The sequence below is a fragment of the Oncorhynchus kisutch genome, linkage group LG13 (assembly GCF_002021735.2).
Source record: "Oncorhynchus kisutch isolate 150728-3 linkage group LG13, Okis_V2, whole genome shotgun sequence".
NCBI lineage: Eukaryota > Metazoa > Chordata > Actinopteri > Salmoniformes > Salmonidae > Oncorhynchus > Oncorhynchus kisutch.
In genome coordinates, this window is record NC_034186.2 from 73542210 (window position 1) to 73614298 (window position 72089).

Consider the following 72089-nt stretch of genomic DNA (forward strand, 5'->3'; position numbering starts at 1 on the left):
AGACTGGAGAGAGGGACTGGGGAGAGACACTGGGGTGAGAGACTGGGGAGAGACACTGGGGAGAGACTGGAGAGACACTGGGGAGAGACTGGAGAGAGGGACTGGGGAAAGACTGGGGAGAGACACTGGGGAGAGACTGGGGAGAGGGACTGGGGAGAGAGACTGGGGAGAGAGACTGGGGAGAGATACTGGGGAGAGATACTGGGGAGAGACTGGAGAGTGGAACTGGGGAGAGAGGGACTGGGGAGAGAAACTGGGGAGAGGGACTGGGGAGAGAGACTGGGGAGAGACTGGAGAGATGGACTGGGGAGAGAGACTGGGGAGAGGGACTGGGGAGAGAGACTGGGGAGAGGGACTGGGGAGAGAGACTGGAGAGAGGTACTGGGGAGAGACTGGGGAGAGACTGGGGAGAGGGACTGAGGAGAGAGACTGGGGAGAGACACTGGGGAGAGAGACTGGGGAGAGGGACTGGGGAGAGAGACTGGGGAGAGACTGGAGAGAGGGACTGGGGAGAGAGAGACCGGGGAGAGAGACTGGGGAGAGAGACTGGGGAGAGGGACTGGGGAGAGAGAGACCGGGGAGAGAGACTGGGGAGAGAGACTGGGGAGAGGGACTGGGGAGAGAGACTGGAGAGAGGTACTGGGGAGAGACCGGGGAGAGACTGGGGAGAGGGACTGGGGAGAGAGACTGGGGAGAGGGACTGGGGAGAGAGACTGGGGAGAGACTGGAGAGAGGGACTGGGGAGAGAGAGACCGGGGAGAGAGACTGGGGAGAGAGACTGGGGAGAGGGACTGGGGAGAGAGACTGGGGAGAGGGACTGGGGAGAGAGACTGGGGAGAGGGACTGGGGAGAGAGACTGGGGAGAGACTGGAGAGAGGGACTGGGGAGAGAGACTGGAGAGAGGTACTGGGGAGAGACTGGGGAGAGACTGGGGAGAGGGACTGAGGAGAGAGACTGGGGAGAGACACTGGGGAGAGAGACTGGGGAGAGGGACTGGGGAGAGAGACTGGGGAGAGACTGGAGAGAGGGACTGGGGAGAGAGACTGGAGAGAGGTACTGGGGAGAGACTGGGGAGAGACTGGGGAGAGGGACTGAGGAGAGAGACTGGGGAGAGACACTGGGGAGAGAGACTGGGGAGAGGGACTGGGGAGAGAGACTGGGGAGAGACTGGAGAGAGGGACCGGGGAGAGAGAGACCGGGGAGAGAGACTGGGGAGAGAGACTGGGGAGAGGGACTGGGGAGAGAGACTGGAGAGAGGTACTGGGGAGAGACCGGGGAGAGACTGGGGAGAGGGACTGGGGAGAGAGACTGGGGAGAGGGACTGGGGAGAGAGACTGGGGAGAGACTGGAGAGAGGGACTGGGGAGAGAGAGACCGGGGAGAGAGACTGGGGAGAGAGACTGGGGAGAGGGACTGGGGAGAGAGACTGGGGAGAGGGACTGGGGAGAGAGACTGGGGAGAGGGACTGGGGAGAGAGACTGGGGAGAGACTGGAGAGAGGGACTGGGGAGAGAGAGACCGGGGAGAGAGACCGGGGAGAGAGACTGGAGAGAGACTGGGGAGAGAGACTGGGAGAGGGACTGGGGAGAGAGACCGGGGAGAGAGACTGGAGAGAGACCGGGGAGAGAGAGACCGGGGAGAGAGACCGGGGAGAGAGACTGGAGAGAGACTGGGTAAGGAGAGGCTGGTTAAGGAGAGACTGGTTAGAAGAATGGGAGCCCAGAACCATAGTCATAAAAGGCAGCCCTGCTACAAAAGCATTGATCCTCTGAACAATTGCTGCATGACAGAAATGATGATCATTGCAGAACTCAACTACTGCGTTTCACTGAAGAGAGAAACAGAAGGAGTGAGAGAAAGGGAGACTGGGGAGAAGAAATCATTCCTTCCTGGGACTGGAATTACAGTATAGTGAAATGAAAAGAGATGGAAAGGGGAAAAGAAAGAGGAAATGTTCAAAACAGTTTCAGATATTCTGTCCAACTGTTCTAGGTCACCCATAAATTGGCTGATATCACTTTTACCCCTAGGCCAGTGCTCCTCATTGGGTAGTGGGTGTTCCACATTGACATTGGATGAAGTGAGTTCCCCCCCTTTCAATGTAAAGCAATTTGTAATTTTGAACAAAAACGTATATTCAAACCTGCCCAACACCAAGATTACCAACAGAAACCAATTGGAGCCACATTTCCTAGATGGAATGACCCAGCACTTCCATCAGAGCAACCTGGAAACAGTGTTCTCAAACAGAGAAGGAAAGAGGACAATAGTCAGTGGCCTATAATGATCTCCAGGCAGGCAGCAGAGCAGAGGCCTGGCCTCAGTAACACCAGAACAGTAAGAGCACAACAGATGACAGATTGAGAGTCAGATAAGTGGAGCTGATAGGGCCCTCTATAAACTTATGTCATAAAGAATTACACTTTCTATGAATCACCTAAGAAAAGTTTGATTAATTAATGCGTAACACTTATATATCATGTCGTTTAAAGACACGTGCTGGATGCATGGAGGCCTGGATGTCTCTGTCTAATTGTCAGAAGATCCCGATGGTTTGTCGTAAATTGACCATGACATTAAATCTCAAACTAATCAAACTGTACTATCTGTTCAATGTAAATGTAATATCTATGGGAGACCTGCAGATCTACAACACACCTCATTCCAGGGGCGCAACTTTGGTTTTAGAAGTGGGGGGGGGGGGGGCATCATTTTTTTTATATAACAAAAATGTATCCAGTTGGATAAACACTCCAAACAGTCTACCCAACCGCTCGGAGGCATCCACATGGTCCTAAAGCTCACCGTTGACTCATTTTCTATCACATTCCAATGATAAAACTTGGGGGGACTAAAATGCAATTTCAGAATACGGGGGGACCTCCCCAGATTCCTCCCCGGATTCAACTAGTTGATTAGTACTATACACAAACTGTAGCAGGCCCAACACTCACTGTTAAATCACAGAGTCAATGGGTTGAGTTGACATGGATCCTTATCTTACTGGGTCTCACCAATACACCAGCATAGTAGCATGGATTTGTACCTTTCTGCATAGAACAATGATCAACACACAATGGAGAAGCGGTTTGGCGAGTGACAATAAATCAAACAGCTTTCAATGTGGAGGGCTTCAACATGTGCTACAAGTCTATCCAGCTAGCTCACGGTCTACAAGTCTATCCAGCTAGGTCACGGTCTACAAGTCTATCCAGCTAGCTCACGGTCTACAAGTCTATCCAGCTAGCTCACGGTCTACAAGTCTATCCAGCTAGCTCACGGTCTACAAGTCTATCCAGCTAGCTCACGGTCTACAAGTCTATCCAGCTAGCTCAACGTCTATAAGTCTATCCAGCTAGCTCACGGTCTACAAGTCTATCCAGCTAGCTCACGGTCTACAAGTCTATCCAGCTAGCTCACGGTCTACAAGTCTATCCAGCTAGCTCACGGTCTACAAGTCTATCCAGCTAGCTCACGGTCTACAAGTCTATCCAGCTAGCTCACGGTCTACAAGTCTATCCAACTAGCTCACGGTCTACAAGTCTATCCAACTAGCTCACTGTCTACAAGTCTATCCAGCTAGCTCACGGTCTACAAGTCTATCCAGCTAGCTTACAGTCTACACCTCTATTCAGCTAGCTCAACTTCCCATAGGTGCTCTATGTAGCTCTCACAGTGGTTCCCAAACTGTGGAGCGAGGGTTCGACAGGGGTCGACGGGGGGGGGCACCCTCCCCCAAATTATTATTATTATACATTTATTTTTTAAAGGAACTCAGACCGGCTTTAAACTTACTCTTTCAAGTTGTAATAGTAGAATGCACAAGGTACAATTTCAAAATGTGGTAGTGCATCCTCAGTTCCTCTTGTCATGTCAGTCATAGCATAACTTAGCAAGCTATTTATAACGCACAATGTTCCCCAATGCTGGAAGGGGGCCCAGAGTGAAAAACGTTGGGAATCCCTGTTCTATCTTACAGGGCTGCTTTAAGCAAGGGTGTTTGGAAGAGACCGCAGTCCTAATATTCTGGGGGAAATGAATCAGGTGAAAGTAATTATGCAAAGATTTTTGACCATCATGTAAAGCTCTATATTGCAGTGGATTGTAAATGTATCATCCCAACAACTTGGACTACGTTATTACCAGGGAAGAGGTCAGACGATGCAATGGCATGGTTCCTGACAGTGCTGCAGCTGCAGTGATGGCTACATGCATGGAAGAGCCAGGGCCCTCTGGACAGTCACACACATCATCACAGAACAACAACCAATACAGAGAGCATGTCTGAGGGGGATGCTGTGGGGTCAGGAGAAAACAGAGCTGAAAGAACCATAGCAATACAATGGACAGAATGGCCTTACAGTTCAGCTCCAAAATCCCCCATGATTCTTCCACCTCTAGCCAACATAGTGGAATAACATAATTTGCCACTGTAGCAGGTGTAGAAATAGGTTACTGGGAAAGATGGTGAATTCCGAGTGATGGCGTGATATAATCGTCAAGTAATCCGACATTTCAAATGGTATAGGGTTCCCAGTCCAAATGTAGTCGAACATTGCTTGGAATTGAATGCCTGTTAATTCTAAGAATTGAACAGCTGACTAGCAGAGCTGCGAGAGAGAGAGAGAGAAAGAGGCCTATGTTGGTGACAACTGAGCAAATGGCCATTTATAGAGAGAAAAAATACAAATACTTATGAGCTACATGTCATACCAAAGATGCTGTTCTGCACTCTGGTCACTCAAACCCACTAATGTGAAATACCACTGGGGCACACCATTCCACCTCAGATTGTGTAATCCTATGGAGAATTAATGATTGAACAACCTGTGTGTGGGATTAATAGTTATGTATGGATCTAAGAGAAAAAAGGCATGTGTGGTGGTCCTCTGGGGAGAGGAGGCAGAGGCCTCAAAACAAGATGGTCACAAATGACATGCCCATAAGATCATGCGGTGCATTTAGGCTGCAGCAAGAAACGAATATAGGCTTACATAGTTATTGGCACGCTTGAGCATTCAGGCAGAGATAGACAGTGTGAAGGATGGATGATATGAAAGCAATGCCACACAGACACATGTTCGATACAGCACGACAGACAGAGCCGCGGCGGAGAGCATGGAGAGACTGAAATACAGCGATGCGGACCGCAGTGCATTCATTAATACAGTATACACATCACACTGACTGCACTGCCTCCACCGTGGAAAATGGACGCCTAGTGTTACGCGACCGACCGACCGGCATAGTGCGTGAGAACTCGTTTGACTGAGGATCAAAGACACATTCACACACTATGACCTCAAACACACTGAAAATGTGCAGGACATTCTCATACACACATATTTAACACCTGTAAAAACGGATTTATATGAATGCGCTGTCGCCCGCGCTCAAACGCGATATTGTGGAGATATGTAGTTGCATTCGAAGCATAATTTCTGCTCTTGTATTGTAATTTGCAGAACAAAGGCACATTAATTGGACGTTTAATTGCCTACATTCATGGTCTGTTACTGTTTTAGTAAGTTGTGTGCAGTGTGAAACGAATTGGCAGGAGAATGTAGCTTGCAAATAGCCATCGATTGATTGGTTTTTCGTTAAACCAAATACAAGCACTTAAACAATGACCAATAGTATAACCTATATTACAAGCCCCGAATGTAAATAATCTTATAGACAAGTCTTACCTGCCGGCTTATTATTTCAGAAGCTTATTCGAAGACCGTCGCACTCCCAAAGAGAGGAAAAGGAGATGGAGAGAAAAAGAGAGAGAGGGGGTGGACGACAAATAACGGCCTCGAAATAACAAACAGGGGGGGTAATAAGACAAAATTACGTGAAAAAAATACCGTGTAAGAAACTGTATGTCATTTCTCTACTAAACATAACTCAGCCATATGATGAAATGGTTTTAACAGATATACAGCGGATACACAGACACATCAGTGAAACACGAATTTGTCTACAGTAGATGTAGCCAATGCGTGTGTGTACTCCGTGAGAATGCGTCTCCCCCTCCCCTCCAGTTGCGCGAGTGCTAGTTCGCTCTGTCTGCCCGTCCGTTCCTCTATCTATCTCTCACACCGAGCCATCGACGTAAGCAACTTGTCGCATCCGACGGAACTCTTCAGTGATGTGAACGGATAAGATTGACTACTCGAAAATCAGAATAAACTGGCTATTCATTTGCTGCTGTGCATGTAGGCTACAACAGGGCTCTTCTGTTTGGGGCAACACAGATGCTAAAACCACCGTCTTTTGGCAATCATAATTTTTCTACACGTGGTTATTGGAGCGTGTGTGTATGTGCGACAGTTGCGTGCACGCCTAAATTGCATGCTAGCCATGACCAAGTTAAGAGTGTTATTGATGTCGATATTTTGATGAAGGTCGGCAGGCTGGAGATTCATCGGGATTTTTTTTTTTTTTCATACAACAGAATATGATGGCCATTTTCACCGCTGTCTAAAGAAATGCAGGGTTATGAGCATTGCGGTAGCACAGTTCCGCAGAGAGAGAGAGAGAGATGCCACGCATAATTGTATAGAGGGGAGGGGATAAAAACGTTAACGGTAGGCTATTTTTGGTAAGATGGTGATTCGAGACCACAGAAGGTAAAATGCCCTGTTTTCCACGCCTGATAAGAATTGTGTCATCATCTCCTTGACTCAAATACACACTGCTGCTGGAAATACTGTCATCTTCTGAGGCATGATTCAACAACGGCTTGTTTGTAGGTTGACATATAGCCAGTGGTTCCGGTACACCGCCACTATTCTATTTCAGTGTGTTTGTATTTGTGTGTGAACCAGGCTACCAGAGGACTGACTGAATGATGACCTTCAATGTCTTTAAAATGGCTTTACCCATTCCCTTCCTCCTTCCTCTCTCTTCATCACCCTCTCTATCTTACACACACACATACACACACGCACGGAAAAAGAGGAGCTGAAGAGAGCTAATGCAGAGTGACAGGTCTTTCATGCAGTAATGGTGATGGTGAAAAGAGAGATTCACTCAACCCCATACTGCTACACACACACCCACACACACACACAGAGAGCTGACGTCACAGAACCACATGTTTATAAATATGTGCTCACAAAGGCTATAATAGCACACGTTCACATCACACCAATATTCACACACTATAAATCCTAGCACTTACTGCTGTGTGATAGAACATCCTTGAAGTTAGACAGCACAGACATTTTATATTTATATATGTATATTGATTGTTGGCCATTTGGCCTGCATCATTTCCTTCACACACACACACACACACACACACACACACACACACACACACACACACACACACACTCACACACACACACACACACACACACACACACACACACACACACACACACACACACACACACACACACACACACACACACACACACACACACACACACACACACACACACACACGGTATCAATGCATGCCAATGTGAGTGAAATCCAACCAAGAGACTTGTATTGTTACACCTCCAATAACACTGACGTCACCACAATCACAATCAGTATGGGATCAGTTTAATCAAGATTCTACAGTATTATTTCCATGGATTTAGTTGAAGCTATTGACAAACTATTTTCTTTGACGGTGCATCAAGAAGCAAAAAGGTGCTGTCTTGACAAAGATCATTATGTGCTAGAAGAGTACAGGCACACCTAAGGTTGCAACATTCCAGGAACTTTCAATAAATTCCCTGGTTTTTCAGAAAATATTTGTGAAGGATTTCCTGCTTATTCCATGAATCGTCCAACCAGGATTTCAGGAAAACCAGGGAATTTATTGAAAGTTCTTGAAATTAGGCCCACCTACACCCTCTGATGAAACAGCAGAGAGAAATAGACTTGGGGATGAGGGAACAGGGGAGAAGAATTCGGCGAGAGAAGAATGGGACGAGGGAAAAGATAAACAAAATTGGCTCTACAAATTCTCTATTAAAATGTAATGATCATAATGGAGTGAATGATTGTAAAAGAAGACTGAACGGCAGGAGGAAAGAACAGTCACAGAAGCCCCATTTATACCTGGTTCTAAAATGCATCCTTTGTCCTAGGGCAGCACACAATTGGCCCAGCGTCGTTCGGGTTTGGCCGGGGTCTTACAATAAATAAATAAATGTCATTTTGAAAGAATAGCTGTGTAATAATTTGCATAAAGGAAGGGACCAGGTAATCTGGTCACAATGCATACACAGTGGGCGGATAACAGACACATTTTAATACCATGTACAGACACATTTCTGGAAATATGGGCACAATCAGAATGTAGAAAGGATCAGGACAAAGGACCCATGTTAGCAACAGGTATAAACAGGGATAGAGAGAAAGACAGAAAGTGTGAGGGCAGAGGGTTGAATCGTAAGAGATAATTACTACTGTCATCAATCAATATTTAATCAATTTAATATTTGTAACTGTTTTTAGCTAGTGTTTTGAGCAAAAGGTATGAAAAGTGATTCATATAAAAAGTTATTATTAGGTCTACTATTTAATACATAAAGATAGGCTTATGAAAACAAGCAAATATGGAAAAGGTTGATGGACAATGTTGTCATCAATATTGGGCATCTCTACTGACCATCATCCAAGCCATAGAAAAGGAAAGCATTAACAGAGTTTGACCTCAACCAAACCTTGACCAAAGTTACAGTGAAGGGGGTCAAAATGGTCACTCCTTTCTCTCCATCTCTCAGCCGTATACTCACTCCTTTCTCTCCCTCTCTCAGCCTTATACTCACTCCTTTCTCTCCCTCTCTCAGCTGTATACTCACTTCTTTCTCTCCTTCTCTCAGCCTTATACTCACTCCTTTCTCTCCATCTCTCAGCCGTATACTCACTTCTTTCTCTCCCTCTCTCAGCCTTATACTCACTCCTTTCTCCCCCTCTCTCAGCTGTATACTCACTCCTTTCTCTCCCTCTCTCAGCCTTATACTCACTCCTTTCTCTCCATCTCTCAGCTGTATACTCACTCCTTTCTCTCCCTCTCTCAGCCTTATACTCACTCCTTTCTCTCCCTCTCTCAGCTGTATACTCCTTTCTCTCCCTCTCTCAGCCTTACATTCACTATTTTCTCTCACTCTCTCAGCATTATATTCACTCCTTTCTCTCCCTCTCTCAGCCTTATATCCACTCCTTTCTCTCCCTCTCAGCCATATACTCACTCCTTTCTCTCCCTCTCTCAGCCTTATATTCACTGATTTCTCTCCCTCTCTCAGCCGTATATTGACTCCCTTCTCTCCCTCTCTCAGCCATATACTCACTCCTTTCTCTCCCTCTCTCAGCTGTATACTCACTCCTTTCTCTCCCTCTCAGCCATATACTCACTCCTTTCTCTCTCCCTCTCAGCCATATAATCAGTCCTTTCTCTCCCTCTCTCAGCCTTATACTCACTCCTTTCTCTCCCTCTCTCAGCTGCATACTCACTCCTTTCTCTCCCTCTCTCAGCCTTATATCCACTCCTTTCTCTCCCTCTCAGCCATATACTCACTCCTTTCTCTCCCTCTCTCAGCCTTATATTCACTGATTTCTCTCCCTCTCTCAGCCGTATATTGACTCCCTTCTCTCCCTCTCTCAGCCTTATACTCACTCCTTTCTCCCCCTCTCTCAGCTGTATACTCACTCCTTTCTCTCCCTCTCTCAGCCTTATACTCACTCCTTTCTCTCCATCTCTCAGCTGTATACTCACTCCTTTCTCTCCCTCTCTCAGCCTTATACTCACTCCTTTCTCTCCCTCTCTCAGCTGTATACTCCTTTCTCTCCCTCTCTCAGCCTTACATTCACTATTTTCTCTCACTCGCTCAGCATTATATTCACTCCTTTCTCTCCCTCTCTCAGCCTTATATCCACTCCTTTCTCTCCCTCTCAGCCATATACTCACTCCTTTCTCTCCCTCTCTCAGCCTTATATTCACTGATTTCTCTCCCTCTCTCAGCCGTATATTGACTCCCTTCTCTCCCTCTCTCAGCCATATACTCACTCCTTTCTCTCCCTCTCTCAGCTGTATACTCACTCCTTTCTCTCCCTCTCAGCCATATACTCACTCCTTTCTCTCTCCCTCTCAGCCATATAATCAGTCCTTTCTCTCCCTCTCTCAGCCTTATACTCACTCCTTTCTCTCCCTCTCTCAGCTGCATACTCACTCCTTTCTCTCCCTCTCTCAGCCTTATATCCACTCCTTTCTCTCCCTCTCAGCCATATACTCACTCCTTTCTCTCCCTCTCTCAGCCTTATATTCACTGATTTCTCTCCCTCTCTCAGCCGTATATTGACTCCCTTCTCTCCCTCTCTCAGCCTTATACTCACTCCTTTCTCCCCCTCTCTCAGCTGTATACTCACTCCTTTCTCTCCCTCTCTCAGCCTTATACTCACTCCTTTCTCTCCATCTCTCAGCTGTATACTCACTCCTTTCTCTCCCTCTCTCAGCCTTATACTCACTCCTTTCTCTCCCTCTCTCAGCTGTATACTCCTTTCTCTCCCTCTCTCAGCCTTACATTCACTATTTTCTCTCACTCTCTCAGCATTATATTCACTCCTTTCTCTCCCTCTCTCAGCCTTATATCCACTCCTTTCTCTCCCTCTCAGCCATATACTCACTCCTTTCTCTCCCTCTCTCAGCCTTATATTCACTGATTTCTCTCCCTCTCTCAGCCGTATATTGACTCCCTTCTCTCCCTCTCTCAGCCATATACTCACTCCTTTCTCTCCCTCTCTCAGCTGCATACTCACTCCTTTCTCTCCCTCTCTCAGCCTTATATCCACTCCTTTCTCTCCCTCTCAGCCTTATACTCACTCCTTTCTCTCTCCCTCAGTCTTAAACTCACTCCTTTCTCTCTCCCTCGCAGCCTTATACTCATTCCTTTCTCTCCCTCTCTCAGCCTTATACTCACTCCTTTCTCTCCCTCTCTCGGCTGTTTACTCACTCCTTTTTCTCCCTCTCTTAGCTGTATACTCACTCCTTTCTCTCCCTCTCTCAGCCTTATACTCACTCCTTTCTCTCCCTCTCTCAGCTGTATACTCACTCCTTTCTCCCCCTCTCTCAGCTATATACTCAGTCCTTTCTCTCCCTCTCTCAGCTGTATACTCACTCCTTTCCCTCCCTCTCTCAGCCATATAATCACTCCTTTCTCTCCCTCTCTCAGCTGTATACTCACTACTTTCTCTCGCTCTCTCAGCCATATACTCACTCCTTTCTCTCCCTCTCTCAGCTGTATATTCACTCCTTTCTCTCCCTCTCTCAGCTATATACTCACTCCTTTCTCTCCCTCTCTCAGCCGTATACTCACTCCTTTCTCTCTCCCTCAGTCTTAAACTCACTCCTTTCTCTCTCCCTTGCAGCCTTATACTCACTCCTTTCTCTCCCTCTCTCAGCTGTATACTCACTCTTTTCTCTCCCTCACTCAATCATTCCTTCTTTCCTTCCTTGGAGCAATCCCTGATATGACATGACTGTGCCTGACTTGTGCTAGATTGGTGTCTTCATAAAGGGAAGAAGGCAGGAGCTTTGTAAAAGTATTGAATCAGACCCTCCTTCCATGGTAGTGTCAGAGCAGGACAATGACCAGCAGAGGACAGTAGTTACACATCGCCAGTCAGTGGGAGCATTGTAATAGTCTATAGTACCCTCCTCTCCTCTCCTCTCCTCTCCTCTCCTCTCCTCTCCTCTCCTCTCCTCTCCTCTCCTCTCCTCTCCTCTCCTCTCCTCTCCTCTCCTCTCCTCTCCTCTCCTCTCCTCTCCTCTCCTCTCCTCTCCTCTCCTCTCCTCTCCTCTCCTCTCCTCTCCTCTCCTCTCCTCTCCTCTCCTCTCCTCTCCTCTATCTGTTCTTAGAGATATAGAACAGGAAAAAACAATACGACGGACGTATACCATGCTATTGATTTCTCCTGTTCAGTTCTTTCACATCGTACCAAACTGTTGAAACAACCCACTGGGCAAAAAATGGTTGAATCAACGTTGTTCCCACGTCATTTCAACCACACAATTTAATGTAATTATGTTGACTCAACATGGAAAACTGACTGGATTTGAGAAAAGTCATTAACATAAGGGAATTATGTATTTTCTTCACCCACCTAAATCCAATGTCAGGGTAACATTTTTGGTTGATTTCAGTTCTGACTCTGTCACACTGTGTCAATTCACAGCAATTCAACAATATACAATAATTGTATAAATTTGCAATAATATGTACATCGTCAAGATCAAAATGTATTATCTTTAAAATATCATTCCACTCACTCCCCAGGTCGCATATTCAGACTTCAGCTAGATATATAATATTATATCTACATATACAGTAGAATTCTCCCCGGTAGATTTCAGAACATCAGCACATTCATGTTAATGTGTATTCAAACATTTTAACAGACATTCATATATTCTTACAGATATTCTAATATTGTTTTATTATTTTAACTCAAGTTATTATTATTATCATTAGCATGGATAAGTATATGTATAAACCTATGCACATATAAGTGTGTAGGAGTGGAAGACAGTGCTTAGCGTTGTACATCTCATTTCCGCAGAACTGCGGTATGTTCAGGTTTAGCTGCAGCCTCTCATTCTCCCTCTCTCTCCCTCTCTCCCTGTCTCTCCCTCTCTCCCTGTCTCTCTCATTCTCCCTGTCTCTCCCTCTCTCCCTGTCTCTCCCTCCCTCTCTCTCTCCCTCTCCCTCTCTCCCTCTCTCTCCCTCTCTCCCTCTCTCTCCCTCTCTCCCTGTCTCTCCCTTTCTCCCTGTCTCTCACATTCTCCCTGTCTCTCCCTTTATCCCTGCCTCTCTCATTCTCCCTGTCTCTCCCTTTCTCCCTCTCTCTCCCTCTCCCAGTCTCTCATTCTCCCTGTCTCTCCCTTTCTCCCTCTCTCTTCCACTCTCTCCCTCTCTCTCCCTTTCTCCCTCTCTCCCTCTCTCCCTGTCTCTCTCATTCTCCCTGTCTCTCCCTTTCTCCCTGTCTCTCCCTTTCTCCCTGTCTCTCCCTTTCTCCCTCTCTCTCCCTCTCTCCCTGTCTCTCTCATTCTCCCTCTCTCTCCCTCTCTCCCTCTCTCCCTGTCTCTCCCTTTCTCCCTCTCTCTCCCTCTCTACCTGTCTCTCCCTTTCTCCCTCTCTACCTGTCTCTCCCTTTCTCCCTCTCTCCCTGTCTCTCCCTTTCTCCCTCTCTCTCCCTCTCTCCCCGTCTCTCTCATTCTCAATGTATCTTCCTTTCTCCCTCTCAGCCCCTTTTGTCACAGATGCTAACCTCTAAAGTCTTTCAAGAAATCACATACTTTTTTCTCTGTCACTTTCTCTCCACCCCCCTCATCTCTCTATCCTTGACAACTCCACCTCTCCTGAACCCTCTTTCTCTCTCTCTGCCCATCTCTCAGCTTTTAATACCAAATGTATGTGAACTCTAATCCCTGAATCCTTCTCCCTTTTCACACTTACTCCATCTTTCTTGCTCTTCACACTTACTTTCTCCCTCCCTCTTTTCTGTCCATCTCCATCTCCAGCTGCCTGCATCTCCCACCCTCCATCTCCACCTCCCTCCATCTCTCTCCATCTCCCCCTGTAGCATTACTCTCTCTATATATATACTGTATATTGTTTTTCATCATAAATGTGTGTGTGTCTATGGGAGTGATAGGCCACCATCAGCGCACCCCTGTCCCTTGCTCCCTCTCTCTAACAGGGGGAGGCGTCCATGTGCATGTGTGTGTGGTAATGAGGGGGGCCGGTGGAAGGGGGCATGGCCATGGCCTGGGAGTTACCGTGTGAGTGTTGGTGTTGAAGTGTGTGGGTGTTGTAGGCCCCAGACGGTGGGGGCAGCTGGTAGCTAGCTCCAGAGGAGGACCCAGACCCAGGGCCCATGTTGGACCCCATGCCCCCACCTTGGTTGCCCTGCAGGGGGTTTTTGGTGGGCTGCGGGGGGGTCTGGTTGATCTGGATGGAGATGTCGCTGGAGGCCCGGGAGTCACTGCGGCCCCTCTTAGGAGGAGGCCAGGTCTCAGGGTGGAGGAACTGGCCGCTGTAGTCGCTACACTCAGACAGACGGGGGCGGTAGAGGGCTGGGTGGGGGCGGTACATCTCCTCCTCAGCATAACGCTTCATAAACAGATAGACTGACATCACCCCAGCCCCCTGACAGGAGAGAGAGAGGGAGAGTTATGCAGGGATCAAAAGGTTTGAAAGAAAAGGGAACAAGTAGAGGGGATTCATCTAGTGGGGAGGAGGTGGAAAAGAAAGTGAGTCGAGGGGATTAGTGAGCAATGGAGTAAGAGGAAGAGAGAGAGAGAGAGAGAGAGAGAGAGAGAGAGAGCGAGAGAGAGAGAGAGAGAGAGAGAGAGCAATGTGAGGACAAGAGGCAAGATGAGGAAAGAGGAGGAGTAGCAGGAGCAGAAGGATTGGAGCACACTGAGCTGTCCATTGCACCGCTTTAGTGCAGTAATGCTGACGATGTGAGAGAGGCAGGGTGGGGGATGGAGGGAGAGATGGGTGAAACGAGCAGAGAACATCACACAACACTGCACCGCTAACACACACACACACACACACACACACACACACACACACACACACACACACACACACACCACACACACACACACACCCACACACACACACACACACACACACACACACACACACACACACACACACACACACACACACACACACACACACACACACCACACACACACACACACACACACACACACACACACACACACACACACAGAGAGAGAGAGAGAGAGAGAGAGAGAGAGGGAGAGAGGGAGAGAGGGAGAGAGGGAGAGAGGGAGAGAGAGAAGACAACTGCACTGCTACAGTATGTCAACATCCCCCACTGACACCCCATTCTATCCCCAGAATACTAATCCTCACTAGCTCATTGTGTATTCAGCAGTGTTCTCCTATCTTCTCTGCAGCAAAGTACAACAACAGTCCACTCTTCATATATGCTATGTCTTAGAACTGTTATGAATGTTTGAACTAAACTAGAGTATGCAGATGTACAGAGCAAGTACTGAAACAAAGACTGTATTTGAGATAGGAGTGATGAACTATACTGTACTTAAACGAGTTTCCACTCATCTGATGGGCACATAAGGAGTTGACAGTCTGTGGAATTAAAATTCTTATCCATAATCACACACACCCACACGGACACACGGACACACACACGCACACGCAAGCACACACACACTCCTCTCCCCCTGATTGGCTATGACAACAGAGAGAGAGGCGGCGAGTAAAGAAGAGGTACTCCTCTGAACTCTCCACTCTGACAGGACGGGGGTAAAGAAGAGTCGCTCCTCTGAACTCTCCACTCTGACAGGACGGGGGTAAAGAAGAGGTGCTCCTCTGAACTCTCCACTCTGACAGGACGGGGTTAAAGAAGAGGTGCTCCTCTGAACTCTCCACTCTGACAGGACGGGGGTAAAGAAGAGATGCTCCTCTGAACTCTCCACTCTGACAGGATGGGGGTAAAGAAGAGGTGCTCCTCTGAACTCTCCACTCTGACAGGACGGGGATAAAGAAGAGTTGCTCCTCTGAACTCTCCACTCTGACAGGACGGGGATAAAGAAGAGGTGCTCCTCTGAACTGTCCACTCTGACAGGACGGGAGTAAAGAAGAGTCGCTCCTCTGAACTCTCCACTCTGACAGGACGGGGGTAAAGAAGAGGTGCTCCTCTGAACTCTCCACTCTGACAGGACGGGGGTAAAGAAGAGGTGCTCCTCTGAACTCTCCACTCTGACAGGACAGGGGGTAAAGAAGAGGTGCTCCTCTGAACTCTCCACTCTGTCCCATCAGCGCTTATCACACACAGGACAGAAGATGGCTGACAGCCACAGGAATACCCAGAGGTACAGGTTCTTCCTCAACACCTGCATACAGAACATCTCAGTACAGATAGACTGTGCAGAAGTTTACATTTAGAATGACTGATTTAGAATGTACAGAGAATAGTAGTATTTTGCAGAGGCATCATAATTTGTCCTGCCTCAAATTTTGCCTTGACTTTGCAAGTCATTAAATGTATGGCTCCCTAGGACCTAAATTATAGCTGTAGTTTCCCAGCATATTGCAGTGTAATGAGTGTCGTGATGAGTGTTGTAGGGAGGTTTGCCTCAGCCGGCACGACACTGTGGCTTTCAGATGGATATGTCAGCTGGGCACCCCAGGCAGCACAGCAGTGGCACTAATGACGTCTCCTTACACCCCCCACCACCTGCCCCCCTACCACACACACACGTACACAAGTGCATACACACACAGACAGACAGACAGACAGACAGACACACACACACACACACACACACACACACACACACACACACACACACACACACACACACACACACACACACACACACACACACACACACACACACACACACACACACACACACACACACTTATGCTGACCTCCTTGAGTAGGAAGGAGGAGGCTGCGAAGGCAAACGACCAGCCGTAGTGGTAGTTGAAGAACTGTTCAGGCTCCCTCGGTCTGTTCATCACCTCATCATTAATACTGGAGATGTAGAGCACCAGCCCCACCACCAGACTCAGGCCTGGAGAGGTAAGGAGAGAGAGGTAAGGAGAGAGGGAGGGAGGGAGGGAGGGAGGGAGGGAGGGAGGGAGGGAGGGAGGGAGGGAGGGAGGGAGGGAGGGAGGGAGGGAGGGAGGGAGGGAGGGAGGGAGGGAGGGAGGGAGGGAGGGAGGGAGGGAGGGAGAAGAGAAGGATGGAGTTGGGAGGGAGAGAAAGAGAGGAGAGAGAGAGAGGTAGGGGGAGAGAGAGAAAGAAAGAAGGGGATGGAGGGAGGGATGGCGAGAAAGAGGGAGGAAGAGAAGGAGGGAGGTGGGAGGGAGGGAGAGAAAGAGAGGAGAGAGAGAGTGATAGAGGGAGAGAGAGAAAGAAGACATTAACGCTGACACCCTGAGAGAGAGAGAGAGAGAGAGAGAGAGAGCAGGATATTACCACTGACACCCTAAGAGAGAGAGAGAGAGAGAGAGAGAGCTGCAGGACATTACCACTGACACCCTAAGAGAGAGAGAGAGCAGCAGGACATTACCACTGACACCCTAAGAGAGAGAGAGAGCGGGATAGAGAGCAGCAGGACATTACCACTGACACCAACAGCAACAAAGACAAGGAAGAGAGGGGCGAAAGTGAAAGGAATATAGCAAATAACAATGACACTAAAAGACAGAGAGAGGATTCTGAGGGTGGAAAGTGTGTGTGAGAGAGAGAGAGAGATTACTGTACGACAGACCACATATTCACCCTGCACACCCTAATTGACAAACAAACAAACAAAAACAAGGCAAAGTCTTCTCATGCTTAGTTGATTTCAAAAAAGCTTTTAACTCAATTTGGCATACAAATTGATGGGAAGTGATGTTTGCGGAAAAACGTACAACATTATAAAATCCATGTACACAAACAACAAGTGCATATTTAAAATTGGCAAAAAACACATATTTCTATCCACAGGGCTGTTGAGTGAGACAGGGATGCAGCTGAAGCCTCACCCTCTTCATCATATATATATCAACGAATTGGCGAGGACACTAGAACAGTCTGCAGCACCCGGCCTCATCATACTAGAATCTGAAGTGAAATGTCTACTGTTTGCTGATGATCTGGTGCTTCTGTCCCCAACCAAGGAGGTCCTACAGCAGCACCTAGATCTTCTGCACAGATTCTGTCAGACTTGGGCCCTGACAGTAAATCTCAGTAAATCTCAGTAAGATAAAAAATAATGGTGTTCCAAAAAAGGACCAGTTGCCAGGACCACGAATAAAAATTCCATCTAGACAGCGTTGCTCTAGAGCACACAAAAACTATACATACCTCGGCCTAAACATCAGCGCCACAGGTAACTTCCACAAAACCTTGAACGATCTGAGAGACAAAGCAAGAAGGACCTTCCATGCCATCAAAAGGAACATAAAATTCGACATACCAATTAGGATCTGGCTAAAAATACTTGAATCAGTTATAGAACCCTTTGCCTATTATGGTTGTGAGGTCTGGGGTCCGCTCACCAACCAAGAATTCACAAAATGGAACAAACAACAGATTGACACTCTGCATGCAGAATTCTGCAAAAATATCCTCTGTGTACAACGTAAACCACCAAATAATGTATGCAGAGCAGAATTAGGCCAATACCCACTAATTATCAAAATCCAGAAAAGAGCTGTTAAATTCTACAACCACCTAAAATGAAGCGATTCCCAAACCTTCCATAACAAAGCCAACACCTACAGAGAGATGAACCTGGAGAAGAGTCCCCTGAGCAAGCTGGTCCTGGGGCTCTGTTCACAAACACAAACACACCACACAGAGCCCCAGGACAGCAACACATGTCGACCCAACCAAATCATGAGAAAACAAAAATATAATTACATGACACATTGGAAAGAATTACCCCAAAAAATTTGCAAACTAGAATGCTGTTTGGCCCTAAACAGAGAGTACACAGTGGCAGAATACCTGACCACAGTGACTGACCCCAAATTAAGGAAAGGTTTTTACTATGTACAGACTCGGTGAGCATAGCCTTGCCATTTGAGAGAGGCTGCCGTAGGTAGACCTGGCTCTCAAGAGAAGACAGGCTATGTGCACACTGCCCACAAAATGATGTGGAAACTGAGCTGCACTTCCTAACCTGCTGCCAAATGTATGACCATATTAGAGACACATATTTCCCTCAGATTACACAGATCCACAAAGAATTTGAAACCAAACCCAATTTTGATAAACTCCCACAGTGTGCCATCACAGCAGCAAGATGTGTGACCTGTTGTCACAAGAAAAGGGAAGAACAAACTAATTATGTTTATTTATTTTCCATTTTGTACTTTTTTACATTTTACCCTCTAATTTCATGGTAATCAATTGCTGGTAGTCACTGTCTTGTCTCATCGCCACAACTCCCACACGGACTCAGGAGAGACGAAGGTCGAGAGCCATGCGTCCTCTGAAACACAACCCAACCAAGCTGCACTGCTTCTTAACACAGCGCACATCCAACCGGGAAGCCAGATGCACCAATGTGTCAGAGAAAACACCGTACACCTAGCGACCTGGTCAGCGTGCACTGCGCCCAGCCCACCACAGGGGTCGCTAGTGCGCAATGAGACAAGGATATCCCTGCCGGCAAAACCCTCCATAACCCGGACTACGCCAGGCCAATTGTGAGTCGCCGCATGGGTTTCCCAGTCGCGGCCGGTTGCGACAGAGCCTGGGCTCGAAACCAGAGTCTCTGGTGGCACAGCTAGCACTGCGAAGCAGTGCCTTAGACCACTGCGCCACCCGGGAGGCCCTTACGTTTTGTACTTAAACTATTTGTACATCGCTACAACACTGTATATAGACATAAGACATTTGAAATGTCTTTACTTTTTTCGATCTTGTGTGTAATGTTAACTATTAATTTTTATTGTTTATTTCACTTTTGTTTATTATCTACTTCACTTGCCTTGGCAATGTTAACAGATGCTTCCCATGTCAATAAAGCCCTTAAACTGAATTGTTTTGAGAGTGAGAGAGTGAGTGAGTGAGGACCCCCATTCAAAATGATATGACAGAGGACAGGACACTAAGCCAGTCCCCTATAGCTGTGATGCTCTGTGTATGCTGCAAGACCTTTCTGTGGGATATAGACACCGAGCAGCTTTCAGTAAAGAGCTAGAGAAGACCTTCCTCATTGGAAAAACTCCACATACAACATTAAAATACCACTCTTCTGAGCAAACCATTTATACAACATTAAAATGCATGTGATGCCACATATGTGAAAAATGTACCATTAGAACCATTAGAACGCACGTAGAGCCACAACGTAGAGCACATACGTAGAGCCACATGGTGTCTGTACAATTAAAACGCATGTCATCTGTCTGAGCATTTGTTCTGTACACCGGGAGACTGTCAGTCAGTATAGGCTGTGAATGTAAAAGGAAAGTGCATGGAAACCATGTCCAGTTATAATGTAGAGGTTCATCATCTTTACCCTAAATAAGTAACACTGGCATACGAAAATACACTCACTCACCCACACACACACAGAGAGAGAGAGAGAGAGAGAGAGAGAGAGAGAGAGAGAGAGAGAGAGAGAGAGAGAGAGAGAGAGAGAGAGAGAGAGAGAGAGAGAGAGAGAGAGATAGAGAGAGCATGCAAGGGGGCCAGGACCGAGAGTGCGAAACGCTGCTGTGTTACAAACAAACCACAACAAAGGCAGGAATGTGATAATAATGACTGCTTTTGGCCTTAAATAATATACCTGTTTTTCCTAACATATTATAGGTGAATTGTTATGTTTTGAGTGCCATTCTTGATATTTTCTCATCTCTCTCTCTCTTCCATAGAGAGAAAAGGGAGCTCCCTCATCACTGCAACCTCCTGGTCAGGAGAGTGAACTACAAAGCAGAAAAGTCCCCAAACAGCTTCACAGAGGATAGATATTTCTCTGATTACAATACTGTTGGGAATTTTATGAATAATGACTAAACAATATCTACATTTTAAATAGAACTATAACTAATTAAACTATACTCTGTTTTATTATATCTGATTAATAATATAAATTCATAAGGAAGGGATTGTGGAGCATTAAACAGGAGGTAATTAAATGAAATAAATACCATTCCAGCCAGGTTGGAGGGGACTGGAATTATGGGTTTTTAAGTAAGCAAAAAGGGTCGTTAACCTATGGTTGAACCGACTCAACTTAGCTCTGGGATGTGTAGATAAGGCAGTGTGTGTTTTCTTAGGTTTTCCATTAGCTGGAACTGTCTGCTGAATGGTGACGGATGAAGACTTCAGAAGTTTAACCTCGATTTAACTGTGTGTGTGGAGTGAGAGAGAGAAAGGGTGGGAATAAACTTTTGAACTGTTGGGAGAAAGGACATTTTATAACCTATGACGTCATATTTTGTATATAAACTGTTGTTCGTGGTTTCATGGCAGCGCGCTCCGAGAATAAATACTATTATCTAATTTTGATAAGACTGGTTTCTGTCTAATTTATGCAAATAGGAATCTTACAAATTCTTAGGAAATAGACTGAGGGATTTAATTAATGTACAATCAATAGGAATTATGAAATTCCAGTGACAAATACAAAATACACTACCAGTCAAAATGTTTGGACACACCTACTCATTCTAGGATTTTCTTAATTTGTACCATTTTCTAAATTTTTACATTGTAGTGAAGATATCAACACTATGAAATAACACATATGGAATCATATAGTAACAAAAATTTTCAACAAATCCAAATATGTTTTAGATTGTAAATTCTTCAAACTAGCCACCCTTTGCCTTGATGACAGGTTTGCACACCCTTGGAATTCTCTCAACCAGCTTCACCTGGAATGCTTTTCCAACAGTCTTGAAGGAGTTCCCACATGCTGAGCACTTGTTGGCTGCTTTTCCTTCACTCTGTGGTCCAACTCATCCCAAACCATCTCAATTGGGTTGAGGTTGGGTGATCGTGGAGGCCAGGTCTGATGCAGCAGTCCATCACTCTCTTTCTTGGTTAAATAGCCCTTACACAGCCTGGGGGTGTGTTGGGTCATTGTCCCATTGAAAAACAAATGATAGTCCCTCTAAGCGCAAACCAGATTGGATGGCGTATCACTGCAGAATGCTGTGGTAGCCATGCTGGTTAAGTGTGCCTTGAATTGTAAATAAATCACAGACAGTGCCACCAGCAAAGCACCCCCACACCATCACACCTCCTCTTCTGTATACCACCCCTACCTTGTCACAACACAACTGATTGGCTCAAACGCATTAACTTCTTGGATATAGGGGGCGCTCTTTTAATTTTTGGATAAAAGAATGTTCCTGTTTTAAACAAGATATTTTGTCACGAAAAGATGCTCGACTATGCATATAATTGACAGCTTTGGAAAGAAAACACTCTGGTGTTTCCAAAACTGCAAAGATATTGTCTGTGAGTGCCACAGAACTGATGCTACAGACGAAACCAAGATGAAATTTCAAACAGGAAGTGCCCCAGATTTTGAAGGCGCTGTTTTCCAATGTCTCCTTATATGGCTGTGAATGGGCCAGGAATGAGCTTACACTTTCTGTCGTTTCCCCAAGGTGTCTGCAGCATTGTGACGTATTTGTAGGCATATCATTGGAAGATTGACCATTTTACACTACATCTACCAGGTGCTCGCTTGGTGTCCTCCGTCGCAATTATTGCGTAATCTCCAGCTGCGTGTATTTTTCCATTTGCTTCCGAGGAGAAACCCAACTGCCACGAATGATTTATCATCAAATAGATATGTGAAAAACACCTTGAGGATTGATTCTAAACAACGTTTGCCATGTTTCTGTCGATATTATGGAGTTAATTTGGAAAAAAGTTTGGCGTTGTAACGATTTCTCCTACACAAATAATATTTTTGGAAAAAATGAACATTTGCTATCTAACTGAGAGTCTCCTCATTGAAAACATCCGAAGTTCTTCAAAGGTAAATAATTTTATTTGAATGCTTTTCTTGTTTTTGTGAAAATGTTGCCTGCTGAATGCTAGGCTTAATGCTATGCTAGCTATCAATACTCTTACACAAATGCTTGTGTAGCTATGGTTGAAAAGCATATTTTGAAAATCTGAGATGACAGTGTTGTTAACAAAAGGCTAAGCTTATGAGTGAATATATTTCTTTCATTTCATTTACGATTTTCATGAATAGTTAACGTTGCGTTATGGTAATGAGCTTGAGGCTATGATTACGCTCTCGGATACGGGATTGCTCGACGCAAGAAGTTAAGAATAAATACCACAAATAAATACCACAAAATACCACAAATACCACACCGGTTAATTGAAATGTATTCCAGGCGACTACCTCATGAAGCTAGTTGAGAGAATACCAAGAGTCTGCAAAGCTGTCATCAAGGCAAAAGGTGGCTACTGAAATATAAAATATATTTTGACTGGTTTAACACTGTTTTGGTTACTACATGATTCCATATGTGTTATTTCATAGTGTTGATGTCTTCATTATTATTCTACTATGTAGAAAATAGTAAAAATAAAGAACAACCATGTAATGAGCAGGTATTTCCAAACGTTTGACTGGTACTGTATGTAGACACATTTTAGAAAGAACCATTGTCAACAGAAATTCCTGATGACACCAGTGATTGTTCTGCTCAACTTGACCTTATTCAGAGATATTATTTGCAGTAATAATGGTCAGAACCTGTTCAGGTGATACAGGAGACATCCAAAAGTAAAAATAGAGCAATGATGGAGTGGCTAGGCTGAAACAGGATGAAGACAGCAATAATCAATCACAGTTGGAAGGAGACAGAAGGGGCCAGATATGAATCATCACACACAGATAAACCTTGTTCAAATGAACATGATTGGCCTATTTACCTGAGAGGATGGATGAAGGCAGTAATAATCAAGGCCAGATGGAGTGACCTATCTACCTGAGAGGATGGATGAAGGCAGTAATAATCAAGGCCAGATGGAGTGACCTATCTACCTGAGAGGATGGATGAAGGCAGTAATAATCAAGTCCAGATGGAGTGGCCTATCTACCTGAGAGGATGGATGAAGGCAGTAATAATCAAGTCCAGATGGAGTGGCCTATCTACCTGAGAGGATGAAGAAGATCCCGGAGACGAAGGCCAGGATGGTGCGCTGGGGCCGGATGTGTCCGATGTTACTGATGACAAAGGCAGTGAAGACGAAGAGCAGAGACACCATGGGGAACGGAGTGGCCGTCCGCACCATCTCTACAGGGTCACAGTGTTAGAGGTTAGAGGTTATAGCAGAGACACCATGGGAAATTGGGTGGCTGTCCGCACCATCTCTACAGGGTCACAGCATTAGAGGTCAAATGTTATGTACTAATCATAAGAGAGAGCAATAGTAATGACGTCTTTTTGTTGGCATCAACTTCGCCATGGCTCATTGGCCAAAGACTATGGGGAAATTAATTGGTGTTTTGGAGGGGTTTTGGATAAACGCCAAAAATATGGTATGTTGTAAACACAGGCTTAGGGAGACCTTATACATTTTGTTCTATGAGATACTCTTCATCAGCTAACGTCACTTTTTGTGAATTTTTAAGAATTTATGTAATCATAACAAAAACATAAATTACATAAAGGCTTAATACATGTCATGTTAACTGACTGCTGTTATCTCATAGAACAAAATGTATAAGATCTCCTAAGCCTGTGTTAACCCCAGAACTTATTTTTTTATCTGTTTATCCAAAACACCTCTAAAATCCAAATTAATTTCCCCATAGGCTTTGGCCAACGAGCCAGTCATTTCCTGAGCGCTGACCATAGGAATGGTTGAATGAACCAGAGGTAACTAATTTCCGTTTTTTAGGGCTACAAGCTGGTGAGCTCTATGCTGAGCTTGCAGTGTAAAGCTGTAAGTGTAGGGTACAGTATACTCACTCAGAATATTAGCAGTATTCTCTGTGGTGATCTCTATCTCTGGCTCAGTGAAATACTCTGACGCCACACATCTCCCGTTCTCTGTCCCTGAGAGAGAAGGGAAAGAAAGAGGAGTGTATAAAATTGAGGCTTGCATGAGAAAGAGAGAGGGAGGCAGATACATACATACAGGGTTGGACTGGGACCAAAAATCTGTCCTACCATTTCTAACACAACAGACCATTTTTTTCTTTGAGGCCCCCATGTTTTGCCAGTCAATTATCATTTTGCACAAAGAAAACCATTTAGGCAAAAAATGAATCAGCCCATCTGGCATTTGCCTGAGAAGCTGGATGGCCAGTCCGCCCCTGCATACGTTAATAAAAAAAGAATACAGTATATAACATTGAGATTGGTCCGTTTTTTCCACTAATGGTTAACGTTCAGATTTAGAAGGAGTGAACTGATCCTAGATCAACTATGGCTAATTCTACCTGGAGCGGATTGGTCAGGTCACCACTGCTATTGAGGCTCAGAGGTCATATGTACCAGCCACGAAGCAGACCCTCCAGAGGCCAGAGTGCAGGGCCATCTTGACCTCCATGCTCTGGTTCTGCTGCAGCACGATGCCCTCCTCCATCAACAGCCAGTAGTCTGTAGACACAGCCACGCCCACCAGCAGCAGACCACACGCCCCAAACACCGTGGACAGGATGGTCAGCGCTCTGCTACTGCACGAACTCATCTATAGACAGAGGGAGAGCGGAAGGAGAGGAGGGAGTGGAGGGAGGGAGAAGGACAGAGAGCAAGGATAAGTCAGACTTATTGCATGAAGTCTTCAGAGAGGAGCGAGAGACAAAGCAAAGAGAGAGACAGAGAACTCCTAATTTTAAATCAGACTTTTAGATTAAACTCATTTACAGAGCGAGAGAAAGAGAGAGGGAGGGAGACAGGACCTCATTCAGAAGTCATGCTGAGAGAAAGAGAGAGGGAGGGAAATAGATACCTCGTTCAGAAGTCATGCTGAGAGAAAGAGAGAGAGAGAGAGGGAGGGAGACAGATACCTCGTTCAGAAGTCATGCTGAGAGAAAGAGAGAGGGAGGGAAATAGATACCTTGTTCAGAAGTCATGCTGAGAGAAAGAGAGAGAGAGGGAGGGAGACAGATACCTCGTTCAGAAGTCATGCTGAGAGAAAGAGAGAGGGAGGGAGGGAGACAGATACCTCATTCAGAAGTCATGCTGAGAGAAAGAGAGAGAGAGGGAGGGAGACAGATACCTCGTTCAGAAGTCATGCTGAGAGAAAGAGAGAGAGATGGAGGGAGACAGATACCTCATTCAGAAGTCATGCTGAGAGAAAGAGAGAGGAATGGAGACAGATACCTTGTTCAGAAGTCATGCTGAGAGAAAGAGAGAGAGAGGGAGGGAGACAGATACCTCGTTCAGAAGTCATGCTGAGAGAAAGCGAGAGAGAGGGAGGGAGACAGATACCTCATTAAGAAGTCATGCTGAGAGAAAGAGAGAGGGAGGGAAACAGATACCTCGTTCAGAAGTCATGCTGAGAGAAAGAGAGAGGGAGGGGGACCGATACCTCGTTCAGAAGTCATGCTGAGAGAAAGAGAGAGGGAGGGAGGGAGACAGATACCTTGTTCAGAAGTCATGCTGAGAGAAAGAGAGAGAGAGGGAAGGAGACAGATACCTCGTTCAGAAGTCATGCTGAGAGAAAGAGAGAGGAATGGAGACAGATACCTTGTTCAGAAGTCATGCTGAGAGAGAGAGAGAGAGAGAGAGAGAGGGAGGGAGACAGATACCTCGTTCAGAAGTCATGCTGAGAGAAAGCGAGAGAGAGGGAGGGAGACAGATACCTCATTAAGAAGTCATGCTGAGAGAAAGAGAGAGGGAGGGAAACAGATACCTCGTTCAGAAGTAATGCTGAGAGAAAGAGAGAGGGAGGGGGACCGATACCTCGTTCAGAAGTCATGCTGAGAGAAAGAGAGAGAGAGGGAGGGAGACAGATACCTCGTTCAGAAGTCATGCTGAGAGAAAGAGAGAGGAATGGAGATAGATACCTTGTTCATAAGTCATGCTGAGAGAAAGAGAGAGAGAGGGAGGGAGACAGATACCTCGTTCAGAAGTCATGCTGAGAAAAAGAAAGAGGGAGGGAAACAAATACCTCGTTCAGAAGTCATGTTGAGAGAAAGCGAGAGAGAGTGAGGGAGACAGATACCTCATTCAGAAGTCATGCTGAGAGAAAGAGAGAGGGAGGGAAACAGATACCTCGTTCAGAAGTCATGCTGAGAGAAAGAGAGAGGGAGGGAGACAGATACCTCGTTCAGAAGTCATGCTGAGAGAAAGAGAGAGGGAGGGAGACAGATACCTCATTCAGAAGTCATGCTGAGAGAAAGAGAGAGGGAGGGAAATAGATACCTTGTTCAGAAGTCATGCTGAGAGAAAGAGAGAGAGAGAGAGGGAGGGAGACAGATACCTCGTTCAGAAGTCATGCTGAGAGAAAGAGAGAGGGAGGGAAATAGATACCTTGTTCAGAAGTCATGCTGGGAGAAAGAGAGAGGGAGGGAGGGAGACAGATACCTCGTTCAGAAGTCATGCTGAGAGAAAGAGAGAGGGAGGGAGACAGATACCTCATTCAGAAGTCATGCTGAGAGAAAGACAGAGAGAGGGAGGGAGACAGATACCTCGTTCAGAAGTCATGCTGAGAGAAAGAGAGAGAGAGGGGGGAGACAGATACCTCGTTCAGAAGTCATGCTGAGAGAAAGAGAGAGAGAGGGAGGGAGACAGATACCTCATTCAGAAGTCATGCTGAGAGAAAGAGAGAGGGAGGGAAACAGATACCTCGTTCAGAAGTCATGCTGAGAGAAAGAGAGAGGGAGGGAAACAGATACCTCGTTCAGAAGTCATGCTGAGAGAAGAAGAGAGAGGAATGGAGAGAGATACCTCGTTCAGAAGTCATGCTGAGAGAAAGAGAGAGGGAGGGAAATAGATACCTTGTTCAGAAGTCATGCTGAGAGAAAGAGAGAGAGAGGGAGGGAGACAGATACCTCGTTCAGATGTCATGCTGAGAGAAAGAGAGAGAGAGAGGGAGGGAGACAGATACCTCATTCTGAAGTCATGCTGAGAGAAAGAGAGAGAGAGGGAGGGAGACAGATACCTCGTTCAGAAGTCATGCTGAGAGAAAGAGAGAGAGAGGGAGGGAGACAGATACCTCGTTCAGAAGTCATGCTGAGAGAAAGAGAGAGAGAGGGAGGGAGACAGATACCTCATTCAGAAGTCATGCTGAGAGAAAGAGAGAGGAATGGAGACAGATACCTTGTTCAGAAGTCATGCTGAGAGAAAGAGAGAGAGAGGGAGGGAGACAGATACCTCGTTCAGAAGTCATGCTGAGAAAAAGAAAGAGGGAGGGAAACAAATACCTCGTTCAGAAGTCATGCTGAGAGAAAAGAGAGAGAGAGGGAGGGAGACAGATACCTCATTAAGAAGTCATGCTGAGAGAAAGAGAGAGGGAGGGAAACAGATACCTCGTTCAGAAGTCATGCTGAGAGAAAGAGAGAGGGAGGGGGACCGATACCTCGTTCAGAAGTCATGCTGAGAGAAAGAGAGAGAGAGGGAGGGAGACAGATACCTTGTTCAGAAGTCATGCTGAGAGAAAGAGAGAGGAATGGAGACAGATACCTTGTTCAGAAGTCATGCTGAGAGAAAGAGAGAGAGAGGGAGGGAGACAGATACCTCGTTCAGAAGTCATGCTGAGAAAAAGAAAGAGGGAGGGAAACAAATACATCGTTCAGAAGTCATGCTGAGAGAAAGCGAGAGAGAGGGAGGGAGACAGATACCTCATTAAGAAGTCATGCTGCGAGAAAGAGAGAGGGAGGGAAACAGATACCTCGTTCAGAAGTCATGCTGAGAGAAAGAGAGAAGGAGGGGGACCGATACCTCGTTCAGAAGTCATGCTGAGAGAAAGAGAGAGGGAGGGAAACAGATACCTCGTTCAGAAGTCATGCTGAGAGAAAGAGAGAGGGAGGGAAACAGATACCTCGTTCAGAAGTCATGCTGAGAGAAAGAGAGAGGGAGGGAAACAGATACCTCGTTCAGATGTCATGCTGAGAGAAAGAGAGAGAAGGAGGGAGACAGATACCTCGTTCAGAAGTCATGCTGAGAGAAAGAGAGAGGGAGGGAGACAGATACCTCGTTCAGAAGTCATACTGAGAGAAAGAGAGAGGGAGGGAGACAGATACCTCGTTCAGAAGTCATGCTGAGAGAAAGAGAGAGGGAGGGAGACAGATACCTCTTGATTAAAAAAAAAACAGGTTTATTTTTTTTACCACTTTCAGCTACATCTGAGGGTTATCTCAGAAAGATGGTTTAACAAATTTGGGATTTCCTAAAGAAATCTGGCGTGTTTTAACCAGATTTAACCAGGATTTCTTGGTTCCAGAACCGCTGCTTTTCGTTTAAGGTATTCGGCTGAAGTGAAGCGCAGATTGGTTGACCAGCTGGCGCGTGCGCGCAACATTCAAAAAGGTCCTCATTTCAATTACAGAAAAAATGACAGGTATGGAGTCAAAAGACAGAGCCCAATATTTCAAAAGTCTAGAACAAGAAACAATTAGAAAACATAACAAATATGTTCCGATATTTCTCCCAAAAAGTAATACAACTGCCGCAGCAAAAGCCAGAGAGGGAGGCTGGCAGAAAATTGCAGACAGTGTTAAATGCACAAGTTTATTGGCACGGTTCCAATTTTTAATAGGCCTAGTTTACACATATGGCTAATTAGGAACAATGCTTTCACTTTATAGAGCACATTTATTGCAACGCTGGTGGGTGATATTACGTGTCAAGGCTTTGGCCTAATATTTCATTTGTAGTAACCTATGTCACAATGCAATGGTAGGACCATTCCATAGCCCATGTAGGATGAATACTAATGTATTGAATTCATAGAGTGCTTCTAGTGACAACACCGGCAGCAATGTTGTTCAATGTTTAGTTGTACCCATGGGAGTCAGATCATCCGACAAAAGAAGGAAGGAAGATCATTGAATTCAATGACTGTTTGTGAAAATGATTTGGTTTGGTGAAAGTTTAGGCTACAGTATTCAGTAGCTACCTGTTTGTTTAGGCTGTTAAAGTTGTGTCTATTCACGTAGTCTCCTTCATTTGGTCCAAAGGGTGTTTGAAAGGGAGATATGTCTCTAAGCAATACACAAAGTTTGTATAGCAGTCAAAGCGAAACCGAGTTGGGTTACATTTGCGATATATGAGTACATTTACCAGATGTCCAATAATTGGTTCCCTTTGTAAAGTATGGCGGACATGGATTTTCCAAGGAGACAGGCCATAGTGATGATAAGGCTCTCTTTCAAGCTCTCATTCTCGAGGTGGAAATTCTGACTTTGCACAAATTCTGGTTTGGCAGATGTCGCTAAATACCCGTCTGGGCTCCCGTTTGGGGACCAGCCACGACCCTGCTTAGCTTCAGAGGCAAACCAGCAGTGGGATGCAGGGTACGATGATGCTGGAATATGCCAACACTTGAAAAAAGGCAGTGACAGCAAATGCCAGGGTAAAGTAACCAACTATAGGGAAACCTGCAGGAAAGAGAGAGGCATTTTATTTAATTACGGTATCATACAAAATGTTTCACAGAAAATATTTGTTTTGCATCCATTTACAAATTATTTGCTCTTGTGTTGAACAATTATTTCCTTGCAATACATATTTTACTATTAATACATTTGGGTTTATGTTTCGCTTTCAGTTTAATTATTTAAGTATAATTATTATAATTATTAAGAATTTTGTTCTCGACATCAGTTTTTCAAATTGATATTAATGGCACAAAAGTAAGTTACTCGCTAGAAAATTGCACCATATGTTGTTTCAAGCGGCAATCCTTAATTGAAACATTAACAAAGTGGGCTCCCCGGCACAGTTTAGGTAAAAAGCTGATGGATGGGGCTGGAGAAATGCAACCACTCTGGAATCCATAGCCTGCGCTCTGGACTGACCATCCATGATATCAAAATTATAGTTTTAACCTATATAGTTTTTAAGCTACACAGTGTTTGTTTTCATTTACTTGGTTTACAAACATTGGAGTAAATGTGGAGTAAATGTGGAGTTTTCTTACATGTGAAACTACAAATTAGTGAAAAGCAATCGTATGTGAAAGTTAGATTTGTACATTTTTACATGTGATTCCACATGAGAAAGTGAGATTTTCACATGTAAAAGTTTTGTGAGGCACATGTGAAAAGATGGCGTTAACATGTAAACTCTAAATTTAATACATGTGAAACTGCTAATTTAACATGTGCTTTTTTGTAAGGGCACACAAATATGTCATGTTGTCGCTAAAAAAGAGTTATTACGCATCCATTTGAGAACCAATCACAAAAAGGTCAAAGGGCAGAGAGAAGATGAGGGCCAAGTTAATGATCATCAACAAGCACACACACAGGTTCCATTGTGATTCCGACATTAACTTTCCAGGCCTTAGTGCTGGTTGACTGGCCAACACTGCACTGTATATCCTCCCTCCCCAGTCAGCACGCTGAGTGTGTGTGTGTGTTAATTCACCCTGTGTGTTCATTCATCACCCATTTGCGACACAATCGCCCCTTGTATATTGTACACTGCTCTTGTCCATTGTGTCCTCACATCACCCTGAAGAGTCATTTGGTCAGTGGTCCTCCATGTTGTTTCAGAGTAACTGTCTTCGTCTGAGATGAGCTTCCGGTCTATGCTCAGTTTCTCATTTATCACACTAATGGTTAAGGATAGGATGTGGAGAGGGGAAGCTGATTCTACACCTATGGCTATGTGCATCTTCTACCCAGAGTGACATCAACTGCACTGAGCCCCCATCCCACTTGTAAAGCATGCTGGGAGAAAAGGCATCTCCATGGATGTGCTTATTGTGCAGTGAATGGAGCGAATGAAGAGTGAAGGAGGGATGAATGGAGAGTGAAGGAGGGATGAATGTAGAGGGAAGGAGGGATGAATGGAGAGTGAAGGAGGGATGGATGGAGAGGGAAGGAGGGATGGATGGAGAGGGAAGGAGGGATGGATGTAGAGGGAAGGAGGGATGGATGGAGAGGGAAGGAGGGATGGATGTAGAGGGAAGGAGGGATGAATGGAGAGGGAAGGAGGGATGAATGGAGAGGGAAGGAGGGATGGATGGAGAGGGAAGGAGGGATGAATGGAGATTGAAGGAGGGTTGAATGGAGAGGGAAGGAGGGATGAATGGAGAGGGAAGGAGGGATGAATGGAGAGGGAAGGAGGGATGAATGGAGAGGGAAGAGTGAATGGAACCTGGCTTTGTGAACGAGGGATTGGAGGATTGGAAGAGCTGGGAGAAGGGAATTAAGAATAGGGTGAGAATAGGGTGGAGAGAGAGACAGATTCAACAGAGGGAAACAGATAAGAAGACAAGGACAGGAAGGAAGACAGACAGACAGACAGACAGTGAATGGAGGATAACTATGGAAACGGCTAGCAAAACTCTACATGCATATGTCATGTATACTTCTGATTTGCTGTTGTGGATTATTAGGTGCTAATTACTTTAACATACTGATGAAATGGTGTTGCTCAGAGACTGTCTCCCTCCTAATTGGATATCCTTCTCATTCTCTCCTTCTCCCTCTATTTCAACATGTCATTGTGTTTCTTCCTTTCTCCTTCTCTGTTTCTTTCCTTCTCTTCACGTCTTCCCCTTACTTCTTTCTCCCTCTCACATCTTAATTTTCACCCTATTCCCAATGATTTCCCCTTCCTCCTCCTCCATTCCTCATTGTCCTTCCCTCTCTTCTTCTCTCCTCCACCATGTTCACCCGGTCATGCTTCTCTCCCTGTGTTTTCTCTCCAGTCTGTGTGGTGACTCAGCGGAGCCCTCAGAGCTGAGAGGAGAAGCATGGGCCTGGGGAGTGACATTGTGTGTGTGTGTGTGTGTGTGTGGGGGGGGGGGGGGGGGGGGGCATAGAACTGACTAAAGACAGAGATATAGAAAGAAGAGGAGGGGGAATAGAATTGACTAAAGACAGAGATATAGAAAGAAGAGGAGGGAGAATAGAACTGACTAAAGACAGAGATATAGAAAGAAGAGGAGGGGGAATAGAACTGACTAAAGACAGAGATATAGAAAGAAGAGGAGGGAGAATAGAACTGACTAAAGACAGAGATATAGAAAGAAGAGGAGGGAGCATAGAACTGACTAAAGACAGAGATATAGAAAGAAGAGGAGGGAGAATAGAACTGACTAAAGACAGAGATATAGAAAGAAGAGGAGGGGGAATAGAACTGACTAAAGACAGAGATATAGAAAGAAGAGGAGGGAGAAGAGAACTGACTAAAGACAGAGATATAGAAAGAAGAGGAGGGGGAATAGAACTGACTAAAGACAGAGATATAGACAGAAGAGGGGGGGGAATAGAACAGACTAAAGACAGAGATATAGACAGAAGAGACATGAAGAGAGACAGAGAGGAGAGGATGAGTGACTAGAAGAGAGACAGAGAGGAGAGGAGGAGTGACTAGAAGAGAGACAGAGAGGAGAGGAGGAGTGACATGAAGAGAGACAGAGAGAAGAGGAGGAGTGACTAGAAGAGAGACAGAGAGGAGAGGAGGAGTGACATGAAGAGAGACATATAGGAGAGGAGGAGTGACTAGAAGGGAGACAGGGAGGAGAGGAGGAGTGACATGAAGAGAGACAGAGAGGAAAGGAGGAGTGACTAGAAGAGAGACAGAGAGGATAGGAGGAGTGACTAGAAGAGAGACAGAGAGGATATGAGGAGTGACATGAAGAGAGACATATAGGAGAGGAGGAGTGACTAGAAGAGAGACAGAGAGGAGAGGAGGAGTGACATGAAGAGAGACAGAGAGACAGAGAGGAGGAGTGACTAGAAGAGAGACAGAGAGGAGAGGAGGAGTGACATGAAGAGAGATAGAGAGGAGCGGAGGAGAGACATGAAGAGAGACAGAGAGGAGAGGAGGAGTGACATGAAGAGAGACAGAGAGGAGAGGAGGAGTGACTAGAAGAGAGACATATAGGAGAGGAGGAGTGACTAGAAGAGAGACAGAGAGGAGAGGAGGAGTGACATGAAGAGAGACAGAGAGACAGAGAGGAGGAGTGACTAGAAGAGAGACAGAGAGGAGAGGAGGAGTGACATGAAGAGAGATAGAGAGGAGCGGAGGAGAGACATGAAGAGAGACAGAGAGGAGAGGAGGAGTGACATGAAGAGAGACAGAGAGGAGAGGAGGAGTGACATGAAGAGAGACAGAGAGGAGAGGAGGAGTGAGTAGAAGAGAGACATATAGGAGAGGAGGAGTGACTAGAAGAGAGACAGAGAGGAGGAGTGACTAGAAGAGAGATAGAGAGGAGTGACTAGAATAGAGACAGAGAGGGGAGGAGGAGTGACATGAACAGAGACAGAGAGGAGAGGAGGAGTGACTAGAAGAGAGACAGAGGAGGAGAGGAGGAGTGACATGAAGAGAGACAGAGAGGAGAGGAGGAGTCACTAGAAGAGAGACATATAGGAGAGGAGGAGTGACTAGAAGAGAGACAGAGAGGAGAGGAGGAGTGACATGAAGAGAGACAGAGAGGATATGAGGAGTGACATGAAGAGAGACATATAGGAGAGGAGGAGTGACTAGAAGAGAAACAGAGAGGAGAGGAGGAGTGACATGAAGAGAGACAGAGAGACAGAGAGACAGAGAGACAGAGAGGAGGAGTGACTAGAAGAGAGACAGAGAGGAGGAGTGACTAGAAGAGAGACAGAGAGGAGGAGTGACTAGAAGAGAGACAGAGAGGAGAGGAGGAGTGACTAGAAGAGAGACAGAGAGGAGAGGAGGAGTGACATGAAGAGAGACAGAGAGGAGAGGAGGAGTGACTAGAAGAGAGACAGAGAGGAGAGGAGGAGTGACATGAAGAGAGATAGAGAGGAGCGGAGGAGAGACATGAAGAGAGACAGAGAGGAGAGGAGGAGTGACATGAAGAGAGACAGAGAGGAGGAGAGGAGGAGTGACTAGAAGAGAGACATATAGGAGAGGAGGAGTGACTAGAAGAGAGACATATAGGAGAGGAGGAGTGACTAGAAGAGAGACAGAGAGGAGTGACTAGAATAGAGACAGAGAGGGGAGGAGGAGTGACATGAACAGAGACAGAGAGGAGAGGAGGAGTGACTAGAAGAGAGACAGAGGAGGAGAGGAGGAGTGACATGAAGAGAGACAGAGAGGAGAGGAGGAGTCACTAGAAGAGAGACATATAGGAGAGGAGGAGTGACTAGAAGAGAGACAGAGAGGAGAGGAGGAGTGACTAGAAGAGAGACAGAGAGGAGAGGAGGAGTGACTAGAAGAGAGACAGAGAGGAGAGGAGGAGTGACTAGAAAAGAGACAGAGAGGAAAGGAGGAGTGACATGAAGAGAGACAGAGATGATAGGAGTGACATGAAGAGAGACAGAGAGGATATGAGGAGTGACATGAAGAGAGACAGAGAGGAGAGGAGGAGTGACATGAAGAGAGACAGAGAGGAGAGGAGGAGTGACTAGAAGAGAGACAGAGAGGAGAGGAGGAGTGACGAGAAGATAGACAGACAGGAGAGGAGGAGTGACTAGAAGAGAGACAGAGAGGAGAGGAGGAGTGACATGAAGAGAGACATATAGGAGAGGAGGAGTGACTAGAAGGGAGACAGGGAGGAGAGGAGGAGTGACTAGAAGAGACACAGAGAGGATAGGAGTGACTAGAAGAGAGACAGAGAGGAGAGGATGAGTGACTAGAAGAGAGACAGAGAGGAGAGGAGGAGTGACTAGAAGAGAGACAGAGAGGATAGGAGGAGTGACTAGAAGATAGACAGACAGGAGAGGAGGAGTGACATGAAGAGAGACAGAGAGGAGAGGAGAGGAGAGGAGAGGAGAGGAGAGGAGAGGAGAGGAGAGGAGAGGAGAGGAGAGGAGAGGAGAGGAGAGGAGAGGAGAGGAGAGGAGAGGAGAGGAGAGGAGAGGAGAGGAGAGGAGAGGAGAGGAGAGGAGAGGAGAGGAGAGGAGAGGAGGAGTGACTAGAAGAGAGACAGAGAGGAGAGGAGAGGAGAGGAGAGGAGAGGAGAGGAGAGGAGAGGAGAGGAGAGGAGAGGAGAGGAGAGGAGAGGAGAGGAGAGGAGAGGAGAGGAGAGGAGAGGAGAGGAGGGAGAGGAGAGGAGAGGAGAGGAGAGGAGGAAGGAGAGGAGGAGTGACTAGAAGAGAGACAGAGAGGAGAGGAGGAGTGACTAAAGAGAGACAGAGAGGAGAGGAGGAGTGACTAGAAGAGAGACAGAGGAGAGGAGGAGTGACTAGAAGAGAGACAGAGAGGAGAGGAGGAGTGACTAGAAGAGACTAGAAGAGAGACAGAGAGGAGAGGAGGAGTGACTAGAAGAGAGACAGAGAGGAGAGGAGGAGTGACTAGAACAGAGACATATAGGAGAGGGAGGAGTGACTAGAAGAGAGACAGAGAGGAGAGGAGGAGTGACATGAAGAGAGACAGAGAGGAGAGGAGGAGTCACTAGAAGGGAGACAGGGAGGAGAGGAGGAGTGACATGAAGAGAGACAGAGAGGAGAGGAGGAGAGACATGAAGAGAGACAGAGAGAAGAGGAGGAGTGACATGAAGAGAGACAGAGAGGAGAGGAGGTGTGACTAGAAGAGAGACAGAGGAGGAGAGGAGGAGTGACATGAAGAAAGACAGAGAGGAGAGGAGGAGTGACATGTAGAGAGACAGAGAGGAGAGGAGGAGTGACATGAAGAGAGACAGAGAGGAGAGGAGGAGTGACTAGAAGAGAGACAGAGAGGAGAGGAGGAGTGACTAGAAGAGAGACAGAGAGGAGAGGAGGAGTGACATGAAGAGAGACAGAGAGGAGAGGAGGAGTGACATGAAGAGAGACAGAGAGGAGAGGAGGAGTGACTAGAAGAGAGACAGAGAGGAGAGGAGGAGTGACATGAAGAGAGACAGAGAGACAGAGAGGAGGAGTGACTAGAAGAGAGACAGAGAGGATATGAGGAGTGACATGAAGAGAGACATATAGGAGAGGAGGAGTGACTACAAGAGAGACAGAGAGGAGAGGAGGAGTGACATGAAGAGAGACAGAGAGACAGAGAGGAGGAGTGACTAGAAGAGAGACAGAGAGGAGAGGAGGAGTGACTAGAAGAGAGACAGAGAGGAGAGGAGGAGTGACTAGAAGAGAGACAGAGAGGAGAGGAGGAGTGACTAGAAAAGAGACAGAGAGGAGAGGAGGAGTGACTAGAAGAGAGACAGAGAGGAGAGGAGGAGTGACTAGAAGAGAGACAGAGAGGAGAGGAGGAGTGACTAGAAAAGAGACAGAGAGGAAAGGAGGAGTGACATGAAGAGAGACAGAGATGATAGGAGTGACATGAAGAGAGACAGAGAGGATATGAGGAGTGACATGAAGAGAGACAGAGAGGAGAGGAGGAGTGACATGAAGAGAGACAGAGAGGAGAGGAGGAGTGACTAGAAGAGAGACAGAGAGGAGAGGAGGAGTGACGAGAAGATAGACAGACAGGAGAGGAGGAGTGACTAGAAGAGAGACAGAGAGGAGAGGAGGAGTGACATGAAGAGAGACATATAGGAGAGGAGGAGTGACTAGAAGGGAGACAGGGAGGAGAGGAGGAGTGACTAGAAGAGACACAGAGAGGATAGGAGTGACTAGAAGAGAGACAGAGAGGAGAGGATGAGTGACTAGAAGAGAGACAGAGAGGAGAGGAGGAGTGACTAGAAGAGAGACAGAGAGGATAGGAGGAGTGACTAGAAGATAGACAGACAGGAGAGGAGGAGTGACATGAAGAGAGACAGAGAGGAGAGGAGAGGAGAGGAGAGGAGAGGAGAGGAGAGGAGAGGAGAGGAGAGGAGAGGAGAGGAGAGGAGAGGAGAGGAGAGGAGAGGAGAGGAGAGGAGAGGAGAGGAGAGGAGAGGAGAGGAGAGGAGAGGAGAGGAGAGGAGAGGAGAGGAGAGGAGAGGAGAGGAGAGGAGAGGAGGAGTGACTAGAAGAGAGACAGAGAGGAGAGGAGGAGTGACTAAAGAGAGACAGAGAGGAGAGGAGGAGTGACTAGAAGAGAGACAGAGGAGAGGAGGAGTGACTAGAAGAGAGACAGAGAGGAGAGGAGGAGTGACTAGAAGAGAGACAGAGAGGAGAGGAGGAGTGACTAGAAGAGAGACAGAGAGGAGAGGAGGAGTGACTAGAACAGAGACATATAGGAGAGGAGGAGTGACTAGAAGAGAGACAGAGAGGAGAGGAGGAGTGACATGAAGAGAGACAGAGAGGAGAGGAGGAGTCACTAGAAGGGAGACAGGGAGGAGAGGAGGAGTGACATGAAGAGAGACAGAGAGGAGAGGAGGAGAGACATGAAGAGAGACAGAGAGAAGAGGAGGAGTGACATGAAGAGAGACAGAGAGGAGAGGAGGTGTGACTAGAAGAGAGACAGAGGAGGAGAGGAGGAGTGACATGAAGAAAGACAGAGAGGAGAGGAGGAGTGACATGTAGAGAGACAGAGAGGAGAGGAGGAGTGACATGAAGAGAGACAGAGAGGAGAGGAGGAGTGACTAGAAGAGAGACAGAGAGGAGAGGAGGAGTGACTAGAAGAGAGACAGAGAGGAGAGGAGGAGTGACATGAAGAGAGACAGAGAGGAGAGGAGGAGTGACATGAAGAGAGACAGAGAGGAGAGGAGGAGTGACTAGAAGAGAGACAGAGAGGAGAGGAGGAGTGACATGAAGAGAGACAGAGAGACAGAGAGGAGGAGTGACTAGAAGAGAGACAGAGAGGATATGAGGAGTGACATGAAGAGAGACATATAGGAGAGGAGGAGTGACTACAAGAGAGACAGAGAGGAGAGGAGGAGTGACATGAAGAGAGACAGAGAGACAGAGAGGAGGAGTGACTAGAAGAGAGACAGAGAGGAGAGGAGGAGTGACATGAAGAGAGACAGAGAGGAGAGGAGGAGTGACTAGAAGAGAGACAGAGAGGAGAGGAGGAGTGACTAGAAGAGAGACAGAGAGGAGAGGAGGAGTGACATGAAGAGAGACAGAGAGAAGAGGAGGAGTGACTAGAAGAGAGACAGAGAGGAGAGGATGAGTAACTAGAAGAGAGACAGAGAAGAGAGGAGGAGTGACATGAAGAGAGACAGAGAGGAGAGGAGGTGTGACTCGAAGAGAGACAGAGAAGAGAGGAGGAGTGACTAGAAGAGAGACAGAGAGGAGAGGAGGAGTGACATGAAGAGAGACAGAGAGGAGAGGAGGAGTGACATGTAGAGAGACAGAGAGGAGAGGAGGAGTGACATGAAGAGAGACAGAGAGGATAGGAGTGACATGAAGAGAGACAGAGAGGAGAGGAGGAGTGACATGAAGAGAGACAGAGAGGAGAGGAGGAGTGACTAGAAGAGAGACATATAGGAGAGGAGGAGTGACATGAAGAGAGACAGAGAGGAGGAGTGACATGAAGAGAGACAGAGAGGAGAGGAGGAGTGACTAGAAGAGAGACATATAGGAGAGGAGGAGTGACATGAAGAGAGACATATAGGAGCGGAAGAGGAGAGCTAAAAAAAAGTAAGTGGGTAATCAAGACAAGATGTCAGATATAAAAAATGAATGGAAGAAATACACACAAGGAGTGGTCAGTGAAGTCTGCCCAACTCTTCAGTATTTCTAAAAGCTGTCCCCTCCCTCACTCACTGACATTTACATTTCAGTCATTTTGCAGACAGTCTTTTCCCTCACTTCCCCTTATTGAGTGCCAAGTCTAGGACAAAAAGGCTTCTCAACAGTTTTTACACCCAGGCCATAAGACTCCGGACTATCTGCATTGTGTCCCACCACCTGCCCTCTTTTTATTTTACTGCTACTCTCTGTTCATCATCTATGCATAGTCACAATAACAATACCTACATGTACATACTACCTCAATAAGACTGACTAACAGGTGTCTGTATATAGCCTTGCTACTCTTATTTTCAAATGCCTTTCTATTGTTGTTTTATTTATTTACTTACACACACACACACACACACACACACACACACACACACACACACACACACACACACACACACACACACACACACACACACACACACACACACACACACACACACACACACACACACACACACACACACACACACACACACACACACACACACACAAACACACACACACAAACACACACACACAAACACAGACACACACACACACACACACACAAAGTATGAACCAGACTTGTGAAGGTTTACAATGTTATTTTGAGGTCTTGGCTGATTTCTTTTTATTTTCCCATGATGTCAAGCAAAGAGGCACTGAGTTTGAAGGTAGGCCTTGAAATACACCCACAGGTGTGCCATGATATAATCTTCTGGAATTTTCCAAGCTGTTTAAAGGCACAGTCAACTTAGCGTATGTAAACTTCTGACCCACTGGAATTGTGATACATTGAATTATAAGTGAAATAATCTGTCTGTAAACAATTGTTGGAAAAATGACTTGTGTCATGCACAAAGTAGATGTCCTAACCGACTTGCCAAAACTATAGTTTGTTAAAACTTGTTAGGGTTAGCATCCTTTTTTCTCAATTTCTGCCTGACTGACTTACCCAAAGTACACTGCCTGTTGCTCAGGCCCTGAAGCAAGGTTATGCATATAACTGGTACCATTGGAAGACACTTTGTAGTTTGTAGAAATGTTAACGTAGGAGACTATAACACAATAGATATGGTAGAAGAAAATCCAATGAAAAACAAACTCTACAATTTTTTTTGAGAGCTTTTCCAATGGAACATATAGGGAGATAATTTAATCTAGCTCCCAGTATGCAATTCCTATGGCTTCCACTGGGTGTCAGTAGTCTTTGTTCAAGGTTCCAGGCTTGTTGATTCCAAAATGAGTAAGCATAATACGTTTTAGTACAAGGACATCTGCTTGGAAATTCATGTGCGCCCACCATGAAGACAACAAGCACCTGCTAATATTGCTTTCCTACTGAACATACATCTTTCCATATGAAATATTATAGTTTGATTACATTTTAGGGTATCTGAGGATTGAATAGAAACGTATTTTGACTCGTTGAAAAAAAGTTTAAGGGTAGATTTTTGGATTCCTATCTTGGCACGTTGAACGAGTGGATTGCTCAAACCGATGGCGCCAACTAAACTGACTTTTTGGGATATAAAGAAGGACACTACATGTTATAGCTGGGACCCTTTGGATGACAAATCAGAGGAAGATTTTCAAAAAGTAAGTGAATTTTTTATCGCTATTTGTGAATCTATGAAACCTGTGCCGGCGGCTTTTTTTTTTGATGTGGGGCGCCGTCCTCAAACAATTGCTTGGCATGTTTTCGCTGTAAAGCCTACTGTAAATCCGACAGTGCAGTTATATTAACAAGAATTTAAGCTTTCAATTGATATAAGACACTTGTAATGTACCTAAATGTTTAATATCCATCCTTTTTTATGATTATTTATTTGAATTGCGCGCCCTCCAGTATCACCGGCAGTTGTCCCGCTAGCGGGGCGCCTAGCCCAAAGAGGTTTTAACAAGAAATTTGTGGAGTTGTTGCAAAACAAGTTTTAATGACTCCAACCTAAGTGTATGTAAACTTCCGACTTCAACTGTATATGGTGGAAACTATTACTTACTGTGAACCAGATGCCTCCAATTCACAGAGGGGATAACTTTATGGAAATTATGATATCCAAAAATATAGGTGATAGGACTCATCTAAACTTGGCAGTCCCATGTCCTCTCTGCCAGTCAGCGCCAGATGTTAGCGTGACACTCCAGAAGCGCCAGTTGACTTCAGGTCACAGCCACAGTGATGTCACTATGCTGTCCTGCCAACTGGAAGGTGCGTGACAGTGCTCACATATGGTCCTTCACTAGATTAGAAGTATTGTAGAAGTAATCGCCCCTCTGGGATAAGTCACGTTTTTAAAATGCCATTTAATTTAATATTGTGTATCTATCTGCATGGTCCCTAAGGTGACCTTCATGTATTCTATGATGAAAGCATTAAAGCCATAACATAACAAGTGAAATGCTTTATGCTGCAATTAAGTTCCAGTTCAGGATCCTTGGACTGCACCCTCAATGTCCAGTTCAGGATCCTTGGACAGCACCTTCATTATCCAGTTCAGCACATTGGACAGCACTCTCATTGTCCAGTTCAGCGCATTGGACAGCACCCTCACTGTCAAGTTCAGGATCCTTAGACAGCACCCTCACTGTCCAGCACCACCATGGACAGTACTCCCACTGCTTCAAGTGGTTATCTAGAGCTTCAGGGTGTGCAGGCTTTTCGCTCCATCCTATCGCTAACACAGCTGTTTCAATTAATCACCTAATTATGATCTTCAGTCTAGGCAATGATCTGAATCAGATGTGTTACTGAAGGACTGGAACTAAAAATCTGCACACCCTCTGGAAAGGGTTAGATAGTGTGTGAAGCTGTGAGGGGTCTCTCTGTGGTGCTGAACTAACGTGAGGCCAGTCTCTGCCACTACTGCTCCCACAACTATATTCCATGGTGTTGTCACGATGTGGTCACTGTTCACGGCACCTCAGGTTGAGGCTCGGAGGTGGAAAACCCTTGTTTTAAAAAAGCACTTTTAAACTAGACTTTTCTAGTTGTTTATTTTCTAGCAGGGCCAGATAGTAAGGACCCTGTAGTTTAGTCTACTAGGTGAGATAGATCTGTAAATACCTGCAGGTTCACTTCACCTGGTATACGGCCTGGAATGAGAGACACAGAGAGAGAGAGAGAGAGCTAAAGTGATGGATGAATGGATGAAAATGACCCACAACACCCAATCAAAGTGTCTACAGCAGGGCTGCCCATCCCTCTTCCTGAACTACAGTCCTGTGGGTTTTCAGTCCAACCCTAATTTAACACACCTGATTATACTTATTAGTTGCTCAACAAGATCTTAAATAGCTGAATCAGGTATGCTAAATTAGGGTTGGACTGAAAACCTACAGGACAGTAGATCTCCAGGAAGATGGTTGGGCAGCCCTGGTCTACAGAAACTAGGAGAGAGGGTCAGAGAACGAAGGAGAGTGGTAACGAGAGTGAGGGAGAATAAGACAAGATGGAGAGAGAGAGAGAGTGAGAGGGAGAGGGAGAAGAAGAGAGGAGTGAAAAAGAGGGTGAGAGGGAGAGAGAATAAGAGAAAGAGAGAAAGAGAGAATGCGAATAGATAGAAGTGAATGAGAGGGAGAGATAAAAAGAGAAAGAGAGAAAGAGAGAATGAGAATAGATAGAAGTGAATGAGAGGGAGAGAGAAAAAGAGAAAGAGAGAAAGAGAGAATGAGAATACATAGAAGTGAATGAGAGGGAGAGAGAAAAAGAGAAAGAGAGAAAGAGAGAATGAGAAAAGATAGAAGTGAATGAGAGGGAGAGAGATTGCAGTGAAAATAGGACTGGAGGGCAGGATTAGCCCCTCCAGAGTTTATAAGGCAAAGAAGACAAAGTGAAAGACTGAGGCTGAAACAGATGTAGGTTAATATAGGGAAAGACCTTGGCCCAAAAAGGCAAGAAGTACCCCACGTATACACTCATGCCCTGGGCTGGGTGCACTCACACTGCACGCGCTAAACGAATTGCTTGCATACACTACGATATAACTAAGCAGCAACAAAAACTATTCCATGTCAAAATTACTCACAGGAAAAAGCACACACACAGAGACACTCTCTCTCTCTCGCACACACACACACACACACACACACACACACACACACACACACACACACACACACACACACACACACACACACACACACACACACACACACACACACACACACACACACAGAGACACTCTCTCTCTCTCTCTCTCTCTCTCTCACACACACACACACACACACACACACACACACACACACACACACACACACACACACACACACACACACACACACACACACACACACACACACACACACACACACACACACACACACACACACACACACACACAGAGACACTCTCTCTCTCTCTCTCTCTCTCTCTCACACACACACACACACACACACACACACACACACACACACACACACACACACACACACACACACACACACACACACACACACACACACACACACACACACAGAGAGACACTCTCTCTCTCTCGCTCTCTCTCTCTCACACACACACACACACACGACAGTGACTCATTCAGCAAGGACGTTTAGATAATGAAATTAAGAAAGCGGTGGCCACACTGTAAATGACAGCACATTTAGACAGAGAGAGAGAGAAAGAGAGAGAGAGAGAGTGAGAGAGAGAGAGAGAGAGAGAGAGAGAGAGAGAGAGATGGAATAATACAGTAGGTTACAGACCAATGTATATGAAATGACCAAAAAATACCACCAGCGAGGTCTTCAGTTAACCAGTCTCTCTCCACCTATCTATTACCGCAGCGCTGTGTGTGTTTCTACTATTTATTATAGATACGGTAGTCACAGATTATATCACACGACACACACAATGTGCCTCAGAATGTTGTTTGCAACCCCCTCTATTGCCACACTGTCACGCGGAGAGTTTGGAATTGATAAACATAGGCAGACCAGGCGACAAAGAAGACTGTATCCTCCAATGCGACTCTGACAAACATTACAATGTTTTCATGTGAGTTAGACAACATAATATAGACGTTCCAGTAACCGATTAAAGCCATCCATGACAGACATAAACCATTTTGTCAGATGTTGGCTACACGACACCAGAATGTGTTCACTGAAATAGTTTATTAATAATATCCTTAATCTTATAAACCTCATGCAGTAGGATAAAATGGTTCAGTTAAAATGTGTTTGTATCTTTTGGGTTATGAGCAAAAACACTTACCCTGGCTGTCACAGGAGTGATATCCGAATGGTGTGCGTGCTTGACAGTAATCAAGAACCTCACGTCTGGGAGTGTTGGCTGATTTCACAGTTCTCTCTCTCTATCTCTCTGCTCCCTCTTTCACTCCCTCTCTTGATTGTATGTGTTACCCCTTTACACTCCTTTACCCTTCCTCTCAATCTCCAACTCCCGCTCTTTTTCACTCACACACTATCTATGAGCACTGCTGCGGTGGATCTGGAACTACAGTATACAGCAGGGACAGTGGGATGGAAGAAGAGAGGGAGAGAGAGAGAGAGAGAGAGAGAGAGAGAGGAGAGAGAGAGAGAGAGAGAGAGGGAGAGAGAGAGAGAGAGAGAGAGAGAGGGAGAGAGAGAGAGAGAGAGAGAGAGAGGGAGAGAGAGAGAGAGAGAGAGAGGGAGAGAGAGAGAGAGAGAGAGAGAGAGAGGGAGAGAGAGAGAGAGAGAGAGAGAGAGGGAGAGAGAGAGAGAGTGAGAGAGAGAGATAGAGAGGGAGAGGTGGGGGATGTTGAGGAAGGGATTTGCAGGGGAGCAAACTGTAAGTTTACCTTTTTATTGAACCTTTATTTTGACAGGGAGTCAAAGCTGAGACCAACGTCTCTTTTCCAGATGAGCCCTGTATATTACCATAAAACACATCAAAATACAATAAACACATTAAACTACACATTCATATGCACATTAAAATACACGTAATTATACAAAACAACACATTTTTCCATAAAAAGGTCCCTTAACAACCGTCTGAAATGCCCTAGAGACACACATTGCACACACAAGGTGCAAAGAGAAATTAGTTTGGCGGTAATGGGCTCCTGAGTGGGGCAGCGGTCTGGCACTGCATCTCAGTGCAGGAGGCATCACTACAGTCCCTGGTTCGAATTCAGGCTGTATCACATCCGGTCATGATTGGGAGTCCCATAGGGCAGTGCACAATTGGCCCAGCGTCGTCGTAGGCGTAGGCTGTCATTGTAAATAAGAATGTATTTTTAACTGACTTGCCTGGTTAAATAAAAAAATATGCAGACTATTACAGAGGTTTTACATAAACAATACTGTACAGCCAGATAACATTCAAGTATATTCAAGGAGATTTATGCAGCCTGTATGCGACCTGTCATTGTGGTGGAAATGTATTAACTATGACTGTTCAAATTAAAGAGAGCATCATTATCACACACTACTGTTAGTGGACAGTGACCATGAATGTGTAACTACAATCTAGAGGTGCCGACAGTAGATACAGTAGATACTAACTATATACAGTAGATACTAACTAGAAACAGTAGATACTAACTATATACAGTAGATACTAACTTGAAACAGTACATACAGTAGAAACAGTAGATACTAACTAGATACAGTAGATACTAACTAGATAAAGAAGATACAGTAGATAGTAACCAGATACAGGAGATACTAACTAGATACAGTAGATACAGTAGATAGTAACCAGATACAGTAGATACTAACCAGACACAGTAGATACTAAAGAGATACAGTAGATACTAGCTAGATACAGTAGATACTAACCAGATACAGTAGATACTAACTAGATTCAGTAGATACTAACCAGATACAGTATATACTAACCAGATACAGTAGATACTAACTAGATTCAGTAGATACTAACTAGATTCAGTAGATACTAACTAGATACAGTAGATACTAACTAGATACAGTATATACTAACCAGATCCAGTAGATACTAACCAGAAACAGTAGATAGTAACTAGATACAGTAGATACTAACTACATCCAGTAGATACTAACCAGAAACAGTAGATAGTAACTAGATACAGTAGATACTAACTACATCCAGTAGATACTAACCAGAAACAGTAGATAGTAACTAGATACAGTAGATACTAAGTACATACAGTAGATACTAACCAGATACAGTAGATAATAACAAGATACAGTAGATACTAACGAGATACAGTAGATAGTAACTAGATACAGAAGATACTAACTAGATACAGTAGATACTAACTAGATACAGCAGATACTAACTAGATACAGCAGATACTAACTTGAAACAGTACATACAGTAGAAACAGTAGATACTAACTAGATACAGTACAAAGTAACTAGATACAGTAGATACTAACTAGATACAGTAGATACTAACTAGATACAGTAGATACTAACTAGATACAGTAGATACTAACTTGAAACAGTACATACAGTAGAAACAGTAGATACTAACTAGATACAGAAGATACTAACTAGATACAGTAGATACTAACTAGATACAGTAGATACTAACTAGATACAGCAGATCTTAACTACAGACAGTAGATACTAACTAGATACAGTAGATACTAACTAGATACAGTAGATACTAACTAGATACAGTAGATAATAACGAAAGACAGTAGATACTAACTATATACAGTAGATATTAACTAGATACAGTAGATATTAACTAGATACAGTAGATACTAACTAGATACAGTAGATACTAACTAGATACATTAGAAAGTAACTAGATACAGTAGATACTAACTAGATACAGAAGATACTAACTAGATACAGTAGATACTAACGAAAGACAGTAGATACTAACTAGATACATTAGAAAGTAACTAGATACAGTAGATACTAACTAGATACAGAAGATACTAACTAGATACAGTAGATACTAACTAGATACAGTAGATACTACCTAGATACAGCAGATACTAACGACAGACAGTAGATACTAAGTAGATACAGTAGATACTAACTAGATACAGAAGATACTAACTAGATACAGTAGATACTAACTAGATACAGTAGATAATAACGAAAGACAGTAGATACTAACTAGATACAGTAGATACTAACTAGATACAGTAGATACTAACTAGATACAGTAGATATTAACTAGATACAGTAGATATTAACTAGATACAGTAGATACTAACTAGATACAGAAGATACTAACTAGATACAGAAGATACTAACGAAAGACAGTAGATACTAACTAGATACAGTAGATACTAACTAGATAAAGAAGATACAGTAGATAGTAACCAGATACAGGAGATACTAACTAGATACAGTAGATACAGTAGATAGTAACCAGATACAGTAGATACTAACCAGACACAGTAGATACTAAAGAGATACAGTAGATACTAGCTAGATACAGTAGATACTAACCAGATACAGTAGATACTAACTAGATTCAGTAGATACTAACCAGATACAGTATATACTAACCAGATACAGTAGATACTAACTAGATTCAGTAGATACTAACTAGATTCAGTAGATACTAACTAGATACAGTAGATACTAACTAGATACAGTATATACTAACCAGATCCAGTAGATACTAACCAGAAACAGTAGATAGTAACTAGATACAGTAGATACTAACTACATCCAGTAGATACTAACCAGAAACAGTAGATAGTAACTAGATACAGTAGATACTAACTACATCCAGTAGATACTAACCAGAAACAGTAGATAGTAACTAGATACAGTAGATACTAAGTACATACAGTAGATACTAACAAGATACAGTAGATAATAACAAGATACAGTAGATACTAACGAGATACAGTAGATAGTAACTAGATACAGAAGATACTAACTAGATACAGTAGATACTAACTAGATACAGCAGATACTAACTAGATACAGCAGATACTAACGACAGACAGTAGATACTAACTAGATACAGTAGATACTAACTAGATACAGTAGATACTAACTAGATACAGAAGATACTAACTAGATACAGTAGATACTAACGAAAGACAGTAGATACTAACTAGATACAGTAGATACTAACTAGATACAGTAGATACTAACGAAAGACAGTAGATACAAACTAGATACAGCAGATACTAACGAAAGACAGTAGATACAAACTAGATACAGCAGATACTAACGAAAGACAGTAGATACTAACTAGATACAGTAGATACTAACTAGATAAAGAAGATACAGTAGATAGTAACCAGATACAGTAGATACTAACCAGACACAGGAGATACTAACTAGATACAGTAGATACAGTAGATAGTAACCAGATACAGTAGATACTAACCAGACACAGTAGATACTAAAGAGATACAGTAGATACTAACGAAAGACAGTAGATACTAACTAGATACAGTAGATACTAACGAAAGACAGTAGATACTAACTAGATACAGTAGATACTAACTAGATACAGAAGATACAAACTAGATACAGAAGATACTAACGAAAGACAGTAGATACTAACTAGATACAGTAGATACTAACGAAAGACAGTAGATACTAACTAGATACAGTAGATACTACCTAGATACAGAAGATACAAACTAGATACAGCAGATACTAACGAAAGACAGTAGATACTAACTAGATACAGTAGATACTAACTAGATACAGTAGATACTAACTAGATAAAGAAGATACAGTAGATAGTAACCAGATACAGTAGATACTAACCAGACACAGGAGATACTAACTAGATACAGTAGATACAGTAGATAGTAACCAGATACAGTAGATACTAACCAGACACAGGAGATACTAACTAGATACAGTAGATACAGTAGATAGTAACCAGATACAGTAGATACTAACCAGACACAGTAGATACTAAAGAGATACAGTAGATACTAGCTAGATACAGTAGATACTAACCAGATACAGTAGATACTAACTAAATACAGTATATACTAACCAGATACAGTAGATACTAACTAGATTCAGTAGATACTAACTAAATACAGTATATACTAACCAGATACAGTAGATACTAACTAGATACAGTATATACTAACCAGATACAGTACATACTAACTAAATACAGTATATACTAACCAGATACAGTAGATACTAGCTAGATACAGTAGATAGTAACCAGATACAGTAGATACTAACTAGATACAGTAGATACTAACCAGATACAGTAGATAATAACAAGATACAGTAGATAATAACAAGATACAGTAGATACTAACGAGATACAGTAGATAGTAACTAGATATAGTAGATACTAAGCACATACACTAGATACTAACCAGAGACAGTAGACACAGTAGATACAGAAGATACTAACTAGATACAGTAGATACTAACAAGATACAGTAGATAGGAATGGAAATATAGCCCACTGTAACCTGCTGTCTCCCTCCCTCCCTCCTCTCCGTCTTACCCCCTCCCTTTTCTCCTGTGGTCTCTGTCCCCAGTTCTATATTTAGATGGCTGGTGGAGGAATCCTATATTTTTAGGAGAGATATCAATAGACTGCTGCACACTCTGACCTCATGGGGGGAGAGCGAGAGGGAGAGGGAGGGGGGAGATGGATGGAGGGGAGAAAGAGAGGAGAGATGGGGGTGGATGGAGAGAACAGCTATGGAGAAAATGACAGAATGAGCAGGAAAAGGAGTGAATAAAGAGAGAGCGGGTGATAGAGAGACGAGAGAGGTGAAGAATAGACAGGAAAAGAGGGAGCGAGAGATGAGGACGGTTATGTCAGAAATTCAGAATGTTTGACTGACACAAGGTAAGTGCAAAGTGGGTATAGAGAGGGTTCATATATAAAAGCTACCCACACAGAAACACATTCAGGAATGTCAGTTTGAATGATGAGATCAGATGTATTCTCACAGATGCAACAGTGGTCATTACACATGAAATACATCTCTATTATAAAACTACAGCTAGAACACACACAGTCTATCATCATAGGAACATAAACCATAAAGGCTTGTGTGAAACACAGTGGGTCATTTCGACAGGGTGAAGGAGACAAGACACTAATTATCTTCTGTAGAATGAAAGGAGGAAGATAAAGAAAGAGTGAAAGTGGTTCAGCACTGCAGCCAAGCAGAGAGAGAGCTAGTGAGGAGGTGGGGGGCAGAGAAAGAGAGAGCTAATGAGGTGGTGGGGGGCAGAGAAAGAGAGAGCTAGTGAGGTGGTGGGGGCAGAGAAATAGAGAGCTAGTGAGGTGGTGGGGGGCAGAGAAAGAGAGAGCAGGTGAGGAGGTGGGAGGCAGAGAAAGAGAGAGCTAGTGAGGTGGTGGGGGGCAGAGAAAGAGAGAGTAGGTGAGGAGGTGGGGGGCATAGAAAAAGAGAGCAGGTGAGGAGGTGGGAGGAAGAGAAAGAGAGAGCTAGTGAGGTGGTGGGAGGCAGAGAAAGAGAGAGTAGGTGAGGTGGTGGGGGCAGAGAAATAGAGAGCTAGTGAGGTGGCGGGGGGCAGAGAAAGAGAGAGCTAGTGAGGAGGTGGGAGGCAGAGAAAGAGAGAGCTAGTGAGGTGGTGGGGGGGCAGAGAAAGAGAGAGCAAGTGAGGAGGTGGGAGGCAGAGAAAGAGAGAGCTAGTGAGGTGGTGGGTGGCAGAGAAAGAGAGAGTAGGTGAGGAGGTGGGGGCATAGAAAAAGAGAGCAGGTGAGGAGGTGGGAGGAAGAGAAAGAGAGAGCTAGTGAGGTGGTGGGAGGCAGAGAAAGAGAGAGTAGGTGAGGTAAGTGGGAGACATAGAAAAAGGGAGCAGGTGAGGAGGTGGGAGGCAGAGAAAGAGAGAGCTAGTGAGGTGGTGGGAGGCAGAGAAAGAGAGAGAGCAGGTGAGGAGGTGGGAGGTAGAGAAAGAGAGAGCTAGTGAGGTGGTGGGAGGCAGAGAAAGAGAGAGTTAGTGAGGAGGTGGGAGGCAGAGAAAGAGAGAGCAGGTGAGGAGGTGGGAGGAAGAGAAAGAGAGAGCAGGTGAGGAGGTGGGAGGCAGAGAAAGAGAGCAGGTGAGGTGGTGGGGGGGCAGAGCAAGAGAGAGCTAGTGAGGTGGCGGGGGGCAGAGAAAGAGAGAGCAGGTGAGGAGGTGGGGGGCAGAGAAAGAGAGAGCTAGTGAGTTGGCGGGGGGCAGAGAAAGAGAGAGCAGGTGAGGAGGTGGGAGGCAGAGAAAGAGAGAGCTAGTGAGGTGGTGGGGGCAGAGAAAGCGAGAGCAGGTGTGGAGGTGGGAGGCAGAGAAAGAGAGAGCAGGTGAGGAGGTGGGAGGCAGAGAAAGAGAGAACAGGTGAGGATGTGGGAGGCAGAGAAAGAGAGAGCAGGTGAGGAGGTGGGAGGCAGAGAAAAAGAGAGCAGGTGAGGAGGTGGGAGGCAGAGAAAGAGAGAACAGGTGAGGATGTGGGAGGCAGAGAAAGAGAGAGCAGGTGAGGAGGTGGGAGGCAGAGAAAAAGAGAGCAGGTGAGGAGGTGGGAGGAAGAGAAGAAAGAGCAGGTGAGGAGGTGGGAGGCAGAGAAAGAGAGAGCAGGTGAGGAGGTGGGAGGCAGAGAAAGAGAGACCAGGTGAGGAGGTGGGAGGCAGAGAAAGAGAGAGCAAGTGAGGTGGTGGGGGGCAGAGAAAGAGAGAGCAAGTGAGGACGTGGGAGGCAGAGAAAGAGAGAGCAGGTGAGGAGGTGGGAAGCAGAGAAATAGAGAGCAGGTGAGGAGGTGGGAGTCAGAGAAAGAGAGAGCTAGTGAGGTGGTGGGTGGCAGAGAAAGAGAGAGTAGGTGAGGAGGTGGGAGGCATAGAAAAAGAGAGCAGGTGAGGAGGTGGGAGGAAGAGAAAGAGAGAGCTAGTGAGGTGGTGGGAGGCAGAGAAAGAGAGAGTAGGTGAGGAGGTGGGAGACATAGAAAAAGGGAGCAGGTGAGGAGGTGGGAGGCAGAGAAAGAGAGAGCTAGTGAGGTGGTGGGAGGCAGAGAAAGAGAGAGAGCAGGTGAGGAGGTGGGAGGTAGAGAAAGAGAGAGCAGGTGAGGAGGTGGGATGCAGAGAAAGAGAGAGCAGGTGAGGAGGTGGGAGGCAGAGAAAGAGAGAGCTAGTGAGGAGGTGGTAGGCAGAGAAAGAGAGAGCTAGTGAGGTGGTGGGGGTTGAGAAAGAGAGAGCAGGTGAGGAGGTGGGATGCAGAGAAAGAGAGAGCAGGTGAGGAGGTGGGAGGCAGAGAAAGAGAGAGCTGGTGAGGAGGTGGGAGCCAGAGAAAGAGAGATCTAGTGAGGAGGTGGGAGGCAGAGAAAGAGAGAGCAGGTGAGGAGGTTGGAGCCAGAGAAAGAGAGAGCAGTTGAGGAGATGGGAGGCAGAGAAAGAGAGAGCTGGTGAGGTGGTGGAAGGCAGAGAAAGAGAGAGCTAGTGAGGTGGTGGGGGTTGAGAAAGAGAGAGCTAGTTAGGAGGTGGGAGGCAGAGAAAGAGAGAGCAAGTGAGGAGGTGGGATGCAGAGAAAGAGAGAGCAGGTGAGGAGGTGGGAGGCAGAGAAAGAGAGAGCAGGTGAGGAGGTGGGAGGCAGAGAAAGAGAGAGCTGGTGAGGTGGTGGAAGGCAGAGAAAGAGAGAGCTAGTGAGGTGGTGGGGGTTGAGAAAGAGAGAGCAGGTGAGGAGGTGGGAGGCAGAGAAAGAGAGAGCAGGTGAGGATGTGGGAGGCAGAGAAAGAGAGAGCAGGTGAGGAGGTGGGATGCAGAGAAAGAGAGAGCAGGTGAGGAGGTGGGAGGCAGAGAAAGAGAGAGCTGGTGTGGAGGTGGGAGGCAGAGAAAGAGAGAGCTAGTGAGGAGGTGGGAGGCAGAGAAAGAGAGAGCAGGTGAGGAGGTTGGAGCCAGAGAAAGAGAGAGCAGGTGAGGAGGTGGGAGGCAGAGAAAGAGAGAGCTGGTGAGGTGGTGGGAGGCATAGAAAAAGAGAGCAGGTGAGGAGGTTGGACGCAGAGAAAGAGAGAGCTAGTGAGGTGGTGGAAGGCAGAGAAAGAGAGAGCTAGTGAGGAGGTGGGAGGCAGAGAAAGAGAAAGAGAGAGCAGGTGAGGAGGTGGGAGGCAGAGAAAGAGAGAGCAGGTGAGGAGGTTGGAGCCAGAGAAAGAGAGAGCTGGTGAGGTGGTGGGAGGCAGAGAAAGAGGGAGCTGGTGAGGTGGTGGGAGGCAGAGAAAGAGAAAGCTGGTGAGGTGGTGGGAGGCAGAGAAAGAGAGAGCTAGTGAGGAGGTGGGAGGCAGAGAAAGAGAGAGCAAGTGAGGAGGTGGGAGGCAGAGAAATAAAAAGCTAGTGAGGAGGTGGGAGGCAGAGAAAGAGAGAGCTAGTGAGGAGGTGGGAGGCAGAGAAAGAGAGAGCAGGTGAGGAGGTGGGAGGCAGAGAAAGAGAGAGCTAGTGAGGAGGTGGGAGGCAGAGAAAGAGAGAGCTGGTGAGGTGGTGGGAGGCAGAGAAAGAGAGAGCTGGTGAGGTGGTGGAAGGCAGAGAAAGAGAGAGCTAGTGAGGTGGTGGGGGTTGAGAAAGAGAGAGCTAGTTAGGAGGTGGGAGGCAGAGAAAGAGAGAGCAAGTGAGGAGGTGGGAGGCAGAGAAAGAGAGAGCAGGTGAGGAGGTGGGAGGCAGAGAAAGAGAGAGCAGGTGAGGAGGAAGGAGGCAGAGAAAGATAGAGCTGGTGAGGAGGTGGGATGAAGAGAAAGAGAGAGCAAGTGAGGAGGTGGGAGGCAGAGAAAGAGAGAGCTGGTGAGGAGGTGGGAGGCAGAGAAAGAGAGAGCTAGTGAGGAGGTGGGAGGCAGAGAAAGAGAGAGCAGGTGAGGAAGTTGGAGCCAGAGAAAGAGAGAGCAGGTGAGGAGGTGGGAGGCAGAGAAAGAGAGAGCTGGTGAGGTGGTGGGAGGCATAGAAAAAGAGAGCTAGTGAGGTGGTTGGACGCAGAGAAAGAGAGAGCTAGTGAGGTGGTGGGAGGCAGAGAAAGAGAGAGCTAGTGAGGAGGTGGGAGGCAGAGAAAGAGAAAGAGAGAGCAGGTGAGGAGGTGGGAAGCAGAGAAAGAGAGAGCAGGTGAGGAGGTGGGAGGCAGAGAAATAGATATCAGGTGAGGAGGTGGGAGGCAGAGAAAGAGAGAGCAGGTGAGGAGGTTGGAGCCAGAGAAAGAGAGAGCAGGTGAGGAGGTGGGAGGCAGAGAAAGAGAGAGCTGGTGAGGTGGTGGGAGGCAGAGAAAGAGAGAGCTGGTGAGGTGGTGGAAGGCAGAGAAAGAGAGAGCAGGTGAGGTGGTGGGGGTAGAGAAAGAGAGAGCTAGTGAGGGGGTAGGAGGCAGAGAAAGAGAGAGCAAGAGAGGAGGTGGGAGGCAGAGAAAGAGAGAGCTAGTGAGGAGGTGGGAGGCAGAGAAAGAGAGAGCAGGTGAGGAGGTGGGAGGCAGAGAAAGAGAGAACTAGTGAGGAGGTGGGAGGCAGAGAAAGAGAGAGCTGGTGAGGTAGTGGGAGGCAGAGAAAGAGAGAGCTGGTGAGGTGGTGGAAGGCAGAGAAAGAGAGAGCTATTGAGGTGGTGGAAGGCAGAGAAGGAGAGAGCATGTGAGGAAGTTGGAGCCAGAGAAAGAGAGAGCTAGTGAGGAGGTGGGATGCAGAGAAAGAGAGAGCTGGTGAGGTGGTGGGAGGCATAGAAAAAGAGAGCAGGTGAGGAGGTTGGACGCAGAGAAAGAGAGAGCTAGTGAGGTGGGGGGAGGCAGAGAAAGAGAGAGCTAGTGAGGAGGTGGGAGGCAGAGAAAGAGAGAGCAGGTGAGGAGGTGGGAGGCAGAGAAAGAGAGTGCAGGTGAGGAGGTTGGAGCCAGAGAAAGAGAGAGCAGGTGAGGAGGTGGGAGGCAGAGAAAGAGAGAGCTGGTGAGGTGGTGGGGGGCAGAGAAAGAGAGAGCTAGTCAGGTGGTGGGGGTTGAGAAAGAGTGAGCTAGTTAGGAGATGGGAGGCAGAGAAAGAGAGAGCAGGTGAGGACGTGGGAGGCAGAGAAAGAGAGAGCTAGTGAGGAGGTGGGAGGCAGAGAAATAGAGAGCTGGTGAGGTGGTGGGAGGCAGAGAAAGAGAGAGCAGGTGAGGAGGTGGGAGGCAGAGAAAGAGAGAGCAGGTGAGGAGGTGGGAGGCAGAGAAAGAGAGAGCAGGTGAGGTGGTGGGAGGCAGAGAAAGAGAGAGCAGGTGAGGAGGTGGGAGGCAGAGAAAGAGAGAGCAGGTGAGGTGGTGGGAGGCAGGGAATGAGAGAGGATGTACAGAGAGGTAAAAGAGAGAGTGAGTGACAGAGGATGCAGGTAGAGGAAGAGAGAGGAGGGAGGTAGAGAGATAGAGAAAGAGAGAGAAGTTGATGAGATTTTAATGTGAAGGTCAAATTGTTATAACACAGATCTCTATGGGGACATAGTACTCCCATCGTGATGGTGCGGGTTGAGTGAAGGGGGGGTGAGGACTGGAGGTTGTGCCTGTGGGACAGCAGCGAGGGAAGGACGACGACAGGGAGTGAAATTGAGACACGGAGATGGTTGTTTTGCTGGTTTGACAACTACCACAGTAAATTAAGAGGATCTTACGTGTGTGTGTGTGTGTGTGTGTGTGTGTGTGTGTGTGTGTGTGTGTGTGTGTGTGTGTGTGTGTGTGTGTGTGTGTGTGTGTGTGTGTGTGTGTGTGTGTGTGTGTGTGTGTGTGTGTGCGTGCCTGTGTGCGTGCGTGCGCGTGTGTGTGTGTGTGTGTGCAGGGACAGAAGATGAGATTGACAAAAGGCTTGTGAAACAGGGTGCGATGGATTGCTGGTTAAGAGTGGAACTAGAACATGTTAGTACAGACAGTATGTTAGTACAGACAGTATGTTAGTACAGACAGTATGTTAGTACAGACAGTATGTTAGTACAGACAGTATGTTAATTACACACTATTACATGTTGACACTTTCATGATTCAGAAATTTAGAGGCATAAACATTAGACAAAAGTATTTTTCAGACTTTCCAATTCATTTTATTATGATTTTTGATGTATTCCCAATACACAAAACATGAAATAACCCAACTAATAAATATACATAGAAATGATAAATGCAAAACTTAAAATGTTATATGATTTTAATATCTAGATGCGTACTGTAGTATTATATCTACACAAATCCCTTTCTGTTTGACCCTGAACCCAAACTGACCTTGGGTGATGATGACCACTCAAACCTGGTTGACCCTTTAAAGTAGCCGACAGTAACAGCTCTGAATTTGTCCTGCATGTGATTTTATTTGTCCCCCAAGTTCATTATCTTATTGTGGACATAACAGACTAAAACACCAGCAAGTCATCTCCAAGGGATTTTAAATGTGGAGATCTGTTCCAAAGTATTCCCTGATAGAGATACAGTATGTGATGGTATACAAATGTAAACGAAGTTTGAAATGACATTGTTTTAGTCAAATATTATATCCGATTGGGTTTCTTGCAGTCAATTTGCAGTTGACAAATGATTAGAATTATGTTCCAGCTGCCTGACCATCCACTCAAGAAAAAATTGTCCCCCGGCTGAATGTAGTTGATGATCCCTGCTATACAGGCTTTTAATATTCCTGTTTATGCAGAGAAAAGAGCAATGGGATTTGAGCTGCTACAAATCCAGTCTCTCACGTCCATGGTTGAAACCTAGTTTGACTTTTTCTTTTTTAATTGAACCTTCATTTAACTAGGCAAGTCAGTTAAGAACAAATTCTTATTCAAAATGACGGCCTACCAGAAGGCAAAAGGCCTCCTGCGGGGACGGGGGCTGGGATTAAAAATAAAATGAATTACATAAAAATATAGGACAAAACACACATCTCGACAAGAGAAACAACAGAATACTACATAAAGAGAGACCTAAGACAACAACATAGTACGGCAACAACACATGACAACAACATAGTACGGCAACAACACATGACAACAACATAGTACGGCAACAACACATGACAACAACATAGTACGGCAACAACACATGACAACAACATAGTACGGCAACAACACATGACAACAACATAGTACGGCAACAACACATGACAACAACATAGTACGGCAACAACACATGACAACAACATAGTACGGCAACAACACATGACAACAACATAGTACGGCAGAAACACATGACAACAACATAGTACGGCAACAACACATGACAACAACATAGTACGGCAACAACACATGACAACAACATAGTACGGCAACAACACATGACAACAACATAGTACGGCAGAAACACATGACAACAACATAGTACGGCAACAACACATGACAACAACATAGTACGGCAACAACATGACAACAACATAGTACGGCAGAAACACATGACAACACAGCATGGTAGCAACAACACATGACAACACAGCATGGTAGCAACAACACATGACAACACAGCATGGTAGCAACAACACATGACAACAACATGGTAGCAACAACATATGACAACACAGCATGGTAGCAACAACACATGACAACAACAACACATGACAACACAGCATGGTAGCAACAACACATGACAACACAGCATGGTAGCAACAACACATGACAACACAGCATGGTAGCAACACCACATGACAACACAGCATGGTAGCAACAACACATGACAACAACATGGTAGCAACAACACATGACAACACAGCATGGTAGCAACAACACATGACAACAACAACACATGACAACACAGCATGGTAGCAACAACACATGACAACACAGCATGGTAGCAAAACCACATGACAACACAGCATGGTAGCAACAACACATGACAACAACATGGTAGCGACAACACATGACAACAACATGGTAGCAACACCACATGACAACACAGCATGGTAGCAACAACACATGACAACAACATGGTAGCAACACAACATGACAACACAGCATGGTAGCAACAACACATGACAACAACATGGTAGCAACAACACATGACAACACAGCATGGTAGCAACAACACATGACAACAACATGGTAGCAACACCACATGACAACACAGCATGGTAGCAACAACACATGACAACAACAACACATGACAACACAGCATGGTAGCAACAACACATGACAACACAGCATGGTAGCAACAACACATGACAACAACATGGTAGCGACAACACATGACAACAACATGGTAGCAACACCACATGACAACACAGCATGGTAGCAACAACACATGACAACAACATGGTAGCAACACAACATGACAACACAGCATGGTAGCAACAACACATGACAACAACATGGTAGCAACAACACATGACAACACAGCATGTTAGCAACAACACATGACAACAACATGGTAGCAACACCACATGACAACACAGCATGGTAGCAACAACACATGACAACACAGCATGGTAGCAACACAACATGATAGCAGCACAAAACATGGTACAAACATTATTGGGCACAGACAACAGCACAAAGGGCAATAAGGACTCTGTGTATCATTTCACCAGGATTACAATAGTTCACATGACTATGTTTTCATAAGTATACAAATATTTGACCGTTTTTTCCTCACTAATAACTAATTCCAGTGTAACAGACCATAATGGGGATCCTAGATGTAATATATAACAGTCCAGAACTTTGCTTGGCAACACTCTCCAGGTCAAGTATATTTTAATGACAGAACATGAATACGTCATGATTATGTTTCCATGTATTGACCTGTCCCACATTTTAACCTTATCAGTGGTGGATCAATGTCCTTACACAGCAAATTACCGTACAGCACAGTACAATATAGTACCTTACAATGTAGTACAGTACACTAGAGTATAGACCCGTACAGGGAATGTGCCAACTAAGAATGAGGACTTGATCTAATCTAATCTAATTTAAATAAAACTAAACTACTTACGTAAATTAAAATCTACAAAAGTTGTAACAATATTACATCTCATATAAGATAACAATGTTAATATAAGATAACAACTTTAGTAATAAAACATTGGTTGTAATAAATGTATCACTAGTCACAATAAACTATGCCACTTTATATCATGTTTACATACCTTACATTTCTCACCTCATATGTATATACTGTACTCTATACCATCTACTGCATCTTGCCTATGCCGTTCGGCCATCGCTCATCTATATATTTATATGAACATATTCTTACTCATTCCTTTACACTTGTGTGTAAAAGGTAGTTGTTGTGAAATTGTTAGATTAATTGTTAGATATTGCTGCATGGTCGGAACTAGAAGTACAAGCATTTCACTACACTCGCATTAACATCTGCTAACCATGTGTATGTGACCAATAAAATTGGATTTGATTTGATTTGTTATATGCTAGCATATAAGCATATTATTAGTTGGGGCTTAACAAGAAGCATTGTAGCTCACTGAATCCCAACTCTACTGAAAATGTCCTAACCATGCTACCTAACTCCTAACTCCTAACTCCTTACTACGTTTCCTTCGGAGACGTGTTACTCCCTGTCACTCTGTCACTGGTTGGTGAACCTCAGCCAAAATGGCCACTGAATGCCACATCACATTATAAAACCGTCCTCTCCTCATCTCAGATATCCTGGGTAGTCTCAGGTCACGTGTCTGATGTAGTGCCAACCCGGGTCAGTTAGCTCAGTTGGACCTGAGTTAGCACTTTCACATTCAATTTGGGTCCAGGTCAAAGTGTCAAATCAGCAAGAAAATGAATAAATATAGCAACTGATCTAGGAATAGAATGAGAGATGACAATGTGTAAGGCTGACAAGGCATAGCTGTGCAGTATGGAAACATCAATCAGATGGTTGACTTGGTAGTCCTTATATCTGGTGTAAAATATTTTATTTGTTGATGGAGATGGGAGAGTAAGTAATCATGCAGTTAGTTAAAATAACCCTTAACCTCAGAACATGGTTAGATGGTTTCATTTTCATGAATGGTTACCATTCACCTCAGGTCTAACGGTTAAAGTTAGGTCTAGGGGTAGGTAGGGGAATCTGATCCCAGATCACTGATTAGGAGCAACTTTTCTTCAAGCAGTAATATATAATGATTGATTTGATTTCTTACCCATCTTCTAGGTTTCTAGCTATATATCACAATTATATCATCAATGGATTGAAGTTCAATTGGAAACACAAAACAAGGAGCAATTTTTTGGTAATAATATAATAGAACAATGAAATAGAACACAATATGACATTACATGACACAAGAAATACTGCTTTACATAATATCAGAGGTAATTCATTTCATAAGTAATAGATTAGACATTTGGCATATAGACAGCTCTAGCTCTATTTCTATGTAATAGATTATACATGTGGCATATAGACAGCTCTAGCTCTATTTCTATGTAATAGATTATACATGTGGCATATAGACAGCTCTAGCTGTATTTCTATGTAATAGATTATACATGTGGCATATAGACAGCTCTAGCTCTATTTCTATGTAATAGATCTGATATTGATACCACAATAGCATGATACCATGTCATAAAATACATTTACCTTAAAACCACTACAGATTTAAGTCAGATTCAGTGTCATCTTACAGTATCTGTTTGCAATGAACTGCATCATCTTTAAATAACAGTAATGTTGTTTTGTATGCATTGCATCAACTAAATGTGTTATTTGACTTGTACCGCTAATCTGCCCATCCATCCCCGTATCACACAGATTTTCCTCTGAAAAATAAGCCATGAACTCAGGCTCTAGAGTATAGCACAGAGGGAGAGTTATCTATAGGTTGTGGATACTGATTGTTTGTGTTTAAATTGTGTGCTATTCTCTGTTTTGAAATTTGCTTTAGAAAAAGACTGTTAGACAGAGAGGATAGAGAGAGACAGAGCTGCTCCTTTCAGACCAAGAGAAGAGGATAAAAATATAGAGAGCTGCACCCCCTCAGATGGCAGTGAGGGTCGGGGGGGCGAGCTCAGGGTTAATGAAGGAGAAGCCCAGGAAGTCTTCCTGGTCAATGGCCGCCAGAACGTCAGGGTCAGAGGGTGTCAGCACGGACGGAGCCGCTGTGAAGAACTTGTCAAAGTTCTCCCCTTTCTTCCCACCCTAAGAGAGAGAGAGATTATTACACATAGAACACATACATACACATGAAAAATCAAACTCCTTCTTCCACACACACGGGCACAAACATCCACACATTAATTATCTCTCTCCCTCTCCCTCTTTCTATTTCTCGCTCCATCTCTCCTTCTCTCTCCCTCCTTCTCTCTCCCTCCTTCTCTCTCCATCCTTCTCTCTCCCTCCTTCTCTCTCCCTTCTTCTCTCTCCCTCCTTCTCTCTCCCTCCTTCTCTCTCCATCCTTCTCTCTCCCTCCTTCTCTCTCCCTCCTTCTCTCTCCATCCTTCTCTCTCCCTCCTTCTCTCTCCCTCCTTCTCTCGCCCTCCTTGTCTCTCCCTTCTTCTCTCTCCCTCAGGTGTACAGTAAAGCATGTCACGTGTGGTCCTTGTTCCCCTCAGCGTGTGATAGCTGCTCTGCTGGTTGATATGAATCTCATTTGGCTAATGGGCCTGGCCTCTGATCCCAGAGCACATTCTGACACCTCACTGCCCACTCAGCCATTGGCTGGCACGGCCACAGACTGACAAGTGACAGGCTAATGATGGCATAGATTTGCATACGAGACAAGGGGGCGTGACCCCGCGGCAAAAGGGTCATGACTGTTATGACACCCCTGTCTGTTCCAGAATGCTCAATGTCTATCTCTGAGAATGAGGGAGAATTGAGGAGATATATACTGTATACAGTATACGTATAGTGATGAGGGAGTGGGAGAAAAACTGACACGTGAGAAAGGCTGCCGTAGGCAGACCTGGCTCTCAAGAGAAGACAGGCTATGTGCTCACTGCCCACAAAATGAGGTGGAAACTGAGCTGCACTTCCTAACCTCCTGCCCAATGTATGACCATATTAGAGAGACATATTTCCCTCAGATTACACAGATCCACAAAGAATTCGAAAACAAATCCAATTTTGAAAAACTCCCATATCCCATACCTCACTTGCTTTGGCAATGTTAACACATGTTTCCCATGCCAATAAAGCCCCTTGAATTGAATTGAATTGAGAGAAAGAAAGAGAGAGAGAAAGACAGACAGAGAAAAAGGTAGAGAGAGAGATAGAAAGAGAGAGACAGACAGACATAGAAAGAGGTAGAGAGAGAGAGACAGAGAAAGAGGTAGAGAGAGAGATAGAAAGAGAGAGACAGACAGACAGAGAAAGAGGTAGAGAGAGAGATAGAAAGAGAGAGACAGACAGACATAGAAAGAGGTAGAGAGAGAGAAAGAGAGAGAGAGACAGAGAAAGAGGTAGAGACAGAGATAGAAAGAGAGAGACAGACATAGAAAGAGGTAGAGAGAGAGAAAGAGAGAGAGAGAGACAGAGAAAGAGGTAGAGAGAGAGATAGAGAGAGAGAGACAGACAGAGAAAGAGGTAGAGAGAAAGAGAGAAAGAGAGAGACAGACAGAGAAAGAGGTAGAGAGAGAAAGAGAGAGAGAGAAAGAGGTAGAGAGAGAGAGACAGAGAAAGAGGTAGAGAGAGAGAGAGAGAGAGAGAAAGAGAAAGAGAGAGAGACAGAGAAAGAGGTAGAGAGAGAGATAGAAAGAGAAAGAGAGACAGACAGAGAAAGAGGTAGAGAGAAAGAGAGAAAGAGAGTGACAGACAGAGAAAGAGGTAGAGAGAGATAGAAAGAGAGAGAGAGACAGAGAAAGAGGTAGAGAGATAGATAGAAAGAGAGAGACAGACACACGTAGAAAGAGGTAGAGAGAGAGATAGAAAGAGAGAGAGACAGACAGAGAAAGAGGTAGAGAGATAGAGAGATAGAAAGAGAGAGAGAATGGAGGAGGTAGAGGAAGAGGTAGAGGTAGAGAGAGACTAGAGGAGGTAGAGGAAGAGGTAGATAGAGAATAGAGGAGGTAGAGGAAGAAGTAGAGTTAGAGAGAGAATAGAGGAGGTAGAGGAAGAGGTAGAGGTAGAGAGAGACTAGAGGAGGTAGAGGAAGAGGTAGAGAGAGAATAGAGGAGGTAGAGGAAAGGTAGAGGTAGAGAGAGACTAGAGGAGGTAGAGGAAGAGGTAGAGAGAGAATAGAGGAGGTAGAGGAAGAAGTAGAGTTAGAGAGAGAATAGAGGAGGTAGAGGAAGAGGTAGAGGTAGAGGTAGAGAGAGAATAGAGGAGGTAGAGGTAGAGGTAGAGGTAGAGGTAGAGAGAGAATAGAGGAGGTAGAGGAAGAGATAGAGGTAGAGAGAGAAATAGAGGAGGTAGAGGAAGAGGTAGAGTTAGAGAGAGAATAGAGGAGGTAGAGGAAGAGGTAGAGAGAGAATAGAGGAGGTAGAGGAAGAAGTAGAGTTAGAGAGAGAATAGAGGAGGTAGAGGAAGAGGTAGAGAGAGAATAGAGGAGGTAGAGGAAGAAGTAGAGTTAGAGAGAGAATAGAGGAGGTAGAGGAAGAGGTAGAGAGAGAATAGAGGAGGTAGAGGAAGAGGTAGAGAGAGAATAGAGGAGGTAGAGGAAGAAGTAGAGTTAGAGAGAGAATAGAGGAGGTAGAGGAAGAAGTAGAGTTAGAGAGAGAATAGAGGAGGTAGAGGAAGAGGTAGAGGTAGAGAGAGAATAGAGGAGTTAGAGGAAGAAGTAGAGTTAGAGAGAGAATAGAGGAGGTCGAGGAAGAGGTAGAGGTAGAGAGAGAATAGAGGAGGTAGAGGAAGAGGTAGATAGAGAATAGAGGAGGTAGAGGAAGAGGTAGATAGAGAATAGAGGAGGTAGAGGAAGAGGTAGAGAGAGACTAGAGGAGGTAGAGGAAGAGGTAGAGGTAGAGAGAGAATAGAGGAGGTAGAGGAAGAGGTAGATAGAGAATAGAGGAGGTAGAGGAAGAGGTAGATAGAGAATAGAGGAGGTAGAGGAAGAGGTATAGGTAGAGAGAGAATAGAGGAGGTAGAGGTAGAGGAAGAGGTAGAGAGAATAGAGGGGGTAGAGGAAGAGGTAGAGGTAGAGAGAGAATAGAGGAGGTAGAGGTAGAGGAAGAGGTAGAGGTAGAGGAAGAGGTAGAGGTAGAGAGAGACTAGAGGAGGTAGAGGAAGAGGTAGAGAGAGAATAGAGGAGGTAGAGGAAGAAGTAGAGTTAGAGAGAGAATAGAGGAGGTAGAGGAAGAGGTAGAGAGAGAATAGAGGAGGTAGAGGAGAAGTAGAGTTAGAGAGAGAATAGAGGAGGTAGAGGAAGAGGTAGAGAGAGAATAGAGGAGGTAGAGGAAGAGGTAGAGAGAGAATAGAGGAGGTAGAGGAAGAAGTAGAGTTAGAGAGAGAATAGAGGAGGTAGAGGAAGAAGTAGAGTTAGAGAGAGAATAGAGGAGGTAGAGGAAGAGGTAGAGGTAGAGAGAGAATAGAGGAGTTAGAGGAAGAAGTAGAGTTAGAGAGAGAATAGAGGAGGTAGAGGAAGAGGTAGAGGTAGAGAGAGAATAGAGGAGGTAGAGGAAGAGGTAGATAGAGATAGAGGAGGTAGAGGAAGAGGTAGATAGAGAATAGAGGAGGTAGAGGAAGAGGTAGAGAGAGACTAGAGGAGGTAGAGGAAGAGGTAGAGGTAGAGAGAGAATAGAGGAGGTAGAGGAAGAGGTAGATAGAGAATAGAGGAGGTAGAGGAAGAGGTAGATAGAGAATAGAGGAGGTAGAGGAAGAGGTATAGGTAGAGAGAGAATAGAGGAGGTAGAGGTAGAGGAAGAGGTAGAGAGAATAGAGGGGGTAGAGGAAGAGGTAGAGGTAGAGAGAGAATAGAGGAGGTAGAGGTAGAGGAAGAGGTAGAGGTAGAGGAAGAGGTAGAGGTAGAAAGAGAATAGTGGAGGTAGAGGTAGAGAGAGAATAGAGGAGGTAGAGGTAGAGGAAGAGGTAGAGGTAGAGGAAGAGGTAGAGGTAGAAAGAGAATAGTGGAGGTAGAGGTAGAAAGAGAATAGAGGAGGTAGAGGTAGAGGAAGAGGTAGAGGTAGAGGAAGAGTTAGAGGTAGAAAGAGAATAGTGGAGGTAGAGGTAGAGGAAGAGGTAGAGAGAATAGAGGAGGTAGAGGAAGAGGAAGAGGTAGAGGTAGAGGAAGAGGTAGAGGTAGAAAGAGAATAGTGGAGGTAGAGGTAGAGGAAGAGGTAGAGAGAATAGAGGAGGTAGTGGAAGAGGTAGAGAGAGAATAGAGGAGGTAGAGGAAGAGGTAGAGAGAGAATAGAGGAGGTAGAGGTAGAGGAAGAGGTAGAGAGAATAGAGGAGGTAGTGGAAGAGGTAGAGAGAGAATAGAGGAGGTAGTGGAAGAGGTAGAGAGAGAATAGAGGAGGTAGAGGTAGAGGAAGAGGTAGAGAGAATAGAGGAGGTAGTGGAAGAGGTAGAGAGAGAATAGAGGAGGTAGAGGAAGAGGTAGAGAGAGAATAGAGGAGGTAGTGGAAGAGGTAGAGAGAGAATAGAGGAGGTAGTGGAAGAGGTAGAGAGAGAATAGAGGAGGTAGAGGCAGAGACTAACAGTTCTGGGTTTGAAGGGAGGCTGTATCTCCATTCTCTCCAGTCGGTCCCAGTCCATCCAACGGAAGAAGGGATGCTCCCGTATCTCTTTCTCCCCCTCCTCCCCTCCACCCAGTCGCTTCACTGGGTGCTTGGTCAGGAGCTGGGCACAGTGGAGAGGAAGAAAGAAGGAGAGTGTGAAAATTGAGGAAAAAGGAGATGGAGAGATAGAAAAGAGGGCAAGAGCCATAGAACGATGGAGCGTTGTCTTGAAATCTCATTCTTGCAGAGTTGCAAGGTTAGTATGCTGTACATTCCACTATGTTGACTTAAAAATGACATGGTGAGATATGCCTTCTTGAGGGGACTAAGTGAATTGAATAGGATGTAGATTACCCCCTTGCAGATGGCGACGGCCTCACGGGACAGACTCTTGGGATAGGAGACACTCTGCTCCATGATGGACTGAAATAACTCCTCCTCATCAATACCATCAAAGGGAGGCTGGGAGGGGAGGACAGAGAGAGTTGAGGGGGGTGAGAGAGTATGGAGGGGAGAAGGGGGGAATGGGGACAGAGTTAGGGAGGAAGGGAGGGGAGAGGAGGAAGATAGAAAAAGAGGGAGTGAGGTGAGAGCGAGGTGGAGATAGAGAACTAGAAAACAAACCCGATTTTGACTAACTCCCATATCTACTGGGTGAAATAGCACAGTGTGCCATTACAGCAGCAAGATGTGTGAAATGTTGCCACAAGAAAAGGGCAACCAGTGAAGAATAAACACCATTGTAAATACAACCCATATTTATATTTATTTTCCATTTTATACTTTAACCATCATTACAACACTGTATATAGACATAACATTACATTTGAAATGTCTTTATTCTTTTGGAAATCTGTGAGTGTAATGTTTACTGTTAATTTCCAATTGTTTATTTCACTTTTGTTTATTATCTATTTCACATGCTTTGGCAATGTTTTCCATATGTTTTCCATGCCAATAAAGCCCCTTAAATTGAAATAGAAATTGAGAGATAGAGAGGACATAGTTGTTTATATTGTGTTGAAGCCATTGGTGCTAGATTCAGTGCTAGAAAGAATGGAGAAGTCAAGTCATACCTGTCCAGCCAACATCTCATAGAGCAGCACCCCATACGACCACCAGTCAACTGCCTTACCATAGGACTGGTAGGCTACAATCTGACAGACAGGGAGGACAGGAGGGAGGACAGGAAGGAGGACAGGATTACACAGAGGGTCAGGAAACGCTGTACATCTGTGGATACACTATATCCACTATGTGTGTTTGTGAGGAAGAGAGAGAGAGACAGAGAGACAGAGAGACAGAGAGACAGAGAGACAGAGAGAGAGAGAGAGAGAGAGAGAGAGAGAGAGAGAGAGAGAGAGAGAGAGAGAGAGAGAGAGAGAGAGAGAGAGAGAGAGAGAGAGAGAGAGAGAGAGACAGAGACAGAGACAGAGACAGAGACAGAGACAGACAGACAGACAGACAGACAGACAGACAGACAGACAGACAGACAGACAGACAGACAGACAGACAGACAGACAGACAGACAGACAGGTATGTGTATAGTCAATAATTAAGATGACACCATGCGGGATAGACAACGATTCCTTCTCTGGCTCTGGGAAATATATTGTATCTCTGACCACAATGACAGATGCAGGAAAATCAATAGAGATTTTACCACTAGATAATCAATGTTAACTATGAGGTTATGATACCACAATGACACACACACCAATCACCAGTCACACTGTCTCTCACACACCAATCACCAATCACACTCTCTCACACACCAATCACACTGTCTCTCACACACCAATCACCAATCACACTCTCTCACACACCAATCACACTGTCTCTCACACACCAATCACCAATCACAATCTCTCACACACCAATCACACTGTCTCTCACACACCAATCACCAATCACACTCTCTCACACACCAATCACATTGTCTCTCACACACCAATCACCAATCATGCTGTCTCTCACACACCAATCACCAATCACACTCTCTCACACCCCAATCACACTGTCTCTCGCACACCAATCACCAATCATACTGTGTCTCACACACCAATCACCAATCACAGTCTCTCACACACCAATCACATTGTCTCTCACACACCAATCACCAATCATACTGTCTCTCACACACCAATCACCAATCACACTCTCTCACACACCAATCACACTGTCTCTCACACACCAATCACCAATCACACTGTCTCTCACATGCCAATCAACAGTCACACTGTCTCTCACACACCAATCACACTGTCTCTCACACACCAATCACACTCTCTCACACACCAATCACACTGTCTCTCACACACCAATCACCAATCATACTGTGTCTCACACACCAATCACCAATCACACTCTCTCACACACCAATCACATTGTCTCTCACACACCAATCACCAATCATACTGTCTCTCACACACCAATCACCAATCACACTCTCTCACACACCAATCACACTGTCTCTCACACACCAATCACCAATCACACTGTCTCTCACATGCCAATCAACAGTCACACTGTCTCTCACACACCAATCACACTGTCTCTCACACACCAATCACACTCTCTCACACACCAATCACACTGTCTCTCACACACCAATCACCAATCATACTGTCTCTCACACACCAATCACCAATCACACTCTCTCACACACCAATCACACTGTCTCTCACACACCAATCACCAATCATACTGTCTCTCACATGCCAATCACCAATCACACTGTCTCTCACACACCAATCACACTCTCTCACACACCAATCACCAATCATACTGTCTCTCACACGCTAATCAACTATTACATTGTCTCTCACACGCCAATCACACCATCTCTCACACGCCAATCACACTGTCTCTCACACGCCAATCACCAATCACATTGTCTCTCACACGCTAATCACCAATCATACTGTCTCTCACACGCTAATCACCAATCACATTGTCTCTCCCACGCCAATCACCAATCACATTGTCGCTCACACGCCATGAAGTGAAGAGAGGTGGGACCAAACGAACATGCTGGGCGGGCATGAGAGGGAGTGAGTGGGGGGTAAGTGCTGTGCTGGGCGGGCATGAGAGGGAGTGAGTGGGGGGGTAAGTGCTGTGCTGGGCGGGCATGAGAGGGAGTGAGTGGGGGGGTAAGTGCTGTGCTGGGCGGGCATGATAGGGAGTGAGTGGGGGGTACGTGCTGTGCTGGGCGGGCATGAGAGGGAGTGAGTGGGGGGGTAAGTGCTGTGCTGGGCTGGCATGAGAGGGAGTGAGTGGGGGGGGTGATGAATGGAGTACCTCTGGTGCGATGTAGTCTGGGGTTCCACAGAAGGTACGTGTAGTGTCACCTTCAAACATGCCCTCCCTGCACATCCCAAAATCAGCTATCTTTATATGACCCTCACTGTCCAGCAACACATTATCCAGCTTCAGATCCCTGTGAGATAGGGAGAGAGAGAGAGAGAGACACAGAGAGAGAGACACAGAGAGAGAGAGAGAGAGAGAGAGAGAGAGAGAGAGAGAGAGAGAGAGAGAGAGAGAGAGATAGAGCGAGAGGGAGAGAGGGAGAGAGTGAGATACACAGAGAGAGAGCGAGAGAGAGAGAGAGAGAGACAGAGAGAGAGAGACAGAGAGAGAGAGAGAGAGAGAGAGAGAGAGACAGAGAGAGAGAGAGAGAGAGAGAGAGAGAGAGAGAGAGGGGGGGGGGGGGGGGGGGGGGAGACACAGAGAGAGAACCATTTGTACATCGTTACCAAACTGTATATATACAAAATATGACATTTGTAATGTCTTTATTATTTTGAAACTTCTGTGAGTGTACTATTTAATGTTACATTTTATTGTTTATTTCACTTTTGTATATTATCTACCTCACTTGCTTTGGCAATGTTAACATATGTATCCCATGCTAATAAAGCCCTTGAATTGAATTGAATTAAGAGACAGACAGTAGGAGAAATTGACAGAGAGACAGAGAGAGAGAGAGAGAGAGAGAGAGAGAAAGGGAGAGAGAGAGAGAGAGAGAGAGAGAGAGAGAGAGAGAGAGAGAGAGGGAGAGAGAGAGAAGATAAGAGAGAGGGAGACAGAGAGAGAGAGAGAGAGAGAGAGAGAGAGAGGGAGGGAGGGAGAGAGAGAGAGGAGAGAGAGAGAGAGAGAGAGACAGAGAGAGACAGAGAGAGAGAGAGAACACATATTGTATGGCCTTGATCAGACCACAGTTGGTGACTAATAGAAAGTTGCTGCCAGCCACTGATCAGGTCAGTGATATGTTGTTATCCTTAATACCTGTAGATGATTCCTTTAATACCTGTAGATGATTCCTTTAATACCTGTAGATGATTCCTTTAATATCTGTAGATGATTCCTGTAATACCTGTAGATGATTCCTTTAATATCTGTAGATGATTCCTTTAATACCTGTAGATGATTCCTTTAATATCTGTAGATGATTCCTTTAATACCTGTAGATGATTCCTGTAATACCTGTAGATGATTCCTTTAATATCTGTAGATGATTCCTGTAATACCTGTAGATGATTCCTGTAATACCTGTAGATGATTCCTGTAATACCTGTAGATGATTCCTTTGATTCCTTTAATACCTGTAGATGATTCCTTTAATACCTGTAGATGATTCCTTTAATACATGTAGATGATTCCTTTAATACCTGTAGATGATTCCTGTAATACCTGTAGATGATTCCTGTAATACCTGTAGATGATTCCTTTAATACCTGTAGATGATTCCTTTAGTATGGAGGAAGAAGAGGCCTATGGCTATCTCTGCTGCATAGAACCTGAGAGAGAGAGAGAGAGAGAGAGAGAGAGAATGTAATTGAGAGAGATACAGAGAGACATGGGGATAGAGAGCTAGGTAGAGATAGAGTTAGCTATTGATGACTGATCACAGCTTATTGATGATGGGGTAGCACCTGGCTGAGAGGGAGGAGGAGGGAGAGGGGAGGAGAGCAGGGAGGGGACGGATGGTGGAGGTGACTGTGATATGTATGTTAATCTGCTTGACTAATATAACCAGATGGAACGATGGATGGAGAGATAGGGAAGTAGGTTGTATACATACGCTGCGTGAGGCTCTTTGAACTTGCCAACTATCTGGATGTGAAACATGAGGTCTCCTCCGTTGACATACTCCATCACATAGTAGAGACGGTCCTGGGTGATGGAAAATAATGATGCTGTTACTAGGGAAATGAAAACACACACACATTGCTTCTTGAGGCAAATGAATGGACCTTTTAGTCAATAGTCTAATTATTGTTTGACCTGAGGGAGCAAACAGACAAGACCACACAAACATGATCACTAGTACCACTGCCCTGGTATTTTCCTAATGATGTACACAGTCTCACACACACACACAGTCTCACGCACACAGTCTCACACACACACACAGTCTCACGCACACACACACACACACACACACACACACACACACACACACACACACACACACACACACACACACACACACACACACACACACACACACACACACACACACACACACACACACACACACACACACACACACACACACACACACACACACACACACAGCCTAATATGGACATTGTACACATATGGCCACTATAGAGAATGCAAAAACACACTCATGGATGGGCGCACTCACATCCATACACACACACATACACATTATGTAATTCCCCTCCAGTCAAAATGAAAAAGAAATCTGTTCTCAAATAACCTCTCCTCCAGGACTAATGACCTTGTTAAGGGAAGCAAGCTAATTATTTCATTGGTTCATTTAAACACAGATCTGGGTCAACTAAGACCAATATGATTAAAGGGTGAAACACCTAAATGTGTTAAACTTGAGGTTCATTGACCAAAACAAGTTGATTCAAGACCTGATAGTTCAAAGCACTGACATGTCCCTGGCTGTTCATTGACTGAACAGTGTTTATTCTACATGACTGATTGACAGACATAATGACTACGTGTAGTGAATTCAGTTTAAGGACTTTGTTGCAAACTGCCAGGAGGGTATTGTGGTAAGGCATGTTGCTCCATCACACACACCTCTGTCTGGAAGGCTGAGTAGAGTGCTGTGAGGAAGTGGGGGCGGTTGGCCAGTCCCAGAACCCTCCTCTCCACCATGGCACTCTCTGTGTCCTCATCCTGGAACAGCACATCCTTCTTCAACACCTTCACCCGCAAACAGCCGCTCACTTCCTCTCTCCTCAGCCAGCAGTACCTGGGGAGAGGGGGAGGGGAAGGGAGGGGGAGGGAGGCTGGAGTTAGGGTAAGTGGGGGGCATCTGACCGACTGACTATCAGAAAGACAGACTGGCTACATGTGACAACATTGTTACATAGCCAAGCAAATCCAATGCTTCAGACACATCTCTGCACACACAGCTGAGATCATCCACAGAAAGTGACCAGATAAACTATGCACAAGAACATCTTTTATCACTAAACCATTTACAGTATTTTCAAATGTTACATCCACCATATGTGTTCCTCATTCCATGAAATCACACTCCTGCTGCTTCTTTCTCTCTCTGCGTCTCACTGTCTCTGAAATTCTAATTCATCAAGGCTTTTTAATC

At 45.3% G+C, this 72089-nt stretch overlaps 1 protein-coding gene and 1 pseudogene across 1 annotated transcript; both read right to left on the reverse strand.

Moving 5' to 3' along the window:
• Positions 1–12978: 12978 nt before the first annotated feature.
• LOC109868257 (voltage-dependent calcium channel gamma-7 subunit-like) lies at positions 12979–44572 on the reverse strand. Its single transcript, XM_031787264.1, has 6 exons — positions 44332–44572; positions 24985–25180; positions 24457–24543; positions 23638–23778; positions 16426–16571; positions 12979–14136 (listed from the first exon to the last, which is right to left on the reverse strand). Exons 2-6 carry the CDS (start codon positions 25178–25180, stop codon positions 13681–13683), a joined length of 1026 nt encoding a protein of 341 aa, XP_031643124.1. The 5' UTR covers positions 44332–44572; the 3' UTR covers positions 12979–13680.
• Positions 44573–59291: 14719 nt separating this feature from the next.
• LOC109880145 (protein kinase C alpha type-like) overlaps positions 59292–72089 on the reverse strand; it is a 35020-nt pseudogene continuing 22222 nt past the window's right edge.

Bases quoted from the DNA above. Each gene is read 5' to 3' on its own strand.
- LOC109868257 (XM_031787264.1), bottom strand. From the start codon at position 25,180: ATGAGTTCGTGCAGTAGCAGAGCGCTGACCATCCTGTCCACGGTGTTT. The intron at 23,779-24,456 runs GTGAGTATACTG...GTGACCCTGTAG, and splicing joins GAATACTGCTAATATTCTGA to AGATGGTGCGGACGGCCACT. The intron at 14,137-16,425 runs GTCAGCATAAGT...CTCTCCTGTCAG, and splicing joins CCTCCTTCCTACTCAAGGAG to GGGGCTGGGGTGATGTCAGT.